The sequence below is a fragment of the Aquarana catesbeiana genome, linkage group LG04 (assembly GCF_042186555.1).
Source record: "Aquarana catesbeiana isolate 2022-GZ linkage group LG04, ASM4218655v1, whole genome shotgun sequence".
NCBI lineage: Eukaryota > Metazoa > Chordata > Amphibia > Anura > Ranidae > Aquarana > Aquarana catesbeiana.
This window is the reverse complement of record NC_133327.1, coordinates 44,551,423-44,623,511: the sequence shown is the minus strand read 5'-3', so window position 1 is coordinate 44,623,511 and position 72,089 is coordinate 44,551,423. Positions and strand designations below refer to the sequence as shown.

At 46.1% G+C, this 72,089-nt stretch overlaps 1 protein-coding gene across 2 annotated transcripts; it reads right to left on the bottom strand.

The window, feature by feature from the left end:
- Positions 1-28,177: 28,177 nt before the first annotated feature.
- LOC141139216 (squalene synthase-like) lies at positions 28,178-63,522 on the bottom strand. 2 transcript variants are annotated; one of them, XM_073625142.1, is made up of 8 exons: positions 63,325-63,522; positions 56,530-56,627; positions 41,058-41,241; positions 39,013-39,141; positions 37,486-37,677; positions 37,056-37,232; positions 34,216-34,368; positions 28,178-32,754 (listed from the first exon to the last, which is right to left on the bottom strand). In XM_073625142.1, the coding sequence occupies exons 1-8, from the start codon at positions 63,421-63,423 to the stop codon at positions 32,542-32,544; spliced, it is 1,245 nt and encodes a 414-aa protein (XP_073481243.1). In that variant the 5' UTR covers positions 63,424-63,522; the 3' UTR covers positions 28,178-32,541. The 2 variants fall into 2 exon arrangements, with proteins under 2 accessions (XP_073481243.1, XP_073481242.1); XM_073625141.1 differs by lacking the exon at positions 63,325-63,522 and having other exon boundaries at positions 56,530-56,975.
- Between the last annotated feature and the right edge of the window lie 8,567 nt (positions 63,523-72,089).

Here is a 72,089-nt window from a genome sequence, read left to right as displayed (position 1 = left end):
ACAGGGAAGTCCTGTATTAAATTCCATAGACACCTTCTTCGAGGGTATGTCCAAACTCTATGACGACCCTCAACGGAAAGCTACAGCTGAAGCCATCCTCCACCACTTGTCCCAAGGGAGGAGACCTATTGAGGACTATACGGTAGAATTCCGCAAATGGGCAGCCGACACGGATTGGAACGAGCCGGCTCTTCACTACCAGTACCGTCAAGGCTTGTCTGAACTCCTCAAAGACGAGCTAGCCAGAATGGAGACTCCTGATTCCTTGGAAGAGCTCATTCAGGCAGCCACGAAACTGGACAGGCGCCTGCGAGAACGCCGCTCGGAGCGGTTTCAGGGTCCACGCCCTACGTGGACGCCATTCAGAGCCCCATCTATGCCGTCACCATCTCCTACTACATCTCCTGAAGCTGAGCCCATGCAGCTAGGCCTGGTCAGGGCTCCGCTAACTTCGGAAGAGAGGCAACGCAGACGGCAGTCCAATCTGTGTCTGCACTGCGGGGGAGCTGGACACTTCCTGCGCAGTTGTCCAGTAAGGCCCAGTAAGTTCCTACAGCCAAAGTTGATGAATTACCAAGATAATAATGCTCCAAAGTCTTATGTGATGTTGTCTGTTTCCTTGCAGCTACCGGAAGGGGAGTCTCGCCTACCCGCCATCATTGATTCGGGGGCTTGTAGCTGCTTCATGGATGCAGCCTTGGCCCGCAGCCTCCGTATTCCCTTGCAAACAAAAGCTCAAGGTCTACAAGTGCATCTAGCTGATGGGTCTCTTCCTAGTTCTGGTCCAATCACCCAGGAGACCCAGCCTATCCTAGTAACCACCGACTCCGGGCATCAGGAGCTCCTACGGCTTGACCTCATCCATTCTCCCATTTTTCCAGTCATCCTAGGTCTGCCCTGGTTACAAGCTCATGACCCGCAGATCCAATGGAGCACCAAGGTGGTGTCCTTCTCCTCTCCATATTGCTCTGAGCATTGCCTCCCTGTAACCCCGAAGGTTTGTGCTACGGTTACTACTCCGTCAGACAAACTTCAGCAGATTCCTTCTGAATATCTGGTGTTCCAAGAGGTCTTTAATAAACAAATGGCTGACCGCCTCCCACCTCATCGGCCTTATGACTGTCCGATCGACCTGTTGCCGGGATCAGTGATTCCGTTCGGTCGTATATTCCCTCTCTCCGAGACTGAACTGGAGGCGCTCAGACAGTACATCAATGAGAACCTGGAAAAGGGTTTTATTCGTCCCTCATCCTCACCTGCTGGAGCAGGGATATTCTTTGTCGGGAAAAAGGATGGATCCCTTAGACCTTGCGTGGACTACCGGCAGCTTAATAATATCACCATCAAAAACAGGTACCCACTGCCACTCATCCCGGAGCTTTTCCAACGATTCCGATCTGCCAAGGTCTTTTCCAAATTAGACCTTCGGGGTGCCTATAACCTTGTTAGAATCAGAGCCGGGGATGAATGGAAGACAGCGTTCAGGTCCAGGTTTGGACACTTCGAGTACCTGGTGATGCCATTCGGGCTATGCAATGCTCCAGCCACTTTTCAGCACCTAGTTAACGATATATTCCGAGAATACCTGGACGACTTCCTTGTTGTCTATCTAGATGACATACTCATTTTTTCTTCCACGATTGAGCTACACAAGGGGCATGTCAAAAAAGTCCTCACTATATTAAAACAGCACAAGCTTTATTTGAAAGTGGAGAAGTGCGAGTTCGAGAGGTCAGTGGTACAGTTCTTAGGGTTCATCATATCGGCCGATGGGATCGCAATGGATCCCCAAAAGATACAAGCCATCCAAGATTGGCCAGCTCCATCCGATAAAAAAGGGGTCCAACGATTCATAGGATTCGCTAATTTTTATCGGAAATTCATTATCGGATTCTCGACCATTGTGGCACCCATCACCCAGCTAACCCGTCAGCACAGTTCCTTCCGGTGGAGTGAGGCCGCACAAGAGGCCTTTCTGAAATTAAAGGACTTGTTTAGTTCGGCTCCAATTCTTCGCCACCCCGATCCTTCTCAGCCATTTGTTCTGGAGGTGGACGCTTCGGAAATTGCAACAGGAGCAATTCTCTCCCAAAGACAAGGGCCCAAAGCCATCCTTCACCCCGTTGCATTCGCTTCCCGGAGACTCAGCCCGCCAGAGTTAAACTACGACGTGGGTGACAGGGAGCTGCTGGCCATAAAATTCGCTCTGGAAGAATGGAGGTATCTGCTCGAAGGCGCATTGCATCCAGTGATGATCTTTACAGATCATAAAAACCTCGAGTACTTACGGACAGCAAAACGACTAAAACCTAGACAAGCCCGCTGGGCTCTCTTTTTCTCTCGCTTCAACTTCCACATATCCTACAGACCTGGCTCAAAGAATGGAAAGGCAGACGCACTCTCACGGATGTTCTCAGCAGAGTCCCAAACTCCAGAACCTGGTACAATCCTCTCTTCTCAAAACTTCCTTGGGATGGCACAAGTGGATTTGATGTCATCCATCAAATCATCATCCAACTCTTGCATGGAACCAGAGGTGCGATCCTTGAAAAGAAATGGTAGTTTTTTTTGGATCCGTGGGAAGATTTTTATACCTCGGGAGACACAGTCGCTAACCCTTAAGATGTGCCATGACCATAAACTCGCAGGGCACTTTGGAGTAAGGAAGACATCCGAGCTGGTCTCTCGTTCCTTTTGGTGGCCTGGGTGGAGACGGGATTGCAAGGAATATGTGGCTTCCTGCCCTTTGTGTCAGCGGAACAAAGGTCGAAATGCCAAGTCTTGGGGTTTACTAAGACCTCTACCCATCCCCGAACGGCCATGGTCTGACGTCTCCATGGATTTCATAGTGGACTTGCCAGCCTCGGGGGGTTTTACCACCATTTTTGTCGTGGTTGACCGTCTCTCCAAGATGGCCCATTTTTTGCCCATGAAGGGCACCCCTTCGGCCTTAGAAACTGCCAATATTTTTCTGAAGGAAATCATCAGGCTCCATGGCGTACCAAAGAACATTGTGTCAGACAGGGGTGTACAATTTACGTCCAAATTTTGGAGGGAGCTCTGCAAGGCCTTAAATATCAAGGTCTGCCTCTCATCTGCTTACCACCCTCAGAGTAACGGCCAAACGGAGAGGACGAACCAGACTCTAGAGCAATATCTGCGGTGTTTCTGCTCAGGATCCCAAGATGATTGGGCAAGCCTTCTCCCATACGCAGAGTTCGCGTATAACAATTCCGTCCACGCTGCTACCAACCAAACGCCTTTCTGGGCAAATTGCGGATTCCATCCCACCTTTCTGTCCAACAATGTTCCTGAGATGGCATTTCCTGCAGTGCATGACAGAATTACCTTTTTACAAGCAAATTTCCAGAGGATCCAAGACATGTTGCAAAGGGCTCAAGCGGATTACAAGGAACAGTATGACCGGGGCAGGAGGAAAAATCCAACCTTTAATATAGGAGAAGAGGTCTGGTTATCTACTACCAACCTTAGACTATCCGTGCCTTCTCGGAAATTGGGGCCCAAGTTCATTGGTCCTTTCCCCATCAAAAGGATTATCAACCCCGTGGCTATGGAGCTAGCATTACCAAAGACTTACAGAATCCATCCTGTCTTCCACGTGTCCTTACTGAAGCTCGTGGTGGACAGCACTTTTCCGGAAAGAGGGGAACTTCCTCCACCACCAGTTAGGGTGGATGGAGAGAATGAGTTTGAGGTGGAGTCCATCCTTAACTGTAGGAAGAGGGGCAGACAACTGCAGTATTTGATCCAGTGGAAGGGATATCCACCCGAGGACAACTCTTGGGAACCCGCAAGAAACCTACATGCACCACGCTTAATTCAAGCTTTCCACCGAGACCATCCGGAGGTGATGTCCAGTCTGGGCGTTCAGTGTCCGCCCTTAGGAGGGGGGCACTGTCAGGAGGCACAAGCCGCCTCCGTCCGCCGGGCTCCAGGGCGCATGCGCGGAGGACTCACGCTACGCCGTACACCCGTTCGCGGCCCAATGGTGCGGCGCGCGCGGGTGCACGGCGGTCCCCGTGTGCGAGCCGTGGCCGTGCGGGTGCCCGGCAGCGCGTCACGCTGACGCGCTCGCCGGAGGGCTACATCTGACGGCTCCAGCACCCAGTCGGGTTGCTGGTTTGTCGTCAGCTGTGCCCTGTCCCCTGTACCTGCTACTCCCTGTGATTTCTACAGTGTTTCCTGTGCTGAACTCTGCCTGTTAAACGGATTACCCCTGCTTGCCTGATACCCTGACCTCTGCCTGCTAAACGGATTACCCTTGCTTGCCTGATACCCTGACCTCTGCTTGTTAAACGTATTATCCTTGATTGCCTGATACCCTGACCTCTGCTTGTTAAACGGATTATCCTTGATTGCCTGATACCCTGACCTCAGCCTGTTATACGGATTACTCTTGCTTGCCTGATACCCCTGAACCCTGCCTGATTAAACGGACTTGCTCTTGCTTGTTATCTCGGTTCTGACCTCTGCCTGTATAACGGACTTGTCCTGCCGGAGACCCCAGTTCTAGTTAACCACTTGTCTTGCAGTTCCTCCAGTGCCCAACGGCTACACGGACCTCCCTCGGGCCCTTCAGGAATCCAGCCACCACCGGAAGCCCGTGCTTCCGCGTGCCCCCAATTCCCTGTATCACTTCCAGGGGTCGGGTGCGCGTGGTCGTAAGGGCGAGCCGCTCTCGGCATCTTGGCCTCGGTGAGTATAGTCCCGACAGTGGTTCTACCAACTCACCGCTTCCATTGGTGAGTTGGAGACAGGATCCGCCGGCCCCAGATGTTTACCATAGAGATTTTCGGTAGACCAGATGGTCGGCGGAGTCTAAATGATCGTTCAGAGGCCGGGCGCGATGTTATGATCATTTTTTTTATTTATTTCAGGCTTCCTAGCCTAGAGGTGAGTTGTGGTCTTATTGACCCCATATCTCACTGTAAAGAGGACCGATCATGCCATAGTCCTATTACAAGGGATGTTTACATTCTTTGTAATAGGAATAAAAGTGATCAAAATTTTTTTTTTTTTAAAAAGCGTCAAACAAAAAAAAAAGTAAAATTAACAATAAAAACAAAATTTAAAGCGCCCCTGTCCCCGTGTGCTTGCACGCAGAAGCGAACATATACGTAAATCCCGCCCACATATGAAAAGAGTGTTCAAACCACACATTTTATGGTATCGCCACAAACGTTAGAGCGAGAGCAATAATTCTAGCCCTAGACCTCCTCTGTAACTCAAAACATGTAACCAGTAAAAAATTTTAAAGCGTCGCCTATGGGGATTTTTAAGTACCGAAGTTTGGCGCCATTCCACAAGCGTGTGCAATTTTTAAGCGCGACATGTTAGGTATCTATTTACTCGGCATAACTTCATCTTTCACATTATGCAAAAAATTGGGCTAACTTTACTGTTTTTTTTCTTTTTTAAAGCACAAAACAGTTTTTTTCCCAAAAAAATGCGTTCGAAGAATGCTGCACAAATACCAGGTCTGGTATGAATTTTAAGGGGAACCCTGCGCCAAAATTAAAACAAAATGGCGTAGGGGTCCCCCCAAAATCCATACCAGACCTTTATCTGAGCACGCAACCTGGCAGGCCGCAGGAAAATAGGGGGGATGAGAGAGCGCCCCCCTCTCCTGAACCGTACCAGGCCACATGGCCTCAACATGGGGAGGGTGCTTTGGGGTCTGACCCCAAAACAACTTGTCCCCATGTTGATGGGGACAAGGGCCTCATCCCCACAACCCTTGCCCGGTGGTTGTGAGGGTATACGGGCGGGGGGCTTATCGGAATCTGGAAGCTCCCTTTACAAGGGGACCCCCAGATACCACCCCCCCCATGTGAATTGGTAACGGGGTACATTGTACCCCTACCATTTCACTAAAAAAGTGTTGAAAATGATAAAAATAGACAAGAGACAGCTTGGGACAAGTCCTTTATTAAAAGATAAAAAAAAAAAATGCCCCGCGATGTAAATCCAGCCCACCCGACAGACCGAAAAAGAAAAAATGCCCCCGTGGCATCAGAGGGGGGGGCAGGGTCACCCGTTTACGTCACCGGGTGGCCCCGCCCTCATCTATATAACAGCTGTCACCCAGAAGAAGCATGACTGGGCGAGAGCCTCCCATGAAGGCAGAACTGTTGCAGCTTTTTTATTTATTTTTTGGTCCGTCGGGCGGCGTGGATTTACATCGCGGGTAATTTTTATTTTTTTTAATAAAGGACTTGTCCCAAGCTGTCTCTTGTCTTTTTTACCATTTTTGACACTTTTTTAATGAAATGGTAGGAGTACCCCGTTACCAATTCACATAGGAGGGCCGGGATCTGGGTGTACCCTTGTTAAAGGGGGCTTCCAGATTCCGATAAACCCCCCCACCCGCATACCCCCACAACCACCGGGCAAGGGTTGTGGGGATGAGGTCCTTGTCCCCATCAACATGGGGACAAAGTGCTTTGGGGCACCCTCCTCATGTTGAGGGCATGTGGCCTGGTATGGTTCAGGGCCTATAATAAGACTTACCTGTAGGTAAAATGAATATCTCCTAAACCTGTATGGTTTAGGAGATATTCCCTTTGCATGCAGCCGCTAAAGTCAGCGGCGCATGCGCTGTGAAGGCCCGGGAAGAAAAATGCACTGTGAAGGCCCGGGAAGAAAACTCCCGCGCACACACGCGGGAGTGACGTCATCGCGGTTTCGGACACTCACAGCGCCACTCTGAGGTCAAAATGTCAGCTCCCTCAAGGTGGACCGGGTGAGATACCGACGCCTCGCTGCATACTAGCTCATTATGCCCTTGCCTTACAGGGTTTTTTTTTTGTAATTTTCTTTTTTGCTCCGGCAGGTATACAACCGCTTTAAATTACTTTTTTCCTTTAGAAACGTCATTTTGCTGTGGTACTGTTCTAAACACGGGAAAAATGCGCCACTTTACATCCATACTATAGACACCCCCCAGGCACAATATTTAAAGGAATATTTCATTTTTATTGTTTCACTTTAAGCATTACTAAAATCACTGCTCCCGAAAAAACTTCAGTTTTTAAAACTTTTTTTTGCATTGATACATATCCCCTGGTGCAGGACCCGGGTCCCCAAACATTTTTTATGACAATAACTTATTTATTCAGAAGCACAGTGGAGGTATCACGAGGTGTAGGGCGTTTTACTTGTGAACCATCAGGTGTGTATGACAATAACTTGCATATAAGCCTTTAAAATGAGCACTTTTAGTTTTTCATGTTCGTGTCCCATAGACTTTAACGGTGTTCGTGTGTTCTTCAGAATTTTTTGCCTGTTCAGATGTTCTGGTGTGAACTGAACCGGGGGTGTTTGGCTCATCCTTACCCTGTATGACCACCCCACGTAAATCAAGCGGGAAAGGAAAGGGATACTTTCAGAATTGTGCTTTCCTGCTTTGCTTACTTTTAGGCTCCTCTCCATGTACTGAAATTGGTTACTCTGATTTCATTGCACACTGTGAGCTTCTCATAGAGTGTATTAGGAGTTACAGCAAGTCAGATAGAGCCTGCCTCATTTTCTGTCTGGAAGATGTCCATCATTTAGCTCTTTCCTCCTTGGCCTCACTGTCCCTGACCCACCCCTTTCATTCACATGATTTCAGTTCTTTCAATTAATTGAGGTTCAGCAGCACATGTGGGCATTATAGGACGGTTTGCACGTAAATACAGTCTGTCTGGGTCTAGGTATTTTGATATTGGCAGAACTCCTCCCATGCCCCCAGCCCACTGCTTGCATCAAGTGGTTGAAAACCCTTTTTGTTGACTTTTACCTATAGGTAAGCCTAGAATAAGGCTTACCTATAGGTAGTGGAAATATCTCCTATTTGTAGTGCGCCGATGTCGTCATCGGCGCATGCACTGTAAAGAAACGGACCACCTTGCCGTTTCTTCCCCCAGCATGTTTTGCGACTGATGGCTCCCGCACGCATGCGCGGGAGTGACGTCACGCGACTCCGGCCAGTCATAGAGCTGGAGTCCATGGCCCCGTAAGGAAGAGGGGCAAAGATGGACGCAGCCTGCTCAGGGGACAGCGCGGGCTTCGTTTGCAGGTAAGTGTCGTATAATGGGCTAGTATGCGATGCATACTAGCCCGTTATGCTTTTCATTTGCAGGCCTTACGGGGAGCAAAAGAGGAAGTAAAACCCATCAGGGTTTACTTCCTCTTTAAGACTCTTGAGAGTAGGGCCAGGTCTGTCTAGTGTGGGGGTGCAGTAAGAAAATGTTCAGGGCAGAGGATGCGAGGTCAGCAGGGCAGTGTACAGGACATCAGCAGGGCAGAGGATAGGATCAGCAGTTTACACATACCTCCCAACTTTTTGAGATGGGAATGAGGGACACCTATCAGCAAAAGTATGCAGGCATAGGACACACCCCTGGCCACGCCCCCTTAAAGGAAAATTATACAAAAAAACAAGATTGGTCAGACCCACAAGTGCTTTTTTACCACTACTGTTCCTTTATAGTGGCCTTTGGAATTTACAAATGCAGCCGTTTAGAAATCAGATGAAAGGTTTAGTGCTGAAAAACACTTTTTGATATATAAAAAGTGCATTTTATATACATCTATATAAATCAGACCAAATGAGGGACAAATGAGGAGGAATGAGGGACAGAGGGGCATTTCTCCAAATCAGGGACAGTCCCTCGAAATCAGGGACAGTTGGGAGCTATGGTATACAGAGGCTATTGGTTTTTAGGGCAGTGTACAGGGAGTCAGCAGGGCAGTGTACTGGGAGTGAACAGGGCAGTGTACTGGGAGTGAACAGGGCAGTGTACTGGGAGTCAGCAAGGCAGAGGATATATCAGCCGTTTGTAGGGCAGTATACAGAGGCTATTGGTTTTCAGGGCAGCGCACAGGAAGTCAGCAGGGCAGTGTACAGGGAGTCAGTAGGGCAGAGGATAAGCTCAGCAGTTTGTTAGGCAGTATACAGAGTCTATTGTTTTTTAGGGCAGTGTACAGAGAGTCAGCAGGGCAGTGTACAGGGGGTCAGCAGGGCAGTGTACAGGGCAATAGCAGGGCAGTGTACAGAGCATCAGCAGGGCAGAGAATAGGATCAGTGGTTTGTAGGGCAGTATACAGAGACTATTGGTTTTTAGGGCAGTGTACAGGGAGTCAGCAGGGCAGTGTGCTGGGAGTCAGCAGGGCAGTGTGCTGGGAGTCAGCAGGGCAGTGTACTGGGAGTCAACAGGGCAGTGTGCTGGGAGTCAGCAGGGCAGTGTACTGGGAGTGAACAGGGCAGTGTACTGGGAGTCAGCAAGGCAGAGGATATATCAGCAGTTTGTAGGGCAGTATACAGAGGCTATTGGTTTTCAGGGCAGTGCACAGGAAGTCAGCAGGGCAGTGTACAGGGAGTCAGTAGGGCAGAGGATAAGCTCAGCAGTTTGTAGGGCAGTATACAGAGTCTATTGTTTTTTAGGGCAGTGTACAGAGAGTCAACAGGGCAGTGTACAGGGGGTCAGCAGGGCAGTGTACAGGGCAATAGCAGGGCAGTGTACAGGGCATCAGCAGGGCAGAGGATAGGATCAGTGGTTTGTAGGGCAGTATACAGAGACTATTGGTTTTTAGGGCAGTGTACAGGGAGTCAGCAGGGCAGTGTGCTGGGAGTCAGCAGGGCAGTGTGCTGGGAGTCAGCAGGGCAGTGTGCTGGGAGTCAGCAGGGCAGTGTACTGGGAGTCAACAGGGCAGTGTACTGGGAGTCAGCAGGGTAGTGTACAGGGAGTCAGCAGTTTGTAGGGCAGTATACAGAGGCTATTGTTTTTTAGGGCAGTGTACAGGAAGTCAGCAGGGCAGAGGATAAGCTCAGCAGTTTGTAGGGCAGTATACAGAAACTATTGGTTTTTAGGGCAGTGTACAGGGAGTCAGCAGGGCAGTGTACAGGGAGTCAGCAGGGCAGTGTACAGGGAGTCAGCAGGGCAGTGTACAGGGAGTAAGCAGGGCAGTGTACAGGGCATCAGCGGGGAAGTGTACAGGGAATCAGCAGGGCAGAGGATAGGAGTGGTTTGTAGGGCAGTATACAGAGACTATTGTTTTTTAGGGCAGTGTACAGGGAGTCAGCAGGGCAGTGTACAGGGTAATGATAAAAAGTGGGACTTTGAATGAGACACTGGGTCTCCATCCCTGTGCGTACATAGAACATAAAACAGGAGGGTTGGGGCTTTAAATGAGGTGGGCAAATGAGGCCAAAGGGACAGTCACAATTGCATAAACCATTTTATTGATACATAGTGACACATAGACACAGTTTGAGTTCCAATAACAATAATAATATCAAATCGTATAACAAACACATCCTGACCGATACATGGGGAGCATGGTAAACAGCCCCCAAGTGGTACAGGGCAAAAGAGCTGGGAAAAATTAATCATTGAAATAGCTTAGGGTACACTGTCCCTTTGGCCTCATTTGCCCACCTCATTTCCCAACCAAAGTCCCAACCTTCCTGTTTTATGTTCTAGGCAGTGTACAGCGGTGGTTCTCAACTCCTGTCCTCAGGACCCACTAACAGGCCAGGTTTTATGTATTACTTTGGGGAGATGTAGACTAGAATACTGCAATCACTGAGCAGCGAATGATATCACCTGTGATGTATTTCAGTTATCTTGCAAACCTGGCCTGTTGGTGGGTCCTGAGGACCGGAGTTGAGAACCACTGGTGTACAGGGAGTCAGCAGGGCAGAGGATATGATCAGTGGTTTGTGAAGCAGTATACAGAGGCGATTGGTTTTTAGGGCAGTGTACTGGGAGTCAGCCGGGCAGTGTACAGGGCAAAGAATGGAAGGTCAGCAGGGGACAAGCTGAGGGCAGGGGTAAGCAGGGTGGAGGACAGGGGTCAATATTGGCAGGGCAGAGGACAGGGGTCACCACTGGAGAGGCACGGGACAGAGAACACTGCTGGCAGGGCAGAGGACAGGGATCACAACTGGAGAGGCAGAGGACATGGATCATCGCTGGCAGGGCAGAGGACACAGATCATCGCTGGCAGGGCAGAGGACACAGATCATCGCTGGCAGGGCAGGGGACAGGGATCCCGGCTGGAGGGGCAAAGGACGGGGATCACTACTAAAGAGAGAGAGGACAGGGATCGCGGCTAGAGAGGGAGAGGACAGGGACCATGTCTGGAAAGTCAGAGGACAAGGATCACGGCTGGAGAGGGAGAGGACAAGAATCACAGCTGGAGAGTCAGAGGACAGGGATCACGGCTGGCGAGTCAGAGGACAGGGATCACGGCTGGAGAGTCAGAGGATAGGGATCACGGCTGGAGAGTCAGAGGATAGGGATCACGGCTGGCGAGTCAGAGGACAGGGATCACGGCTGGAGAGTCAGAGGATAGGGATCACAGCTGGAGAGAGGACAGGGATCATGGCTGGCGAGTCAGAGTACAGGGATCACAGCTGGCGAGTCAGAGGACAGGGATCACAGCTGGCGAGTCAGAGGACAGGGATCACAGCTGGAGAGGCAGAGGACAGGGATCACAGCTGGAGAGGCAGAGGACAGGGATCACAGCTGGAGAGTCAGAGGACAGGGATCACGGCTGGAGAGGCAGAGGACAGGGATCACGGCTGGAGAGGCAGAGGACAGGGATCACAGCTGGAGAGTCAGAGGACAGGGATCACGGCTGGAGAGGCAGAGGACAGGGATCACGGCTGGAGAGGCAGAGGACAGGGATCATCGCTGACACGGCACTTGGCAGAGCTCCTTTCCCATCCCAGTACTGTACACAGCTCCTCCTCCCCTTACTACACAGAACTGAAATGACATTCTTTTACTTACAGCCATAATCTTCACAGGGTGTAGCTGGCTGCTATGTTGCCGCTCTGACCTGTGAAATTCCCTGGTCGGAACTGCAGTGTAGCTGCAGTAGCCAGATACACCCTGTGAAGATCCTGGCTGTAAGTAAAATAATGTGATTTCAGCTCTGTGTAGTGTGGGGAGGAGGAGCTGTGTACGGTGCTGGGATGGGAAAGGAGCTCAGCGGCTGGGCAGAGCATCCAGGGTGGAGGGGGGTGGTCAGGGGGCTTTGGGGGGAGCAACTGAAAACTAGGGGGGTGAGGGGTGCCCGCCCCAGCACCCCCCTAGATCCGGCCATGCTTGAGAGCCGTAGGAGGAAGGGTTCTGTGATGTTTTCAGGAAGCTATGTACAGCACCCTGCCAGCCCCTCCCAGCAGCCACGATCTGCCTATATTGCACAGAGAAGCACAGAGACCCAGTGATGACATCACTGAGTCTAAAAATTGGTATGTAATAGAAATGGAAATGTTTTCTTGAAAAATGCAATTAGCATGTTGTTGAGGGGAGAGGGAGGAACCAGGGAAAGTAAAATATATCACAATAGAAACATAAGCTTCATCTACTATTCATTCATTCTGTCTCTGAAATGTCAACAAAATGAGCAAAATTCTAAAATTTCCCAATGTACTTCTTGGAAAAAAAAAAATACCAGAAAGAGCCCAGCTCCACCTTGTGGTTACAGCACAGATGCACAAAGCAGATCAAAAAAGGTGGTAAGTAAGTTTGGAAAAGTTTATTATTTTATTCTCACATTCCTGTAAGACTTTTAAATGTTATTCCCAGAAGTGTGCTCAGAATTTGGCTAATACATTCTATGTAACACAAGCAGCTGCAATTTGGGAGCATCTGTGCTTCATGACTGGACCAATATACGCCGGTGTCTTATCGAATTCAGTCCCCTATCATATAGTGTCCTCCCTGTACTGCGCAGGCGCAGTACGGAGGACAAAAGAGACGCCGAAAGTCTCCGAAGTTCAACAGCTGATCGTCAGCTGTACACGGCGCCTGCGCATTTATTCTTACCCTATGTCCAGGATCATTCCCTACTATCCAAGTGGACATAGAGTTAGAATAAATATTTGCCGAGCGCAGCGAGGCCGTGCCCGAAGCGTGGCGAGCGAAGCGAGCCCGCGAGGGGCCCTCTTACACTGCCATCGCTAACAGGTGCCCGAGCGCCGTGTACAGCTGATGGTCAGCTGATCAACTTCGGGCATTTTCGGCATCTCCTGCTCCTCCGTACTGCGCAGGCGCTGCGCCTGCGCAGTACGAGGCGGACACTATCTGATACGAGGACAGTATTTGGCAGAACACCGGCCGCCCATTGTATAATAATCAGCTTTCACCTTTACTATAGTATATTGAATGAGTATATTGAATGACTTGTGTTATAGGATAAATATAAAAGGATAGTTTTGTTTGCCAATAAAGTCTGTGTTTGCCTTTAACATAACATTTAAGGCCTCATGTACACGGCTGCTGGTAAACGGACATTTAGGAATAGTTGGGCATTTTTTTTCAACTGCCCCAAACTCTCCTCTATGTTATCTTATCAGGACATGTACACAGGATCCCCGATCTCTCCTCTATGTTATCTCATCAGTACATGTACACAGGATCCCCGATCTCTCCTCTATGTTATCTTATCAGTACATGTACACAGGATCCCCGATCTCTCCTCTATGTTATCTTATCAGGACATGTACACAGGATCCCCGATCTCTCCTCTATGTTATCTTATCAGTACATGTACACAGGATCCCCGATCTCTCCTCTATGTTATCTCATCAGTACATGTACACAGGATCCCCGATCTCTCCTCTATGTTATCTTATCAGTACATGTACACAGGATCCCCGATCTCTCCTCTATGTTATCTCATCAGTACATGTACACAGGATCCCCGATCTCTCCTCTATGTTATCTTATCAGTACATGTACACAGGATCCCCGATCTCTCCTCTATGTTATCTTATCAGGACATGTACACAGGATCCCCGATCTCTCCTCTATGTTATCTTATCAGTACATGTACACAGGATCCCCGATCTCTCCTCTATGTTATCTTATCAGTACATGTACACAGGATCCCCGATCTCTCCTCTATGTTATCTTATCAGTACATGTACACAGGATCCCCGATCTCTCCTCTATGTTATCTTATCAGGACATGTACACAGGATCCCCAATCTCTCCTCTATGTTATCTTATCAGGACATGTACACAGGATCCCCGATCTCTCCTCTATGTTATCTCATCAGTACATGTACACAGGATCCCCGATCTCTCCTCTATGTTATCTTATCAGTACATGTACACAGGATCCCCGATCTCTCCTCTATGTTATCTCATCAGTACATGTACACAGGATCCCCGATCTCTCCTCTATGTTATCTTATCAGTACATGTACACAGGATCCCCGATCTCTCCTCTATGTTATCTTATCAGGACATGTACACAGGATCCCCGATCTCTCCTCTATGTTATCTTATCAGTACATGTACACAGGATCCCCGATCTCTCCTCTATGTTATCTTATCAGTACATGTACACAGGATCCCCGATCTCTCCTCTATGTTATCTTATCAGGACATGTACACAGGATCCCCGATCTCTCCTCTATGTTATCTTATCAGGACATGTACACAGGATCCCCGATCTCTCCTCTATGTTATCTTATCAGGACATGTACACAGGATCCCCATCTGTCCTCTATGTTATCTTATCAGTACATGTACACAGGATCCCCATCTGTCCTCTATGTTATCTTATCAATACATGTACACAGGATCCCCAATCTCTCCTCTATGTTATCTCATCAGTACATGTACACAGGATCCCCGATCTCTCCTCTATGTTATCTTATCAGTACATGTACACAGGATCCCCGATCTCTCCTCTATGTTATCTTATCAGTACATGTACACAGGATCCCCGATCTCTCCTCCTCTCCAGTGGGGGGAACTGGAGGCTGTAATGTGGGGGGGGGGGGGGGGGCTGAGGACCGGAATGTAGGGGGAGCTGAGGACTGGAATGATGTGGGGGGCAATGAGAACATTAATGTGAAGGGTGCTAAGGATTGTAATGTGGGGTGGCTGAGGACAGTAATGTGGGGGATGATGTAAATAAGGGCAGAGGACAGTACTGTTTGGGGGGGGGGGGGGTTTGATGTCAAGGAAGTGTGAGAACACTACTGTAAAAAGATATTGGAAGGAAATACCTAGGGCTGCCCAAAACTTGCCCCCAGTATATTAAAGAGAACTGTCTCGGTACCCAAGGATTAGGCCAAACTTATAGTTAACATATCAATTTATTAAGAAAAAGGCATGTTTAAAATTGGTTTGTACACAAAATAATTGGTAAACAGTTGATTAAAATCATGCATAATTAATACAACTGGTTCCACGGAAATGGATGAACCCCATAAATACTGTGGGGAGCTGAGATGTAAATCTTGACGCAGTCCCCTACATGTTTTGCGGCTACAGCCGCTTCCTCTGGAGGAGTCAGTCATAATCATCTACAAGGTAAGTACAATCTCATAATCATATAGTCATAAATAATATTTGACAACAGGGAAGAAAGAAACAAAAATACAAAATAATATACATAATGTGAAGCAGAATTGTTAGGGATCCACAGATTCATGCGTTGCTTACCAGTGGAGGCCAATAGAGCATAGAACAGCACCTAATGAGTCACCCAAAGGTAATCCCCCCCACAGCGGACATGGGAAACACTTGAAGGCACTGATTGCTATGAGTGCAAAAAATAATAATAATAATAATAGGTGGGAGCAGTTGTCTGTTAACAAGCACAGGCAACACAGTATGTATTCTAGTGGGGACAGCAAACAGAGCCCAAGAAGGAAGGGAAAAAGGGGGAGGAAGGGGGGTGGAAAGGAGGGGAATTGAAGAGGGAACAAAGGAAGAAAGAGAAAGGAAAAGAAAACAGAAGGGATAAGACAAGGACTATCCAAATGTGTTATCCAAACCCACCTACTATATCAAGATATGGTGATAGAAACCCCAGGGGTCAGAGGCAGAGGGTGGAGGGGGGTGATTTGAAGTGGGCACTGAGGATGCTGATGTAAGAACTAGTTCAGATCTGTGCACGTGCATTCGGTGCACACGTAGTGGGTAGGTCAGCCCATTTTAATGGGCTGCACTAACTGCAAGAAACACAATGAAAGAAGTCCTCAATCTTTTTTTTTTTTTTTTTTAATTGTGCTGCACCAAGCCGTATGATGCTGCAGCAATGTGTGGTTTGGCGCACGCGAAAAAGTGCCACGGGTGTCGACATGATATTGGGACCTCTGCTGGAAGAAATGTTTACTGACCGGACCTCAGTGAATTTTAATTCAGTACTCCTGCCATAATTCGCCCAGGCCTCTCCTCCGCAGTAATCCCTTTCGACCACTAGAGGTAACCAGTCTTCCAGGTTACAAACTTACAGAGAAGGTGAGGTTGAAAAAAGTCCAACCTGTGCGTGTGCTTTTATGTTAGTATTACATTGTATATCCCTGTATGTTATGGTCATTCAAGAGCCTATCTAATAGTTTTTTGAAATTATCGATGTTCCCTGCTGAAACCACTGATCGTGGAAGAGAATGCCACATCTTAGTTTATCTTACGTAGTTTTAAGGTTAAACCGCTTTTCTTTTAATTTTAGTGAATGGCCGCATTTCTTTTTAAATTCCCTTTTTGCGGAAAAGTTTTATCCCTATTGTGGGGTCTCCAGTAAGGTATTTGTACATTGAAATCATATCCCCTCTCAAGCTAATATCCTACAGACCCTTTATTAGCTTTATTGCCTTTCTCTGGACTCTCTCCAGTTCCAGCACATCCTTCCTGAGGACTGGTGCCCAGAACTGGATGGCATATTTCAGGTGCAGCCGGACCAGAGTCTTGTAGAGTGGGAGAATTATCATTTCATCTCTGGAGTCAATCCCCTTTTTTATGCATACCATACTCTTTGCTTTGTTAGCAGCAGCTTGGCATTGCATACCATTGCTGAGCCTGTCATCTACTAGGACCCCCAGGTCCTTTTCCATCCTGGATTCCCCCAGAAGTTCTCCCCTAGTGAGTAGATTACATTCATATTTTTGGCACCCAAATGCACCATTTTACATTTTTCTACATCAAACCTCATTTTCCATGTAGTTGCCCACCCCATTAATTTGTTCAAATCTTTTTGCGAGGTTTCCACATCCTGCAGAGAAGTTATCGTCCTGCTTAGCTTAGTATCGTCCACAAATACAGAGATTGATCTGTTTATCCCATCCTCCAGGTCGTTTATGAATAAATTAAATAGGACTGGTCCCAGGACAGAACCCTGGGGGACCCCACTTCCCACACTGGCCCAATCTGAGTACTCCCCGTTTATCACTACCCTCTGAACTCACCCCTGTAGCCAGTTTTCAATCCATGTACTCACCCTATGGTCCATGCCAACGGACCTTAGTTTGTACAGTAAACGTTTATGGGGAACTGCATCGAATGCCTTTGCAAAATCCAGATTCACCACGTCTACGGGCCTTCCTTTATCTAGATCACAGCTTGCATACTATTGATGTTCGGCTAACTGGTCTATAATTCCCAGGGATGTATCTTGGCCCTTTTTGGAATATAGGAGCTACATTGGCTTTTCTCCAGTCTGCTGGTACCATTCCAGTCAGTAGACTGTTCATAAAAATTAGGAACAATGGTCTGGCAATTACTTGCCTGAGTTCCTTAAGGACCCTCGGGTGCAAGCCATCTGGTCCCGGTGACTTGTTAATGCTAAGTTTTTCAAGTCTATTTCTAATATTCTATCCTCTGTTAACCATGAGGGTGCTTCCTGTAACATGTCATGAGGATAAGCATTGCAGTTTTGGTTACTGAATCCCCCTGTTTCCCTCATGAAGACTGAGGAGAAGAATAAATGAAATACCTTCACATCTCTCCATCCTAAGTAACCAGATTCCCTTCATCATTCTTTATGGGGCCAATATGATCTGACCTCCCTTTCTTACTATTTATATACTTAAAGAATTTCTTGGGATTTTTTTTACTCTCCTCCACTATGTGCCTTTCGTGTTCTATCTTAGCCGCCCTAATTGCGCCCTTACATTTCTTGTTGCATTCTTTGTAAAGTTGGAATGCTGATGATGATCCCTCAGCCTTATATTTTTTGAAGGCCTTCTCCTTTGCTTTTATATGCATTTTTATGATGGAGTTAAGCAACCCAGGACTTTTATTAGCTCTTTTAAATTTATTTCCCATTAGGGATGCACTGGCTAATACCCTTATTTAATATGCTCTTAACCACTTGAGCCCCGGACCATTATGCTGCCTAAGGACCAGAGGTCTTTTTCCAATTTGGCACTGCGTCGCTTTAACTGCTAATTGCGCGGTCATGCAATGCTGTACCCAAACGAAATTTGTGTCCTTTTCTTCCCACAAATAGAGCTTTCTTTTGATGGTATTTGATCACCTCTGCGGTTTTTATTTTTTGCGCTATAAACGGAAAAAGACCGAAAATTTTGAAATTGCCCCTGGAAGACGCATTTTTTTGCGAAACGCAGCGTAGGGCTGAGCGGTATCATCGCGCCACCTCCCACTCTTGCTGTATATCTAACAGGACGAGCTATCTGTGGTCATCCGGCCGGTGCCACAGTCTGTTCTTCTATTTGATGATGCTGATTAGGGTTGTCCCGATACCGATACTAGTATCGGTATCGGCACCGATACCGAGCATTTGCCCAAGTACTTGTACTCGGGCAAATGCTCCCGATGCTTCCCCCGATACCTAAAAGTCAGCAGTGATCGGCATATGGGGGAGATACAAGCTTCTCCCCCAGCGGCTTTCAGCTGCTTTAGTGACACAGCGGTGATCGCTCACCGCTGACTGTCACTGCATTATCCTCCATGCCCCCTCCTTTCCTCTGTGCCTCTCCGCTGTCCCCCTCCGTTCTTCTCTCCTTTTCTGTCCCCCTCCGCTGTCCCCTCCGTTCCTCTTTCCTCCTCTGTGCCTCTCTGCTGCCCCCCTCCGTTCCTCTTTCCTCCTCTGTGCCTCTCCGCTGCCCCCCTCCGTTCCTCTTTCCTCCACTGTGCCTCTCCGCTGTCCCCTCCGTTCCCCCCTCCTTCTCTGTCCCCCTCCGTTCCGCCGTCCTCCTCCTCCTTCCTTTGTGAATAGACAGAGTCAGCTGACTCTGTCCATTCACATAACTGAAACATTGTAATCTCTTGTGATTACGATGTGTCAGTTTATGAATGGAGAGGAGCCGCTGTCTTCTCTCCATTCATTCTCAGTGCAGCTGAGGCTGCAGAGAAAGGGACCGGGGAATCTCTATCCTCTGTCTCTTTCTCTGTCTCAAGGGGGAGATATCAGAGGTCTGTTAAGACCCCTGATATCTCACCAAAGCCCCCCAACAGGGCTGATTAAAAAAAAAACAAAAACAAAAAAAACACATATTGCAATAAAGAATAAAAAAAAAATTATTGTAAAAAATAAAAATTGTAAATTAAAAAAAAAAAACAAAACAAAACACACACACACACATACACCGTTCACCCCCCCCCCCCCCCCCAAAAAAAAAAAAAAAGCACTGTTAAAAAAAAAAATTAAAAAAACACTGTCACGTGACATAAAAAAAAAGTATCGGTATTCGGTATCGGCGAGTACTTGAAAAAAAGTATCGGTACTTGTACTCGGTCCTGAAAAAGTGGTATCGGGACAACCCTAATGCTGATTGTCTTACTTATATGTGAGTGTTTACGCTTTTTTCTACAATAAATTGCCATCTGATTTTACACTATGGGAGCCCTCCCTTTCTTTTCTCCTATGATGACACCACTATGCTGAGGGCTGAGCCCCCCTCCTGTGGATCCATCCATCTCCATCCCAGCACCTGACGCCCTTTCCAGTTCCCATTCCCATCTCTGCTCCATCTCTGCTCCTGGGAAGTCCGGACTACTAGGATCTTAAAAAGCCCTTTTAGACCCTCTGTAATGGGGGGTCATGGGGTTCTGGTAAGCGGCCAGGCTCTTACTGTTGGTGGTGGTCCTGCACATTCGAGGTTCCATGCGGTTGAAGGACCCGTGATTGCTAATTCACTTTTTCTCGGGTTTCTTCTTTTTTGGACATTTTTTACCCTTTATAATAGTTTCTTCAATATATTTATTTTGTTTGGACTTTATTTTTGTGATTTGTGTGCACTGATTGCGATACATTATTGCACAGACGATTTATATTTTTTGTTATTTGTTTGCACTGATCGTGATACATTGCCACACAGACGGCTTATGCATTCACTGATACTGGTTGTATTTAGTGTTTTTGTGCAGTGAATCTGGTCACACATTCACCAATCTACACAGCGCGAGTCATCTAAATTTTTTCCTTGTTCATGTTATGTGTTTGTGTCACATTTAGACATTGCTGCTTTCTTTATCATAATTTAGACACTTTGAAGCGCAATTATTTTTTTCTTATCTTATTTTTAAACTGTTCCTTTCATATATTTTTTTTTTTTAATCATTTTTATTGTTATCTCGGGGAATGTAAATATCCCCTATGATAGCAATAGGTAGTGACAGGTACTCTTTTTTGAAAAAATTGGGGTCTATTAGACCCTAGATCTCTCCTCTGCCCTCAAAGCATCTGACCACACCAAGATCGGTGTGATAAAATGCTTCCCCAATTTCCCAATGGCGCTATTTACATCCGGCGAAATCTAAGTCATAAAATGCTCGTAGCTTCCGGTTTCTTAGGCCATAGAGATGTTTGGAGCCACTCTGGTCTCTGATCAGCTCTATGGTCAGCTGGCTGAATCACCGGCTGCTTTCTCAGGTTCCCTGTTGAGACAGGAGAGCCAGAGAAAAACACGGAAGACGGTGGGGGGGGGGGGCATTCCCTCCCACGGCTTGTAAAAGCAGTCTAGAGGCTAATTAGCTGCTAGGATTGCTTTTACATGAAAGCCGACCGCTGGCTGAAAAGAATGATACCAAGATGATACCTAAACCTGCAAGCATCATTCTGGTATAACCACTCAAAGTCGTGAATGGCGTACCTGAAGACAAAAAAATGGTTAACAATAAAGCACAGTAAACGGTAAAGTATAAAAAATTGCATACCTGAAAAGCAAACATGATAAAACATAATAACAATAAAACATTGCAGAATAGAGTACAGTAAAAAAGAGCAGAACAATAGAGAGAGAGAATAGAGAGAGAGAGAACAATAAAACGACAACTATTTTTTTTTATTTTATATATTTTTTTTTTTTACACTTTTTTTGTAACTAACTTTTATAACTGCAACCAGTTCCAGGTTCGGGTCTCTCAAAATGCGATGGCATCTTGGGAGACCCTGTGAAAGTGTGCCTAGTCTGTGCAATGCTGTACCCTACGCTAATACTCAACTAGTGAATGGTAGCGTTCAAAACATTCACCAATGCAAAGACCAGGATTGTCAGGACAGGAGGGACAATAATAGCGGGTGTCACGCCTATATCTGCGCTTGCTGCAGACACAACATATTTTTTGGGGGGGTTCGTTGGGTAGGGGTACTCGGGAGGACATAAAGAAAATGCCTCTCATGCAGCCGACTGCACTTGGTTGGGGATGTGAATGGGGGAAGTACGGGTGCTGCAGAAGTGGTGGGTTCCCAATTAGGATTGGCGAATGCAGCAGGAAGGGCACTATGGGCACGACGGGCCTGTGTTTGTCTTCTTGGTGGCAGCGGGACACTACTTGTGCTTGCCACCTCACCAGCTTGAACTGCACTTATGGGACTCGCCACATCACCAAGTGTTACTGCAGTGCTGGTTTGACTACGACCGGGGTGTACTAGGCCGCTGGTGCTTGCCAGTTCACCAAAACGCTACAAAAAAAAACTGTTAGCGATTGCAGGGATCAGGCCTGACTCTGCGAACGCTGCAGTTATGCGTTTAGTGTTTTGTAAGTGACAGTGATCGATCGATACTGCACTTGGGTGGGCTGGGCTGGGCCGGGCGGAGGGGCAAAACGCAGGTGCTAGCAGGTATCTGGGCTGATCCCACTAACACTGTGTTTTTGGGAACCCTAAACTGCTGGGGACGCTAGTATAGATCTGATCGGATCAGATATTGATCCGTTCAGATACTATACCACTAAGGGAGGTGTACACTGCGTGCGTGGGTGTTAGCGGTACTGGCGCTAACCTGACGCTGCTTGGGGCTGGTGCTTGCCAGTTCACCAAAATGCTACCAAAAAAACTGTTAGCGATCGCAGGAATCAGGCCTGACTCTGCGAACGCTGCAGTTATGCATTTAGTGTTTTGTAAGTGTCAGTGATCGATCGATACTGCACTTGGGTGGGCTGGGCTGGGCCGGGCAGAGGGGCAAAACGCAGGTGCTAGCAGGTATCTGGGCTGATCCCGCTAACACTGCGTTTTTGGGAACCCTAAACTGCTGGGGACGCTAGTATAGATCTGATCGGATCAGATATTGATCCATTCAGATACTATACCACTAAGGGAGTTGTACGGTGCATGCGTGGGTGTTAGCGGTACTGGCGCTAACCTGACGCTGCCTGGGGCTGGTGCTTGCCAGTTCACCAAAATGCTACCAAAAAAACTGTTAGCGATCGCAGGGATCAGGCCTGACTCTGCGAATGCTGTAGTTATGCGTTTAGTGTTTTGTAAGTGACAGTGATCGATCGATACTGCACTTGGGTGGGCTGGGCCGGGCGGAGGGGCAAAACACAGGTGCTAGCAGGTATCTGGGCTGATCCCGCTAACACTGCGTTTTTGGGAACCTAAATATTTACGTCCCTAACTAGCGTCACCAGCGACACTAATACAGCGATCAGAAAAATGATCGCTTAGTGACACTGGTGACAGGGGGTGATCAAGGGGTTAAAACTTTATTAGGGGGGGTTAGGGGGGTACCCTAGACCTAAAGGGGGCTAACCCTAACTGTCCCAACACTGTAACTGTCACAAACTGACACCAATGCAGTAATCAGAAAAAAAAAAAAAAACTGCTTGGTGTCAGTTTGTGACGGGGGGGGGTGATTGGGGGGGATCGGGGGGCGATCGGGGGGGGGGGGGATCGGGGTGTTTTGTGTGCCTGGCATGTTCTACTGTGTGTGTTTGTGTTTTACACTCACATAGATGTCTTCTTTCCTCGGCGCCGAAACGGAAAATACAGAGCCGAGGAGAGATGACATCACTTCCTTTGCTGCTGTTTAGCATACAGCAGCAAAGGAAGATTCTCATTGGCCGGCGGCGATCGCGAGGGGGGGGCCACGAACGGATGGCCTCCCCCTCACCTCCGATCGCCGGGGGACAAAACAGGACCGCCTCGGGCACCGGGGGGGGGGGGGGGGTCCGATCGGACCCCCCACCCGCGGGAGGCAAATCACGTATATGTACGTGATTTTGCCTGCCCGTGCCGCCTTGCCGACGTACATCGGCGTGAGGCGGTCCTTAAGTGGTTAAAGCATACCCATTTTTCCTCTGTGTTCTTTGTTCCTAAGATTATATCCCATTTAGTATCTTCTAGCAAGGATCATAGTTTAGGGAAGTTGGCTCTTTTGAAATTCAGTGTCTTTGTATTCCTCTTATGTTTCTGATTTGTGTGATTTATACTGAAACTAATTGACCTGTGATTGCGGTTTCCTAAATTGCCCCGTATTTCCACATCAGTGATCAGGTCTGTATTGTTGGTAATCAGTAGGTCTAGTAACGCTTTGTTTCTTGTTGGTGCTTTTACCATCTGACCCATGAAATTGTCCTGCAAGACATTTATGAAATGGCGAGCTTTAGATGAATGTGCGGTCCTTCCGCCCAGTCTATGTCTGGATAATTAAAATCCCCATTATAATGACACTTCCCATCCTTGCTGCTAATCCAAATTGTGATAGGAGGTTCGCCTCCCCCCACCTCCCTCTGGTTAGGGGGCCTATAGCATGCCCAGTATTACTTTCCCCTTAAGTTTCCTCCTTTTGTAGCTCTACCGATAAAGATTCCACCACCTCCTTTGCTCAATTAGTAATGTTGTCTCGCATTCACTTGTACGTCATTTTTGATATGCAGGCATTCCCCTCCCCCTTTTTTACCCTCTCCATCCCTGCAATATAGGGAATACCCTTAAATGGTTGCCAGCCAATCATGAGAGCTGTTGAACCAAGTCTCTGAAATTCCTTCAAAATCCTCCTCGTACAACAGTAGCTCAAGTTCTCCCATCTTGTCCGCCAGACTCCTGGCATTGGTGAACATGCCACGTAGTTTAGACCGGACGCATACTATTTACTTATTGGGTGGTCTGAGGGTGCAAATAGGACTTGTTACTATACTTACCTTGGGTTTAGGTGCTTTAGTCACCCTACCACTAATGCTCCGAATACTACCCTCTGGAATTTGTTCCACGCTATCTCCATCTCTGGACCCTCCCCCCCCCCGTCACCTAGTTTAAAAGCCCCTATACCTTATCAGCCATCTTCACTCACCAGCCGATCTGCACCTTCCCCATTTAGGTGCAGTCCGTCCCTTCTATAGAGCTGGTAATCGACTAAGTCGGCCAGTTCTCCAGGAACCCAAACCCCTTGTTTCTACACCAGCTCCTCAGCCACTGGTTTATTTTCTTATTCTCCCTCTGCCTTTCTGGTGTGGCTCGAGGTACAGGTAGTATTTATGAGACTACCTTGGAGGTCTTTTTCCTAAATTTTATCTCCAAAGTCCCTAAAATTGTTTTTTTAGGACACTTCATCTGCCTCTGACTTTCTCATTGGTGCCAACGTGCACCATGACAGCCGGGTCTTCCCCAGCCCCTCCCAGTAATCTGCCCACCAGATCCGTGATGTGCCAAACCCGAGCGCCCAGTAGGCAGCTGCGTGTTGAGTTATTTTGAGGGGACAGCAAATTTAAACTGTTATACAAGCTGTACACTCACTACTTTACATTGTAGCAAAGTGTCATATCAGTGTTGTCACATGAAAAGATAGAATAAAATAATTACAAAAATGTGAGGGGTGTACTCACTGTTGTGAGATACTGTATGTAATGACATGTGTTTGCTATTTAAAATAGTACTACAATGAGCCCATGCTGTCAGGATGCTGCACCCCCAGGTGACAGGTTCATGATTACCTAGAGAGGAAGTGGGTTTGAATAAAGCTGGCTGTCATTCAACCAGTGAGTACGCGAGTACTGTGAGTACCTGTGTATTGTTGGGTATTAGTGTCAGGAAGCTAGTTGTTAGTTAATTTGGACAGGGTATAATCCCCAATCCCCATTAAATTAGTGGGTACGATGCCCGGCGGGTGTGGAGATGGGACTCGGTGTACATCTTGCGGCATGTATGCGTTTCTTGATCATCCGATCGAGGGCAAATACTGCTGTGTAAAATGTAAGCACATTGTTTTCCTGGAAGCCCAGGTTCTGAATCTGGGGAAGCAACTGTCAGCACTGAAGAAATGACACTTTGCTACAATGTAAAGTAGTGAGTGTACAGCTTGTATAACAGTGTAAATTTGCTGTCCCCTCAAAATAACTCAACACACAGCCATTAATGTCTAAACCGCTGGTAACAGAGTACACCCCTAATAGCCTGTCCTAACACAACGATAGCATGTTTAACACACCCGCAGGTGACCAGCCTGGTGTGAACGGGCCTCTAAGAGCTTTAAAATTCATAAGCCACCGGATAGTCTATCCGCTGAAGTGAACTGAGGTTGTGGTATGCTGGGGGAGGGGGTGCTAATAAGGATAAGTACATTAATCTTTTAAGGATCAATGTAAGTGGGTGTTGGATTCAGCAGTAATTCATGTGTAGCGCGCTTTCAGGTCAAAAAGACTTGGATGAGAGGTGTTAGGGAAGCATTTCCAATGCACTTGCCTGCAGCTCCAATCACTTGTACAGAGGGATAAAAGCAGGTGAAATATTGCATATACTGCCTTTGGAAAGACACAACAGATTGTATGACAACACCAACACTATGAAGAATATCTTATATAATGGTGTGTAGATGTGGTGGGCAGCAGAATAAAGCATTGCACAGAATACCATGCTCGGAGCCTAACCCACCTCTCCCTAAAGGCACAGTAACCTGCAGGGACCAGACCCAATTGCATAGGAAGCCTGTACTGACAGAACAGGAGGGCTTTTATTGTTGACCTAACCACTTCAGCCTCAAAGGTTTTACCCCCTTCCTAACCAGGCCATTTTTTGCAATTCGGCACTCGGTTACTTTAACTAACGATTGCGCAGCTGTGCGACACTGTACCCCAAAAAAATTGATGACCTTTTTTTCCCCACAAAGAGAGCTTTCTTTTGGTGGTATTTGATCACCTCTGCGGTAAAAAAAAAAAAAAAACGACAATTTTGAAAAGAAAAACAATATTTTTTTACTTTCTGCTATAAAACATATCCAATAAAAAAAAAAAAAAAGTAAAAATCTCATTTCATCACCAATTTAGGCCAATATGTATTCTGCTACATATTTTTAGTAAAAAAAAAAAAAAAATTTAAAAACCCAATAAGCGTCTATTGATTATAGACGCTATAACTTTTGCGCAAACCAAACTATTCGATGTTTTTTATGGCCTTTTTTTTGCTAGTAATGGCGGCGATTTTTAGCGGGACTGCAACATTGCGGCGGACAAATCAGACACCTGCCACTTTTGACACTTTTTTGGGAAAAAGTGATCAGTGCTAAAAATATGCACTGTTACTGTACTAATGAAACTGCCAGGGAAGGGGTTAACATCAGGGGTGATCAAAGGGTGTCCCTAGGGCAGTGATGGCAAACCTCGGCACCCCAGATGTTTTGGAACTACAATTCCCATGATGCTCAATTACACTGCAGAGTGCATGAGCATCATGGGGAATGTAGTTCCAAAATATCTGGGGTGCCAAGGTTCGCCATCACTGCCCTAGGGGGTGCTTGCCAACTTTGTGGGGGATGGTCTGACTGATGAAGACAGATCGATGCTTAGCAGGAACACAAGATATCCATCTTCTCCCCTGTCAGAATGTCGATCTGCCTTGTTTACATAGGCAGATCTTGGTTCTGCTCCTCTGGGGACGAACCTGACGATTGGCTCCCCCTCTGTCCAATCAGTGCACATGCGTGCCTCCAGTGTCTATTGCACAAAATGACATACAGGTACAGGGACTTGCAATAGAGCCGACCTGCTGCAGTGCATCTCCGCAGTAGGTGGTTGGGAAGTACTAGCATATTTCCACTTTTGCAGTCAAATTTGAAACCGAAACAGAAAATGACCTTTTTTTGACAAATATATATATATATATATATCCCCATCTAACAACTGCATTATTTTCTCCATTAGCTCATCCCCCACAGCTATTACCCTTTTGTATAACTTGACCCTCCCTCCTAGATTGTAAGCTCTAACGAGCAGGGCCCTCTGATTCCTCCTGTATTGAATTGTATTGTACTTGTACTGTCTGCCCTAATGTTGTAAAGCGCTGCGTAAACTGTCGGCGCTATATAAATCCTGTATAATAATAATAATAATAATATATATAAATAATATTGTATTATATTCAAGTTTTTAATGAATATCATGAATGTAAATGAATATGAAATTTATTGTCGGCCATTATTGGCACCTTTAGAGCAAGAAAAGCTCAAGAAAATACATCTCTTTCAATTCTATGTATGCCTTCACACTGGTCCATTGCGCTTCCGTTGTGTTAAAAATCTTGCTTGCTGCATTTTTGTTCAGTTAAAAAAAAAAAAACAAACACCCTCCTCGTTGAAATGCATTGAAAACACAGCAAGAACACACCCATGTAAAGTTTTTGATGCGGTTTTTGAGTCACATGACCTATGAAAAACACATGGTGAAATCGTGGCAAAATCGCGTGCATTTTGGGCGCCATTATTTGCACCTTTTTCTCTTACGGCCACCAAAATTTTCATGCATCTCTGCTCTGTACAAAGCAGGGATGAGAAACTTTGAGATCTATAAGTAAAAGCAACACACTTTACACAATCCACAGAGCTAGTCACACATTTAACCCCTGTTCTACAAGATGTACACTCACTACTTTACATTGTAGCAAAGTGTCATTTCTTCTGTGTTGTCACATGAAAAGATATAATAACAAATTTACAAAAAATGTGAGGGATGTACTCACTTTTGTGAGATACTGTGTGTAATATATATATATATATATATATATATATATAAAAATGAAGATCTTATCTAATTTTACAGTAGACAGTATAAAAAAAAAAAAAAAAAAAAAAAAAATACAAAAGAAGACAATTTAGTAAAAAAAAAAAAAAAAAAAATAGGTAACGTGATCAGACATGAGCACACTCATTTAATTAAAAAAAAAAAAAAAAAAAAGGCAGTGACAACATAAATGATTTGAACTGACATTTTATTTAATAAAAATTAAAATGCATTGTATAACAATGTCACAATACGGATCATTCCCAACACTCCCAACTGTGCAGACAAAATGTGTGTAGAGAGGTGGCGACAGAGCCGCCTATCAAACCAGTCCTATCATTCTCTGTCCACAGGAGACATTACTAAAAAGGCAAGAAGCATTCAAAACAACCAATCGGCAATCATCTCATTCACAACTCTTTAAACTATTTAAAAGATCCAAGTCTGATTGGTTGCTATGAGATACCAGGCTTTTTCACTTATCTTTTAATTGCCTTATTAAAGAATTCCTTTATCCAGTATGGGATGATGGTTTAATCAATGGAGCATCGGGAATGGAGATTTTCTAAATCATCTATTAACATCCTCCATTTGGTGTCACTGAAGGTTTTTTTTATTTTTATTACAAAGAGAAATGCAGAAAACAAGAACTAATTACATATCCTAACCTCCTTGCCAATGGCATCAAACACAACGATGGGGTTTAGAGGGCTCTTGCCCACAAATCTGTAGTGGACACCAAACCTTGGTTGCATTTTGAAGGCCAATTCAATCCAACCCAATTTCAGTTTTTTGTGGACACTGATGGCCTGAATCAATCCGCTGCTTCTTATATCTTATAGCGACTCCAGTGGTGACATTTCCCTGCAGTAGTCTGCCTCCTCTCACAGGGCCATATCAGAGGGTGTCACTCTTTTGCTGGTCCCCAACAGCCATGGTAGCTGATGTGGAACTGAAAACTCCCATGGGGATCGTTCTTCACTAAAGTCCCGAGAAGAAAAAGAAGCCAGGGAGTAAATCACTCAACTGGACAGCAATGTTAGTCTTGATTGGGATTGACCATTCATTTTAATATGCTTCTTCATCTTAAAATGTACTGACCCAATATTAGTCTTGCTTGGGGTTGACCTTTAAATCTTGGCCTAAAAGTACTAACCCCACATTACAACCTGTAACAGTTATAAGGTCCTCTCACCAACAACAGCCAAACTGAGAAGAAAAAAAACTGATGGGAACTGAAGGAGCATCAGAAATACCACCTATGGATATAAAGTACCAAACATACTCATATTGAAGATACATCACCACCCTGTCACTGTGATATAGAGGTAGGCACCTCTAAGCTGGTTTAGTATTCATCTCATACATGGATGTATACCCAAAGACCTGTAGAGACCTGGAGGTGCCTGCTATTACATCCAAGTGATAGGGTAGCCATTTCTTTTTTCAGTACAGGTACACTGTAACTGGCAGGAGAACAGGGGTGGAGCGTTCTGTACAAACTGTGCTGACCATCATTTCATCTGGGCCTTTCTTGGGCCTGTACATGCTCATCTCTCCTCAAAGTGTCTTGTGTATCTATAGGGAGATCTCCAATACCTCATGAGTCAAAAGTATAGTAGTACCTGTAAATGCTTCACACTCTACAAGATGTTTTGCCCACCTATGGGGAGATTTCAGACACCCCATGAGCCAAAGTTAACGTAGCAGACCTATATATGCCTTTCTCGCCACAAGATGCCTTGCTGATCCATGAAGAAATCTCAGACACCTTATGAGCTAAAGGTAAAGCAATGAAATACCTCTACATGCCTCTTTCTCCACAAGATGGCTCTCCATGGGGATATCTTATATGCTTAATAGCCCTCTACATGCTTCTTTCTCCACAAGATGCTTTGTCAATCTATGAGTAGATCTCATGAGCCAAAGGTAAAGCAGTGAACCTGTAAAATATTTTGCTCTTCACAAAATCCCTTGGGGGGGGGGACCTCAACACACACTTTGAGCTAAAAGTTAAGCAGTGGAATACCTCTTGGATTATCAATACTCTATGAACTTGAGGCAAAGTAACTGGTACCTCCTGGAAAGGTATTGAACATACAGAAAGTATGTGGATAAATGAGGTGGCACTGAGCCAGTCCAACAACCCCCAAATAGTTGGCCAATGAAAACGTCTGAAGCGTTGTCCCTATAAAGTGCACTACATTTAGTAAAATAAGCCTTGAAAGACCTACACACAATGCAGGGGTCCTGTACTTTGTCCAAGCATAGCTGTATTTCAAGATGTCACCCTACTAACCTAAGAGCTACTTGTCGCCAATACTCTAGTGGTGGTAACACCATAAGCCAAGACGTGACAGGCCAGCTTTTCCTAGTCCCGCTCCTAATGTAATCTTCCTACAAGGCGGAAAGTTAAGTCGCACCATGCAGAACCAGGTGACCTCAGCAGGAGGATCCACCCAGAAGCACATGTAGCATCCAAGAACCGAACTGGATTGGAATTACACGAAACTGAGAACATAACCTAAACTGGATGGACCTTCAGTTTAGATTCTTATATTTCATTGGTAGGTCACTAATTGAGTTCATTCGTTGCCTGTAGTTGTAACAAGTGAGATAAGAGCAAGGGAGCTGCCATTGCTAATTTATGTAGGTTCTGGAGCCATCAACCTCGCCCTGTCTCTACTGGCTGCATTCTTGTCCCAGGTAACCAATCACTAGGTAGCAAAGCAAGTAATAGAATGAAGGTCCTGAGAGTCGCACCTTTAAATATCAAGTGAGCATTATGGCTCCCATTGTCCTTTAATTAGCAACAACCAACAGGAAGTACTTCTGCTCCTAAAATATAACCTTTTATAGAAGTTTACTGCCAGCCTCTATGAGAAGAAGACTTTCCTCATTTCAAATACTTATATTCTCCATTATTCAGGTATAGCGCACATTGATCAAAAAGTTGGGAAAAGTTCCCCCAGACTACAATCTTATCCCCTCAGTGAAATTCCACCAAAACAAAAATGAAAAAGAAAAGAAAACGCATTTCATAAAAGTTCAGAGAAAGTACAGAAAAACAATTTAAAATGTGAACTTTTACAATAACTGTAGATGCCCTTACTTTTTATACTGGGCAGTGTGCATGACAATATAGATTTATTATCATGGAATTTGAAGGCATCCTTTAATATAAAAGGCTCAATTTGTATCATTGTGATTTCCAACCAATAGGATCACTTGAGACCGTTGACCTCACAGTCTAAAATATTTTGTTTTTCTACTTATTGACAGCCTACAGCACTGCCATATTTTCATCAGCTATTAAACTGCGACTGAACACCCTGCTGGGACTTCCACCAGGGCTGCACAGATACAGGCTGGCCAAGCTAAGCTTAGGAGATTAGTCCTACTTAAAAGTTGTCTGTGAAGGGATCCATATTGGTGCTGCCCAATGTTAACGTCTCTTTTCACTTTATAGTTCTGTGTACCACCATGTCACGATTTGTGACTAACATTACCTGGAAGGTCCTTTTCTGATAGTGGAAATGCACCTCCTGCCCTTCCCTCCTGTACTGGTCTTGCTGTATGATGGACATAGCCCTCATCTCAAGTGTCCCTGCACAGACTTGTATTGTGATGAAGAGAGGGGAGGTGTCTGACCAGGTCTTTTAGCTTACAGAGAGCACTGGGCAGTGTGGTCAGAATCTGGTGCCTATTGGACTACACAGTCATATTTAGACACCTTGCACAAATGTTTGGAGGTGAATACAAGACTATGAAACCTGTTTGACTAGTCAATTCTGTGACTTCATGTGAGCTTTTTAGAGTGCAAAGCAAAATGCTGTTATCCATGACCCCAACTTTACTGCTTGCTGAGTGAAAGGCCACGCAGAAGTCTAGACATTGAATTTGCGGCTTCCCACCCCCATACTTTTTATGGGCACATACCTCTCTAAGTAGTAAAGAAAGGAGAAGGATGACAGCCCAACATCATTATCTATTATACTTCTATCTTAATACGTTGCCTTTATAATTATTATATTTTAGACTTTTCCCTTTGTTCTGACGTACTTAAGCCTGTCTATACTCAGACTTGTGGGGTCTTGAATGCTGTCAGCCATAACAATTTAGAACATGAAAGCCCAATCAGAAAACCAGATGTGATAATAAGAGTTCACCTCATTGGTTATATTACAGTCTACTTATTCTCCAGCCACCAGCCATGTTGAGATAGCTTAGATACCGGTCCACAGTGCTCCTTTCAGTACCATCCAGACCTGAACTATAGTCCAATCACTAATACTTTTATAAGAATAATCTGATAAAGCTATGAGTCGTGGAATAAATCCAGTTTCAGTGTCTCCCTTGGGATTAAAACGTCATGGAGATGAGAAGCCAGTTCGAGTCAAGCGAGGCTTGATAAATGTGCTTTGAGTGCAAGGATCTCAGCTGAATAGGTGTCCTCAGAAGGGCTCCAGCCCCATAATCCTCCGAGATGCAGAAGAGATTACTACCATGGAGAACTGAGCGGAGATAGGTACATTATAAGCAAAATTGTCCCGGGTCACTGGCCCGTATGGACCTCCTCTGAGGCCTGCACAGTGCTCAGGTACTGCCAACTGAGGGCCGCCAGTAACATGGCGCAGGACAGATATATGGGGGAAAAGCTGTGCCGGGACACCAGAGAGCCACTGGGTAAACTCAACTTCCTGACAGTAGCCACAATGTTTTGTGTCCGTCCAGAAGATGGGTCTGTCATTGGAATCTTCTGATAGATCTAAAAAGGAGGAAAAAAATATATAAATAACCCATTAAACCAGGAATAATAATGACTAATCACCAATCAAAAACATGTGAAATTAAGCGATGATATGTAAAAATAAACTCCAGGCTGCACACAGTATACTGTATGTTGACTGTTTTACCTGCCAAAAATATTTGTTTAGCCAGTCCTATGATCCAGATACCACTACTACACTGCATAGCAAAGTCTGGAACCTCCACAACAGTCAAAAAGTAAAGCTTGCTGAAGGTCATATCCCCAGCTTGCGGGTTGTAAAATGAAGGAGCAGCATACTGATGAGACATCAATCTTCTATCGCCTCCTGTCAGCGAGCTTCCATTGTTAGACTAACAAAACTGCAACACTGTTTGACTGGCTACTAGTGTTGGCACCCTCTCTGCTATGCATGTTGTACAGGCAATTACAGAAGAATGACAAAGACAAATGCAGATGCACCACTGCTTTAGCTGTTGTTTTTTTATTTATATCTACCTGATGTTAAAGTGGTTTAAAGGGCTCAATGTTTTTTACCTTCATGCATAATATGCATGAAGGTAAAAAAAAAAACCCTTCTGCGTGCAGCTCCCCCCCCCCCCCCCCCCCCAGCTGTCCTTATACTTACCTGAGCCCCATCTCGATCCAGCGGTGTGCACGAGAGCAATGGCTCCCCCAGGTCTTTCTCTCTCCTCATTGCCTCACATAGCAGCGTGAGCCATTGGCTCCTGCTGCTGTCAATCACAGTCAGTAAGCCAATGAGGAGAGAGCGAGGGCAGGGTCGAGCCGCGCTCCATGTGTGAGTGCCACTCGGGAGCGAGCCTGCTTAAGTGCCCCCATAGCAAGAGGCTTGCTATGGGGGCACTCGGCAGGGAGTGGGGGGGGGGGGGTGATGAGCCAGGACCGCCAGTGGGGGACCCAAAAAGAAGAAGAGGAATGGGGCTGCTCTGTGCAAAACCATTACACACAGCAGGTAAGGATAAATTTCTTTCTTTTTAAAGAAATAATAAACATCTTTCATTTAGAATCACTTTAAGCTCTAAAGCAGGGATATGCAATTAGCGGACCTCCAGCCACAAGCATGACACCCAGAGGCAGAGGCATGATGGGACTTGTAGTTTAGCAACAGCTGAAGGACCGCTAATTGCATATCCCTGCTCTAAAGCATTACATTGCAAGCACCAAAACATGGTGCAATGCACAGGAATGGAAGAGTGTGAATCCAGCCTAAACCTTCAGCTGACATCTTGAGGGTTCCAACTGTAAAGCTGGTTCCCAGCTCCACCTACATGCTACAACCATTTTAAGGGGGTCCTGCACCTGCTGGCCTGCCACCATCCCACCAGTAGCCAGGGAAGACCGTGCTTTGCTTTATACTGCAATGTTTTGTACCAAACCCACTTTTATTAATTTTATACAGGACATGATGTGCAGACAGGGTGGAAGATAAAATATCCGTACCTCCTCCACGTACTGATACATGATGGCCCTTACAGCCTGGATGTTTGTAGCATCCATCATCAGAGTCACAGCCTGGCCCTTCCGGATCTTCACCACTCCTTTAAACACCTGCTGGTTGTTATAACAGGCGGCCAGTGTGGAGATAGCCATCACCTACACACACAAAAACTATTGTTAGAACACTCACAGCTATACACAGGCAATCCCAATTAGAGAATAAATAAAATACAGCAGCTTCTTAACACACAATGGAAAGAACTAAACAAGTAACAGGCCTCATTCATGCAGGTTTAAAAGGATCACATTTTATGTGTTTTTTTTTTTTTTTTTTTACACTTTTTTGTTCATCTTTCCAGTGCAGTGTGGGAGGATGAATCTTATTTGCTGTGTTCTAAAGAAGACTGTTCCTTTAGACACTTTTTTGCAAGGGGCTGTTTACTTAGAAATAGTAGCTTTACCAGGCTAACCATAACTGTGTTTCTGAAAAATTAGATTTCTTTATCGTACATCAAGGGACACAAAGCCACTGTATAATTCTGATTGTTTTGTAACTGTACTGTCTGCCCTCATGTTGTAAATCGCTGCGCACACTGTTGGCGCTATAAAAGAATCCTGTATAATAATAATAATCATAATTATAATATTAATAATAAACAATAATTCCTTACTTATAGGGGTTATGCACCACCTACAGGTGATTGGATACTGGCAAAAAAACAGAGGAAGTCCTAATCTATATAACTTCATATATACTTCCCGTACTTCCATACAGGGAATACCCCAATTTTTTCACCAGTGTCTGAAGGTGATGCAAGTCTCTGCACAATGTTACCAGGTTTCTCAATAGCTCCAGCAGGTATCAGGAGATTGGTGCTATCCGGATCCATTCCTACAGCTAAAAAAAATTAAGGAGAATGGTACTCGGACCCCGCACTGGAAGAAGAATGGACAAGATGTGGAGATTTGCTGTAATGCAACTGGTCAGCACTGGAACCTACATGTACAGAACCCTGTGCAGTAATAACTGACAAGGAAATTCCATCAGGGTGCTATACAGGTCCAGGGCAGTGGACCTCACAAAGAAGGGTTGAGTCCCTCAAGGTCCTGTAAGACATTGCCCGCTGTGAAGGGTGAAGGTTGGACCCCACTCTTTTGTAAAAGGGGTGCTGCAGCTGGATTGGTGACTGCCTTGGTAGCCCTACTACTTACCCTGTGTGGTCAGGTACCCCTTTAGGTTATGCGCCCCCCTTCTCCCCCAATCCTCAGAGAATAGCAGTCCTAAGTGTGAGCCTAGTATCTAAACCTTTAGTTTACACACACATGACGTATCCCGACTCTGCAGGCTCCATGCATTTAAAAAAAAAAAAAAAAAATCAGTAAAAGTGTCTTTAAAAAAAAAAAAAAAAAATACAAGAAAAAAAAACCAAAAAACCAAAAACAAAAAAAAAACCACACACACGTGGACCAAGATTTAAAATGCAAAAAGTTTGCTATGGTATAGGGAACATCTAGAAAGAGTAATTTTGCCTAAGCAGCTCCCTGATAATTTTGCATTTTTTCTGAAAAATAACAGGACACTTCCTATGCCTAAGTCAGCCTTACTCAACCAGGGTTCCCCCAGCGGTTGCTACAGGTCCCTTGAGCAGTGAAGGATTGATCTCTTGCCCAATGGCACCAGCACTACTCAGAACGAAACAAACCAAAACGGGACTAGTGGAGATTCCCCTTCTCAAGCAACTAACCATTGACACCCAAATGATCAGGTTCACTGTCTGTTTCACTTACCACCAATGGAAAAAAGTATTTTTCCCACTGTCTCCCAATGTATGGGGGCCTTATACGGACCACCAATTGGATGGGATGTTTTTTCATTGTAACAGGCATTTTTCTCACCCACCACTAGTGAAATAGGGCCTTCCTTCCATTTACCACCAGTGAGGTAGGGTATTCTCTCCACTGACCACCAGTGCAAGGAAGCCTTTCTCTCACTGACCACCAATGTGGTATGGCTAATATACAATGAGCTCTGGATATAATCATGTCCCTGAGAACAGAATATTATTTTAAGCCTTCTTCCATGGTATAAAGTTTGAGAAAGGCTGACCCAGGCAATCCTGTTCAGTAGTTTAACACTTGTAGTTCCCAGTGTGAGATCTAAGGCACTACTGCCTCTGATTGCTAGTCTCAGGAGATTTGGTGATTTCATTGTTCTCCTTGCTGGAGGCTGTGACATAAGTAAGCAAAGCACTGCCTCTACCAAGATGGCTGCCACACAGAGACAGAGTGCAGAACAAGCCATGGTAAAGCCAGCCAGCTGGATCGAAATTTGGCCTGTTTATCAGGGACCGGAAGGGATTTGGATCCATCTATGGGCAGGCTGACTGTACCCAAGTTGATTCAATCGATCCACTTGGGTACAACCAGCCTGTTGGATTTTTTACCTGAGATAACTGCTGGTGGCTACAGCACCAGCAGAACACAATAGCGCTGCGGGAGGCACAATAGAGCTGCAGGACAGAATCAATTGATTTGCTTTCCTTCCACTTTTGGTGGAAGGAAAGAAAATCGATTCATCTATGGGCTGCTTAAGACAGTAACGTGGAGAGATCAGCTGCAGGGAGACCACATGCAATACTGGTAACCAGTTCTTTGGCCTCTGCCTGCTTTTTTTTTTTTGACAAAACAGTTAGAATTTATTTCCCATTTAAAAATAAAGCTAACCAAAACCAGTACGGTTTTCCTTTAATATAAAACAATACAATATGATCTTAAAGCATCACCAAAAATACATTGCACTTTACCTTTACATCTACCATTCACTGTCAGATTGGCTTACTCACCTGAGGGATTGCGCAGAAGTTGAACACACTTTGGTTTTGCAGTCTGGACAGGTACAGCAAAACGTCGGGCACATGTTGAAGAGCATTGGTGATGAGCTCATTCAGACACTGTACGGCTGGCACAATATTTTCCGGCTTGGCAAGGTCCGACAGCTTCTTCCCATATTTACTCCACACCTGGTATAGGCAGAATGACAGATATGAAATACTGGCTACTGGAAGACCTTCTGCCTACTGTGCTGAGAGCATGCTTATTGTCCGCTCCCAAAGATTAAGAACCCAGAAGACATCAATGGCCAGTGAGGGATCTCTGGGGCACCCCAGCGCTGGAGTGAGGGCTAGTTTAGTTTTGCTTGAATCGGTCTCATTAAATAATCCCTCCCCTCCCACAATGGGTATTTCAGATAGGAGAGGAGCTGGCTGTACTTGCCTCTTTCGGCCAGAACTCTCGGCCTTCCAACTGATCCTCCAGGTAATCACGAATGATGTTAGTCTTCTGCAGGAACAGGCCCATGGAGTTGGAGAGTCTTGTGTCATCTCCTACAATGGGGTCCTCCAGCTCAGAAGCAGAGAACAGACGGGACAGACCAATCCCCACCAAACCGGCTACATAGTGACAGTACTGTGAGGGAGGAAAAAAAAACACCTTAAAATCTGCAACCGTTGTCAGTGAAGTATAAAATATAACCTTGGATCTGCAGATCAAATACCTGGAGGTGATTTACATGGCTGCCTGGTGTAAGAGGTTTTTTATGGCATAGACAGGAACTCCAGTCTTGCACAGTTATACAGGCTTCTTTGCTGTACTTAAATAGCTTTCTCGGATTTCACTGCACACTGTGAGCATCTCACATTGTGACTTTCTTCAGGTTTTCATGTACAAAGAGCCTACCTTATTTCCTGGCTGGAAGACATCCAGCATTATTTAGCTCTTTTTTCCCCTAACCTTGCTGTCCCTGGCTCACACCTTTCAGTCACTGAATTTCAGTTCTTTCAATCACAGATGCTCAGTCTGTGAAGTGCAGTTTCATTGGGGTTAACACTTTACATTTTCTGACCAAAAATGAATTTAAAGGGAGTATAATGGGGGAAATGAGAGAAGAGGACGTTTGGAAATAATCTTGAGAAAGTGTGAGCCAACAGTTGACTTCCCCTGTCTCCTTATCCCTCTACATAAAACACAATAGGAAATATTATCCATTCAAACCTCGGAGCGAAATCCTTTTCTTTTTTTGAGTTGCTATATAAAAAATCAAAATGTATTTAAAGAATGATTTTCTAATAAAATGTGATTATTTAAAGGTTGCAGCAATTTGAGACAATGAACTCTAAACACAGTACAGTAGTTTACAAGGCTGTAAAGGGACTTGTGACTTTCCTGATCTGGATACTTGTTCTGTGAGAATAACTTTCAAAGTACTGAAGCCAGAGGATAAGTATTAAAGTCAAACAACTAGCATTTTGATTAGCAATGGCAACCGGTCCATCGCAGCAGTGCTGATCCCGAAAAAAAGAAGCATCAGGCTGATCTCATATATAGTGATGGAAAAGATGGGGTGTAGTGTAGGCAGATCTTCTATATAGTGATGGAGAAGATGGGGTGTAGTGCAGGCAGATCTCGTATATAGTGATGGAAAAGATGGTGTGCAGTGCAAGTGTAGGCTGATCTCATATAGTGATGGATCATATATAGTGATGGAGAAGACGGGGTGTAGTGCAGGCAGATCTTGTATATAGTGATGGAGAAGATGGGGTGCAGTGCAGGTGTAGGCTGATCTCATATAGTGATGGATCATATATAGTGATGGAGAAGACGGGGTGTAGTGCAGGCAGATCTTGTATATAGTGATGGAGAAGGTGTGGTGTAGTGTAGGCTGATCTCATGATGATGGAGAAAATGGGGTGTAGTGAAGTAGAGGTGAACAGATGCTGTTTATTATCAGATGTCAAATCTTACCTTGTCCCATTCCAGTAAAGACTCCACATGCTTCTCCAGGAACTCTGCCATCCCCACCCCCATCTTGTGACAGATGTCAGCAATCACCTCCTGGTAGACCACAGCCAGGTTCCTGAACTCCAGGGAAATCTGACAGCGGGAAGAGAACACAGCAGCTTAGTGCCATCAGAAATCAGGAACATTTGTCTTTACTAAACACTAGAGCCACAGGGAAAGCAGGAGAGGAGACCTGCGACTTTACAGCAGTATTATAGCAAAAGGTGATGGATGGAGCTACGATCCAGGGTTAAAGTGTATGTCAGGGCATCTCTGAAACAATTGCACATTTCCCCACTTTTTATCCTTTGAAAAGAAATGCTGCTTGCCCACATACTGCGTTTAGGGAAAGGTCTCTCGAGAGATGTAGTTCTGGGGACATGTGTGTTGAGTTATTTTGAGAGGACAGCAAATTTACACTGTTATACAAGCTGTACACTCACTACTGTACATTGTAAGAAAGTGTCATCCCATGAAAAGATATAATAAAACAATACCCCATAATGACAACGTGAAAGAAGTTTGAAATCTTTGCAAATTCATTAAAAATAAAAATATGGAAAAAATCCCATGTGCATAAGTATTCACAGCCTTTACTCAATACTGTGTTGAATCACCTTTGGCACCTCTTTTTTGAATATGATGCTACAAGCTTGGCACACCTATTTTTGGGCAGTTTCTCCCATTCTTCTTTGCAGGACTTCTCAAGCTCCATCAGGTTGGATGGGGAGCGTCAGTGCACAGCCATTTTCAGATCTCTCTTGAGATATTCAATCGGGTTCAAGTCTGGGCTCTGGCTGGGCCACTCAAGGACATTCACAGAGTTGTCCTGTATCCACTCCTTTGTTAGCTTGGTTGTGTGCTTAAGGACGTTGTCCTGTTGGAAAATGAACCTTCACCCCAGTCTGAGGTTCAGGGCTCTCTGGAGAAGGTTTTCATCAAGGATGTCTTTGTACATAGCTGCATTCATCTTTCCCTCGATCCCGACTAGTCTCCCAGTACCTGCCACTGAAAAACATCCCCACAGCATAATGCTGCCTCCACCATGCTTCACTGTAGGGATGGTATTGGCCAGGTGATGAGCAGTGCCTGGTTTCCTCCAGACATGACATTTGCCATTGAGGCCACAGGATTCTATTTCTCATGGTCAGAGTCCTTCAGGTGCCATTTGGCAAACTCCAGGTGGGCTGTCATGTGCTGTTTACCGAGGAGTGGCTTCCATCTGGCCACTCTACCATACAAGCCTGATTGGTGGAGTGCTGCAAAGATGGTTGTCCTGGAAGGTCCTCCTCTCTCCACAGAGAAACGCTGGAGCTCTGTCAGGTTCTTGGTCACCTCCCTGACTAAGGCCCTTCTCCCCCAATCACTCAGTTTGGGTGGGTGGCCCGCTCTAGGAAGGGTCCTGGTGGTTCCAAACGGCTTCCATTTACAGATGATGGAGGCCACTGTGCTCATTGGAACCTTCAATGCTGCAGAAATGTTTCTGTACCCTTCTCCAGATCTGTGCCTCGATACAATCCTGTCTCGGAAGTCTACAGACAATTCCTTGGACTTCATGGCTTGGTTTGTTCTCTGACATGCACTGTTAACTGTGGGACCTTATGTAGACAGGCGTGTGCCTTTCCAAATCATGTCTAATCAATTGAATTTACCACAGGTGGACTCCAATCAAATTGTAGAAACATCTCAAGGGTGATCAGTGGAAACAGGATGCACCTGAGCTCCATTTTGAGTGCCATGGCAAAGGCTGAGAATACTTATGTACCTGGGATTTTTTTTCCTGTTTTATTTGTAATAAATTTGCAAAGATTTCAAACAAACTTCTTTCACGTTGTCATTATGGGGTATTGTTTGTAGAATTTTGAGGAAAATAATTAAATTGAATCCATTTTGGAATAAGGCTGTGACATAACAAAATGTGGAAAAAGTGAAGAGCTGTAAATACTTTCCGGATGCACTGTATATACATACACACACGTATAATAATTGAATTCAGAAAAATGACTCACTGTTGGGAAGTCCTCAAGCACCTGGCGATCCTTCTCTTTGCTGTCCACGAACCTCCAGTCAGCCTCGTAGAGGAAGGTGTGGAAGTTGTGCAGCATGGGGATCTTGGTCTCCAGGCCTATAGTCATGTCATCCTCCACAGTGTCCAGAGCTCGCAAAACCAGATAGAAGATACAGACTGCATGCCTGTGGAGAACAGAAAGCAGGCACTCAATGTGTGCAACCAATGCAAATCATCACTAGAACCATGGATGCAGGCTAAGGGCCCATATCGACATGCTTGTGTCAATGGCTTTAGTTGGAGGCTTCTAGAGCTATTAATCGTCAAGAATCGTTATCACGAAAGATTTTATGTCACAAGAATCGTGATCTTTTTATTCCAAGCAAAAAAAATAGTGATTCTCATTTTGGCCAGAATCGTGCAACTCTAGAGTCTACTGAGACCATTCAGAAGCCTTCAACTAAAAAGTTGTTTCTGTACTACTTTTGGCAACTTCGGGGTGCGATTTCAATAGACATCTGGGTAGAGGAGCATTGGAGAGGATCCAATCTGAAAAAGGCTATTTCACAGAATGAAACCCAATGGATCCATAGGCTCGACACTATGAGTCCTTTTGGCTTAAACATAGAATCGTATCCGAATTGCTTTCTGTCCAACTGGTAGAATTTTCTGGTACACTGGTATTTGTTTGATACATTTTCTGGATACATATGTTTTAGATTTAATTTTTAATTTTCACATTTATTTTTATTTAGAATAATGTAATAACCTTGTTTTAAATAATATGTATCATTTGTATTAAAGAATCTTTTGAATCATAATATGTAAACAGGAAATGATGTCACAAAAAAAGAAGTTGGTGTGTTGACACCTAAAAGGATTTTTTTTTTCTATTGGCTTATGCGAGAGGAGGCAATTGGTCCTCGGATATAAATTTGACCATTTGAAACTGAAAGTGATGTCCTTGACGACGCCCTGGAGGGACAAAATGCGTTGACGTACTTCCGGTTTCGTAAACCACCGACGTAATTTCCACCCTCTGAGGAACGCACGCCGAGCAGCGACGCACCCAGATGATTCAGATATTCTGTAAGTGGCACCTAGATTGCGCAAATTCACATTATCTCAACAGTACTTCACTATCAGTCCTTTCTATTTTCCTCCCATTTAATATGGATGACCCGCTCTGAATGCCCTTAAACCCGTACGCACATATGCGGCCTCAGCTTTCGGTGATTATACCGGGATGATGCCCGCAGCTGCAGGCATCATCCCAGTACCGTTTTTTAGAGCGGGCGATCGGCTTTCCAGAGATAAAGCTAAAAAGTATAGAGCTAAAAGCCTCTCGATTGTTATCCCGGAGGAGCGGGAGGGGACATCCCCCCACCCCCCTCCCGCCACTCTGACCGGGCCTCCCGTCCCACCGGGAGACCGATCAGCGATCTGGCAGTTCCGGCATCTAGCCACAGACTGGATCGAAGCCTTAAATGGCTTCGTTACAGTCTCATGAATGCAAGCACGGAAGCGACGTCACAACGCCACTTCCTGTTTACTCGGCTGCCAATGGCCCCGGATTTTTAAAAAAATATACAGTATTCAGAATCGCCATATTCGGAAGTGCAAAGGAGAGATTGGAGGTCTTTTAGACCCCCGATCCCTCCATAGAATACCTGTCACCACCTATTACTGTCACAAGGGATGTTTACATTCCTTGTGACAGCAATAAAAAAAGTGATCAAATTTTTTATACCCGCCTATAGTAAAATGACGTCCTCTACTTTAAGGGGGGATATCTGAATGATGCCTGAAGCTAGATGCATCATTCAGATATCATTCTTTTCAGCCTTGATCGTTCTTATAGGGGACGGGAGGGGACGGGAGGGGACGGGAGGGGACGGGAGGGGATGTCCCCCCCCCCCCCCCGCCGCCATCCGGTGCTTCTCCGGGCTCTCCCGTGCCATCGGGAGCCCGGAGAATGAATCGACTGGCGCCGGATGTTGACGATAGAGATGACTGGTGACCATCTCTATGACCGTCGGAGGCCCGGGCGCGATGTTATGACGTCACGCCCGGGATCCCGGAAATAAACGAAGCTGTCAGCATGAGATCGGTGATTTTTTTTTTCCTGATCTCATGCTTTCCAGCCTAGAGGAGAGATGTGGGGTCTTATTGACCCCACATCTCTCCATAAAGAGGACCTGTCACACAGATTCCTATTACAAGGGATGTTTACATTCCTTGTAATAGGAATAAAAGTAATCAAAAAAAATGTTTAAAAAAAAAGTGTAAAAATAAAAAAAAAATTAAGTAAAAAAAATAAAAATAATAATAATAATAATAATAATAATAATAATAATAATAAAAAAAAAAAAAAAAAAAAAAATTTTAAACGCCCCTGTCCCCGGTAGCTCGCGATCTGAAGCGAACGCACACGTAAGTCCAGCCCACATATGTAAACACTGCTCAAACCACACGTGATATATCGCCGCGTGCGTTAGAGCGTGTCCAACAATTCTAGCACTAGACCTCCTCTGTAACTCTAAACCGGTAACCTGTAAAAAATTTTAAAGTGTCGCCTATGGAGATTTTTAAGTAATGAAGTTTGGCGCCATTCCATGATTGTGCGCAATTTTAAAGCATGACATGTTAGGTATCTATTTACTCGGCGTAACATCATCTTTCACATTATATAAAAAAATTGGGCTAACTTTACTGTTTTGTTATTTTTTAATTCATGAAACCGTTTTTTCTCCAAAAAAAAGGCGTTTGAAAAATGATTGCGCAAATACCGTGTGAGATAAAAAGTTGCAATGACTGCCATTTTATTCCTTAGGGTGTCTGCTAAAAAAACATATATAATGTTTGGGGGTTCTGAGTAATTTTCTAGCAAAAAAATGATGATTTTTACATGTAGGAGAGAAGTGCCAGAATCGGCCCGGTATTAAAGCGGTTAAACACAATTTAATATTATTAAAAAAAATAAGAAATTTTTTTTTTTTTTTAAAGCGCCCCCGTCCCCGCAAGCTTGCGCAGCAAAGAAAACGCATACGGAAGTCCCACCCGTATATGTAAACGGTGTTCAAATCACACATTAGAGGTATCGCCACGATCGTCAGAGCGAGAGCAATAATTCTAGCCCTAGACCTCCTCTGTAACTCTAACCTGGTAACAAAAAAAAAAAAATGTAAGCATCGCCTATGGAGATTTTTTTTTTTTTTTTTTTAGGTACTGTAGTTTGTCGCCATTACACAAGTGGGTGCAATTATAAAAGCGTGACATGTTTGGTATCCATTTACTCGGCGTAATATCATCTTGCACATTATACAAAAATTTGGGCTAACTTTACTTTTTCCCAAAAAGTTGCGTTTAAAAACACTGCTGCACAAATACTGTGTGACATAAAATATTGCAACAATCACCATTTTATTCTCTGAATATATATATATATATATATATATATATATATATATATATATATATATATATATATATATATCTCCAAAGACATGCTGGTAGGTTAATTGGATCCTGTCTAAATTGTCCCTAGTTTGTATGAATGTGACTTAGGGACCTTAGATTGTAAGCTCCTTGAGGGTAGGGACTGATGTGAATGTACAATGTATATGTAAAGTGCTGCGTAAATTGATGGCGCTATATAAGTACCTGAAATATATATATATATTAATATAATTATTTACACATATATACATACATACATACATACATACATACATACATACATACACACACACACACACACACTGCAAAGCTGAGGGTCCACATTTTCTGGTCTGCTCTGCTCTATAGGTTTTTCAATCCTATAGAGCAGTGATGGCGAACCTTGGCACCCCAGATGTTTTGGAACTACATTTCCCATGATGCTCATCATGCACAGTGTAGTTGAGCATCATGGGAAATGTAGTTCCAAAACATCTGGGGTGCCAAGGTTCGCCATCAATGGTATAGACTTATGGGACATAGACTGAAATCCTGCTCCATCCCTGGGAAGGCTGTGGTGTGAGAATTTCCAATGGGGTCTGTACTGACACAAAAGCGTTGAAACAGACCCCAATGGAAATTCTCATATAACAGTCTGAGCAGGGATGGACCAAGATTACATCCCGTGGCATCTTTGTAAGCCCCCAAGCAAGTGCCAGGGCTAAGACATAGAATATCACAACCATGCCAGGTACATGGCCAGAGCTGTACACAATCTAAAAGGGAGTCTTCCTAAAAAAAAAAAAAAAGGAAATAAATTCAAGAAATTGACCCAGAACCATTATAGTTCTTAAGCAACTCTGTTGCTACAATAAATGGTTATTTAGAAAGAAGACATGTAATACTCCCTTGTCCTGCTGCGCTTCCCTCCCGGATCTCTGTATTAATGTATAAAACCCATTAGCAGACGATCCTATAAAAATATGACACTTCCAGGAGTGTCGGATTCCTGGTCCCCTCCTGCACTCAGTGGTTTGATCCACCAGCCCCATCACTACTGTGTCCTGTAAGGAAGGAATCAAATTGCACAGCTGGGGGACCAATTAACGCTCCCAGAACTTGGATTCTGCTTGATCTTCAGCTGCCGGTTTATCTTCACTGCTGCAGATCTTTTTTTTTTAATCTAACAAATATTTCGTCTGAGGATTTGGCAAGTTTCAACAATGGAAGCAGCTTTCTCTGGCTTGGTTATGCAATGGGGTGAAGAATGAAACGTATGAAAAAAGATCAGCTTACGGAGACTTAAATTCCACAGGTACACAGCCTATCCTCCTCTCTCCTATCAAAGTGGGAACCATACAGCTTAAGCCCTGGTTCACATTGCAGCGATTTCACATGTCAAATCGCATGCCAAATTGGTGGATTTTTCCGGCAATGGCGCCGTCCGAATCAGTGCGACGTCGCACCGATTCCCAAAAGTAGTTTCTGTACTACTTTTGGCGACTTTGAGGCTGCGATTTTAATAGACATCTGTGCAGAAACCTGCACAGATGTCTCTGAAATCGCCCCCCCAAGTTGGGACTGACACACGGGAATGAAATTGTGTGAGTTCAGCTGAACTCGCACAATTTCATTCGCGCTGTCAGTGTGAACCTAGGCTTAAGCACAACTAAAAGCAAAACTTCCCCCCATTTTGCATATAAGTAAGGGAGGGTTATAGCCCCTGTCATTTTTTTGCCAACTATATCCAATTGAGGAGATTTCCTTTTAGTTTGTCCCATAGCCAAAACAGGAAGTGGGTGGAAACCCCTCCAAAGTGAAGGAATTCCTGGTTGTCACCAAAAACTAGTGTCCCCCTTAGAAGATTTTCCTGCTGTTCCTGTTCTAGTGAGAACTGAAAATTTGGGATTTTCTTTTACTTTTGGTGATAATCGTGAACAGAACAAATAGAGGGGGGCACAGACAGCAATAAAAACCTGGCAGGTGGTCTAATCCCTCTCCTCTCTATACACAGGGTGCATGCAAAGCTATTTGCATGCTTGAAAAACCTTATAAACATGTTAATTGTATTTGTAAAATAAACATGTTATATATTCTACAAATTTATATAAACTGCCAACATCAAAAATCAAAAAGATTTTCCCTCCTAGGTTATGCTGACATCTTTGCGTGTCAACATGCGTTGTGTTCTACATGTGAATGGGCTCCCTAGTGTAAATCATTAGGATGGGAGGTGACCACAGGTAGTCCATCCAGATTCCGGGGCTGAAGAGCAAAAGGACCGGACGGCTGGCTGTTATGGGCCTATGAAATGACCACTGGTGAGAACTGGAGGGAGGCAGTAGCAGAAAGGTGACCACAGCCTGGACACCCCTATTTTGCATTGCCTTATAATCATATGTCCACTTAGAGTGGTTGTAAAGGCAGGTTGTTTTTTTTTTACCTTAATACGTTCTATGCATTAAGGTAAAAAAAACAAAAAAAAACAAAAAAATAAAAAACAACCTCTGTACAGTTCACCCCTCAGCCCTCCCTTCAATACTTACCTGTGCCCCATCTCAGTCCAGTGCTGTGCATGAGAGCAGCATCACTGCTCTCTCCCCTCACTGGACTCAGAGGTAGCAGTGGGAGCCATTGGCTTGTGCTGCTGTCAATCACAATCAGTGAGAGAGTAGGGGGGCGGGCTGATCTACACTGTCAATGGACACACACAGCACAGCTCGGGAGTGAGCCTGCATGAGTAGCCTCATAGAAAGCCGCTTGTCAAAGGGGCACACAGCAGGGGGAGGAGCCAGACGCACCGACAGGGAGACCCGAGAAGGGGAGGAGGAGTGCTGCTCTGTGCAAAAACATTGCACAGAGCAGGTAAGTAGAATATGTTTATTATTTTTTTTTAATATGTTACCTTTACAAATCACTTGAACACTTAATGACAACTGCACTATGAATGGGCGCCCTTTTGTGTTTTATATTCATATATTTCTGGGTTGTGGTGCTGTTGGTTTTCCCACCATCCAAGATCTTTGTTTGCACAAAAGAAACCAGCTTTTCTCTTAAATTTAGGGTTAAATAGGTTTTCCAAATACTAATACGGGATCAAGAATGTCCGTAATCAGATTTAAAAAAAAAAAAAAAAAAAAGAGAACACTGGCATGTTACCAGCTAAGAACTTATCCACTGCATAAAATCCACAGGACTGCGCCCAATCTCACATTTCTCCTTTTCTGCTAACAATCTTAAAGCGTAATGCTTTGGTAAAAGGAGAGAGTCTATTACAGTATATGTGTGCAATTTTTATTTATTTTTTCCCCCCAGGAGATGCTCAGACACGGCTGCCATGCCCCAGGAGATGCTCAGAGACTGCGGCCATACTGCAAGGGTCGTTGGAGACTGGGGAGAAACTATTTAACTACCAGAAGTGAGTCTAAAGAAATTGCTCCTTCCCTGGGCAAGTAATCACCTTATTAAAGAAAACAGCCTGGGGCCACACTATAAGTGCAAAAAAAAACTGTGGGTTGGGCAGAAGGAGCGATACTGTTGCACATGGCACCACCCTAGCCACCCGGTGTGCCAGCGCGTGGGGGAAATAGTTCAACGCGCCATAATGCAGAATCAGTGGGAGCCCCGAGCGTGTCACTTGCCACTGTCACCATATGCAGCTTGTCACGTCACCTGCCACCAGATGTAGATTGTCACTTGCCATGCTGCTTGCCACCAGATGTGGATTGTCACGTCACCTGCCACCAGATGTAAATTGTCACTTGCCATGCTGCTTGCCACCAGATGTGGATTGTCACGTCACCTGCCACCAGATGTGGATTGTCACGTCACCTGCCACCAGATGTGGATTGTCACTTGCCACGTCACCTGCCACCAGATGCAGCTCGTCACTTGCCATGCTGCCTGCCACCAGATGCGGATTGTTATGTTTGCTGCCACCAGATGCGGATTGTCACTTGCTACTTCGCCTGCCACTTGCCATGCTGCTTGCCACCAGATGTGGATTGTCACGTCACCTGCCACCAGATGTGGATACTCAGGCAGGCCTCTGCAGTGGTCTGTTCTAAGTCAGGGCAGGAGAGCGGTGATGTGAGGCAGGAGAGCGGTGATGTGAGGCAGGCAGTGAGAGAGGATGTCATCTCTCTGCTCCTGCCGCACCTCCAACATTGAAGAGGCCCGCCCTGTGAGGGCGGAAGAGCGGTAATGTAGGGCAGGTGGAGAGAGATGATGTCATCTCTGCACGCCCACCCGCTTCGCTCGTACACCCACCCGCCCGCCTGGCTCTCCCATGCCTCCCGCCCCCAAGACCCGGCTGCAGAGAGGCCACGGCCCGGTGGTTGGGGACCCCTGCTTTACTGCACTGCTGAGCGTTGTACGGTACAGACTAAATGTGTGCTTTACTGCACTGCTGAGCGTTGTACGGTACAGACTAAATGTGTGCTTTACTGCACTGCTGAGCATTGTACGGTACAGACTAAATGTGTGCTTTACTGCACTGCTGAGCAGCCACAGCACCTGCAGCTGTCAGAATACCTGAACAATGAGTGGATCGAATTGAACACAGGTGCTGTTTGGCCAAGAATTCTCCACCTGATTTTTTGATCAAAGGATGTCAGGCCAGTACCCCCCACCGATCGAATATTGACCGATTCATTAAGAGCTGGTTAAAACAGTCAGTCTCCTGACATGCGAACTGGATGCTGGGAAATCCGCATCCAATTCGCAATAGCGTGAACCCAGCCTCAGCCATGTGACTGACTGCCTTCATTCCGCTGTGCACCCCATCTAAGGAGATTTATACAGGGATCAGGTGATCATATCTAATGACTGGAGATCACAATTACTCTGATCCCAGGACCCCATGTCACTGACAGTGTGCACCCCATCTAAGGAGATTTATACAGGGATCAGGTGATCATATCTAATGACTGGAGATCACAATTACTCTGATCCCAGGACCCCATGTCACTGACAGTGTGCACCCCATCTAAGGAGATATATACAGGGATCAGGTGATCATAACTAATGACTGGAGATCACAATTTTGGTACTCCGATTTACTAAAACTGGTGCACCTGTACATGGTAACCAATCAGCTTCTAACTTCAGCTTCAATTAAACTTTGACAATAAGCCCCCCGTTCACACCGGTGTGACTTGTCATGCAATTTGACAGTTCCAAAAACGCACGACAAGTCACACCCTATTGTTGGCAATAGAACCATTCAAAAATCGGTGCGACTCTGACTTTGCAGTGTCACATTAATTTGATAAAAAGGTTCCTGCACTATTTTTTGCGATTTCAGGTGCGACTTGCATAGACATCTGTGCATGAAGAGGCACAGATGTCAGCCAAGTAGCACCTGAAATCAACTGAAGTCAAAGTAGCATCAACGTGAACCAGGGCTTAAACCTGGAAGCTGATTGGTTTCTATGCACAGCTGCACCAACCCCCCCCCCCTGTCACTGTCAGCCTGCACCCCATCCAAGGACATTTATACAAGTGTCAGGATATCACATGCAATGACCGGAGGATCACAACAACTCTGATCCCAATGTCACCATCGGCGTGTAGAGAATGCAGAGAGTAAACATGCAGCATGCTATGGGAGGAGCCGTACACAAATCATCAGCCCAGCACAGGCGAGATATGGTGTAAGATGACACACCAAAATATCACCCCTCCCCCCCGGAAATGTCACTTTACTACACACCAAAATATCACCCCTCCCCCCCGGAAATGTCACTTTACTACACACCAAAATATCACCCCTCCCCCCCGGAAATGTCACTTTACTACACACCAAAATATCACCCCTCCCCCCCGGAAATGTCACTTTACTACACACCAAAATATCACCCCTCCCCCCCGGAAATGTCACTTTACTACACACCAAAATATCACCCCTCCCCCAGATGTCACTTTACTACACACCAAAATATCACCCCTCCCCCAGATGTCACTTTACTACACACCAACTGCTACTGATCATTGTGTACACAGGGTTGGAAAAGAACAAAAATACAATTGTCGTTAGTGACTCATTAGAGACATCCTCATCATTGCAACATTGACAGCCAAATACCGTAATCATCTCTTACGTGTGTGTTTTAACCCTTTAACACCTGCCAAACATGGAAATATCACTTCTGGGTGGACAGGTTTTTGTATCTACGGCAGGGAACTGTAAAATCAATGACCCGATTGTGCTTTCTGGCAGGGGGGGCTCTGAGTCTGGGTGAACACAGATGACGGTTATGTACTCCATCCTTGCAGTTAACGTTTCCCTGCAATACAACTTTAACCCTTTCATGCTTAAGCCTATGTCTGACATTTGTTGCTTACAAGTTAAATCCATATTTTTTGCTAGTACATTGCTTAGAACCCCCAAACATTATATATATATATATTACATTTTTTTTTTGCAGAGACCCTAGAGAATAAAATGGCAATCGTTGCAATATTTTATGTCACGCTGTATTTGTGCAGCGGTCTTTCAAACACATTTTTTGGGGGGAAAAAATACAGTTTCGTGAATGTAAAAAAAAAATAAAAACAGTAAAGTTAGCCCAATTTTTTTTGTATAATGTGAAAGATGATGTTACACCGAGTAAATAGATACCCAACATGTCACGCTTTAAAAATTGCGCACATTCGTGGAATGGCGACAAACTACAGTACCTAAAAATCTCCATAGGAGACACTTTAAAAAAAGGTTAGAGTTACAGAGGAGGTCTAGTGCTAGAATTATTGCTCTCACTCTGACAGACAATCGTGGCGATACCTCACATGTGTGATTTGAACACCGTTTACATTTGCGGGCGCCACTTGCGTATGCGCTCTCTTTGCCGTGGGGACAGGGGCACTTAAGAAAAAAAAAAATTTAAATAAATCTGATCACTTTTATTGCTGTCACAAGGAATGTAAACATCCTTTGTGAGAGTAATAATAGGTGGTGACAGGTACTCTTTATGGAGGGATCAGGGCTCTAAAAGACCCCAAATCCCTCCTTTGCACTTAAAAGTATTCAGATCACCAAAATTATACTGTAACTGACCACAAATGCAGCAAGCAGGATTTTTACCCCACAACAGAAGAGCAATGGACCAGTGTGGAGACTTACATAGAGAAGAGATGCATTTTTTCTTGCGCTAAAGGTGCCGATGATGGTCAACAATAAATTCATTAAATAGTCGAATATAATATGTGTATCCTATATGTGTATGCTACATTTTATCCTATATGTGTATCCTATATTTTCGGTACCAAAGTTTCCATTTGGTGCACCCTCTAGTTATTGTAAATCTAAAGGAGAATTGTACAATAAGATTGTATAATGTATGACCAGTTAACACAAAGAGAAATAAAACATCTTTTATCATAGGGGAAAACTAGAACCCCTCCTCCACCCCCCATCAGTTTTCATTGCTGTCTGTATCCCTTTTTTTTCCAGATTTGTCCCCATTAACTGTTGTCACCAGGACAGGAAGTGAGGGAAAAATGTCTCTTATGGAGTCCCGGACAGTAAAACAGGGAAGAGGGTTTCCAATCCTTCCCCACAACATTCAACTTAGAGTAGAACTAAAGGCAAAGATTTGTTTTGTTTTGGAGGGAGGGGAGAGGGATTAGCCCCACTGTCAGGTTTTATTGTTGTCTGTGTCACCTCCTCTATTTGTATGGTTTACTATCATCAACAAATGTGAATTCTGTGTTGTCAATAGAACAGGAAAAAAGAGGGGAAATCATCCAATAGGGACACTAATTCTGGTGATAACCAAGGATTCCCTCACTTTGGAGGGATTTTCTCTCCTGTCCTGTTGTGGCTACGGGACAGGAAGTGAAGGGAAATCTCCCGAATGACAACACTAAGGCCTCTTTCACACGGGGCAGATCAGTGATGATCCGCCCCGTGAACACACGCTGGCTCAGCGGGGATCGCTCCGCCGATCCCCGCTGAGCAGGAAGATGACAGGTCCATCGCTGCACACTGTGCAGCGACGGACCTGTCAGAGCGCCGCTCTCCCCTATGGGGGGGATCGGATGATGACGGACCGTAGAGTCCGTCGTCATCCGATCCGATCCGAAAACGGATGGAAAAGTAGGTTTTTCCTCCGTTACACTTTTCGGATCGGAGCGGGGTCGGATGTCAGCGGACATGTCACCGCTGACATCCGACGCTCCATAGGGATGACTGTATGTCCGTTTTTCATCCGAAAACGGAAGGATGAAAAACGGACATACGGATCGTCTGTGTGAAAGAGCCCTAATTCTGGTGACAACCAGGGGTTCCTATCACTTGGGACTAATTCTGGTGACAACCAGGGGTTCCTATCACTTGGGACTAATTCTGCTGACAACCAGGGGTTCCTATCACTTGGGACTAATTCTGGTGACAACCAGGGGTTCCTATCACTTGGGACTAATTCTGGTGACAACCAGGGGTTCCTATCACTTGGGACTAATTCTGGTGACAACCAGGGGTTCCTATCACTTGGGACTAATTCTGGTGACAACCAGGGGTTCCTATCACTTGGGACTAATTCTGGTGACAACCAGGGGTTCCTATCACTTGGGACTAATTCTGGTGACAACCAGGGGTTCCTATCACTTGGGACTAATTCTGCTGACAACCAGGGGTTCCTATCACTTGGGACTAATTCTGGTGACAACCAGGGGTTCCTATCACTTGGGACTAATTCTGCTGACAGGGTGTAAAGATTTCCTCTCGTGTCCTGTTGTCACTATGGCACAGGAAGTGAAGTGGAATATCCCTAACAGGGACACTAATTCTGCTGACAACCAGAGATTCCCTCTTCCCTCCTGTTTTTACTATGGCACAGGAAATTAAAGGGGAATATCCCTAAGGGGGACACTAATTCTGGTGACAAGCAGGGATTTCCTCTTAAATCCTATTGTGGCTTTGGGACAGGAAGTGAAGGGGACACAAATTCTGGTGACAAGCAGGGGTTCCATTGTTTCGTCACATATGGAGACCCATCACATTTGGCTACCCGCTGGAGTGCACGTGCGCGACGCCGCCATATGCGTTCCAACACTTTTAAAACTTTACGTTTTAAAAGTGTTAAAAGTGACAAAAACACTTTTAACGCTTTTTATTTTTTTTATACGCTTTAAAAAAAGGGTTAAAAAGTGACAAAAGTTTTAAAAGTGTTGGAACGCATATGGCGGCATCGCGCATGCGCACTCCAGCGGGTAGCCAAATGTGATCGGTCGCCATATGTGATGAAACACCCTCACTTTGGAGGGATTTCCTCTCACTTCCTGTTTTGGTTATGGGACAGGAAGTTAAGGGAAGTGATGTCTCCAAAATGAGGACACCAATCCTGGTGACAATCAGGGGTTCCTATCACTTGGGACTAATTCTGTTGACAGGGTGAAAGATTTCCTTGTGTCCTGTTGCGACTATGGCATAGGAAGTGAAGTGGAATATCCCCAACTAATTCTGCTGACAACCAGGGACTCCATCACCTTGGAGGGATTATCTCATTTCCTGTTATAGCTTTGGGCCAGGAAATGAAGGGAAATCTCCCTAAAAGGGACACCAATTTTGATGACAACCAGGGGTTCCCTCACTTTGGAGGGATTTCCTCTCACTTCCTGTTTAGGCTATGGTAAGGGAAGTCTCCCTAATGGAGACACTTATTCTGGTGACAAGCAGGGATTTTCTCACTTTGGAGGGATTTCCTCTCAAGTCCTTTTCTAGCTATAGGACAGGAAGTGAAGGGAAGGGAAATCTCCCCAAGGGGGACACTAGTTCGGAAGACAAGCAAGGGGTTCCCTCACTTTGGAAGGATTTCCTTCGACTTGAGACAAATTTTGGTGTCAAGCAGGGATTTCCTCTCACATCCTGTTGTGGCTATGGGACAGGAAGTTAAGGGAAATCTGCCCAATGGGGACACTAGTTCAGGTGACAAGCAAGGATTTCCTATGACTTTAGAAACTAATTCTGGAGACAAGCAGGAATTTCCTCGCTTTGGAAGGATTTCCTCTCATATACTTTTCTAGCCAAAGGACAGGAAGTGAAGGGAAATCTCCCCAATGGGGACACTAATTCAGACAAGCAAGGGGTTCCCTCACTCTGGAGGGATTTCCTCTCACATCCTGTTTAGGCTATGGGAAGGGAAGTCTCCCAAATGGAGGACACTAATTTTGGTGACAACCAAAGATCCCTTCACTTTGGAGAGATTTCCTCTCATGTTCTGTCCTAGCTATAGGACAAGAAGTGAAGGGAAATCTCCACGATGGGGACACTAATTCTGGGGAAAAGCAAGGGGTTCCCTCACTTGAGGGATTTCTTCTCAAGTACCTTTCTAGCTATAGGACAGGAAGTGAAGGGAAGGGAAATCTCCCCAATGGGGACACTAGTTCGGAAGACAAGCAAGGGGATCCCTCACTTTGGAAGGATTTCCTTCGACTTGAGACAAATTTTGGTGACAAGCAGGGATTTCCTCTCACATCCTGTTGTGGCTTTGAGACAGAAAGTGAAGGGAAATCTCCCCGATGGGGACACTAGTTCAGGAGACAACCTGGAGGTTTCCTATGACTCGAGACACTAATTCTGGTGACAAGCAGGGATTTACTCTCACATCCTGTTGTCATTATGCGACAGGAAGTGAAGGGAAATCTCCCCGATGGGGACACTAGTTCCTATGACTCGAGACACTAATTCTGGTGACAAGCAGGGATTTCCTCTCAAGTCCTTTTCTAGCTATAGGACAGGAAGTGAAGGGAAATCTCCTCAATGGGGACACTAGTTCAGATGACACGCAAGGGGTTCCCTCACTTTGGATTTCCTTCGACTTGAGACACCAATTCTGGTGACAAGCAGGGATTTCCTCTCACATCCTGTTGTCGCTATGGGACAGGAAGTTAAGGGAAATCTCCCCAATGGGGACACTAGTTCAGGTGACAAGCAAGGATTTCCTATGACTTTAGAAACTAATTTTGGAGACAAGCAGGAATTTCCTCATTTTGGAAGGATTTCCTCTCATATACTTTTCTAGCTATAGGACAGGAAGTGAAGGGAAATCTCCCCATGGGGACACTAGTTCAGATGACAAGCAAGGGGTTCCCTCACTTTGGAGGGATTTCCTTCAACTTGAGACACTAATTTTGGTGACAAGCAGGGATTTTCTCTCACATCCTGTTGTCGCTATGGGTCAGGATTGAAGGGAAATGTCCCCAATGGGGACACTAGTTCAGATAACAAGCAAGGATTTCCTATGACTTTAGAAACTAATTCTGGAGGCAAGCAGGAATTTCCTCACTTTGGAAGGATTTCCTCTCATATACTTTTCTAGCCAAAGGACAGGAAGTGAAGGGAAATGTCCCCAATGGGGACACTAGTTCAGATGACAAGCTGGGGGTTTTCTATGACTTGAGACACTAGTTCAGGTGACAAGCAAGAATTTCTTTCGACTTGAGACACTAATTCTGGTGACAAGCAGGGATTTCCTCTCGCATCCTGTTGTGACTTTGAGAAAGGAAGTGAAGGGAAATCTCCCCAATGGGGACACTAGTTCATATGACTTGAGACACTAATTCTGGTGACAAGCAAGGATTTCCTCTCAAGTCCTTTTCTAGCTATAGGACAGGAAGTGAAGGGAAATCTCCTCAATGGGGACACTAGTTCAGATGACACGCAAGAGGTTCCCTCACTTTGGATTTCCTTTGACTTGAGGCACTAATTCTGATGACAAGCAGGGATTTCCTCTCACGTCCTGTTGTGGCTTTGAGACAGGAAGTAAAGGGAAATCTCCCCGATGAGATAACTATATAAAAACAAATTACATAAATAACTGACAGGGGGTCCTATTACTTTATCCAAAATGAAAAGTTCTGCCTTTGGTCCTACGTAACACTAGATGGTTCCAGCTTTGCTGGGAGGGGTGTGTTCCTTTGGACAAAAACAAGCATTTAACCCCTTCCAGTGCACAAGGGTGATTTTTCTGGAACTTTCCAATGCGGAGGGTGTCCCCCTACAAATAACCGGAGGGGGTTCTAGTCGCACTCACCGGAGCTCCCCGTCCAGGGCCTGGATGACGGCTGCGAAGCTGCGGCTGGTCTCATTCAGGTACTTGTAGCAGGTCTTCAGACTGGGGCTCATGTTGTCCTGTCGGGGTAAAGAGACGGCATGAAACCTGCAGAGGGGGGCATTGTGGGGGGCAAAGCACTTGTGGACGGTGCGGCCTTCCCTCAGCCCCCTCTCCTGCAGCCTGCTGACAGTCAGTAGAGACCTCTGAGCCGGGGACAGGCACAGCGTTCTCTTGAACAGAGAGGCGGCCACCTTGCAGTTGACGCTGGCCATGGGCCAACCGTGGTGGGGGAAGGTCTCCTCCGGGGACAGAGTCAGGAGTGGCGCCCCCCGACAGGGGAAGGTGAGTGTGCATGAGAGAGGGGGGGAGGCTTCACAACACACCCACGGGGCCCCGCCCCCTCCCCAATGTTTTCATGCTCTGTGGGCGGAGTCACACATCTCCCCATATTAACCCTTTGCTCACACACACACACACACCACAACAGCTGCTTTGTTCTACAGTAAGAGTCTTTAAACTACGGCCCTCCAGGTGTTCAGGAACTACAATTCCCATCATGCCTAGTCATGTCTGTGAATGTCAGAGTTTTGCAATGCCTCATGGGACGTGTAGTTCCGCAACAGCTGGAGGGCCGTAGTTTGAAGATTCCTGTTTCTACAGACACCAGTAGAAGTTTGTTTTGAGCGTTCCTACAGAAAGTCGGAAAACCTGCTTGACAGCTCGTTCAGACACGTGGCGAGGACTGCCTGGATCGCTTTTCAGAGGCGATCGGATGCCGCCTGATTTAACCCTTTAAAAGCCACAACACATGCTTTGCATGCAATTGGTGGCTAGCCCCATAGACATGCATTACCTGCGTTTCGGTGGCGGCAACGCTCGCCGAAAGCGACATGCCTTGTTTACAGCCATAAGAAGCTGCATGTCACTGTTCAAGGGGGGCGGTAAAACTGGGACGCCTGTCGCCCAAAAGACAAATTGCCGCAAGATCGCGCAAAGTGGTGGGACGTCTGTCGCCCAAAAGACATATCGCCGCAAAATCGCACAAACAAAATGGCGGGGCGCCTGTCGCCCAAAAGACAAAATCGCTGCAAAATCGCAGGATGCCTGTCCCCCAAAAGACAAAATCACAGGATGCCTGTCGCCAAAAGACAAATCGACGCAAAATCGCACAAACAAACAAAATTGCAGGACACTTGTCGCCCAAAAGACAAAATTGCGCAAATAAAATGGCAGGATGCCTGTCGCCCAAAAGACAAAATGCTGCAAAATCACACAAGCAAAACGGCGGGATGCCTGTCGCCCAAAAGTCATATCGCCGCAAAATGCACAAACAAAATGGCTGTGATCCTACTTTACAGTCTCTGGATGAAAGTTGCATCAAAGTAGTGCAGGAACCTTTTCAAAATCGCTGCAAATTTAAGTCGCATAGTTTGGAACGGGTGCCATTGAAATCAATGGGCTGTGACTTGTCATGCGACTTTCTGTCCAAAGCCGCATGACAACTTTCACTAGCGGAAACGGAGTCCAACTGCACAAACAAAATCGCGGGACGCCTGTCGCCCAAAAGACAAATTGCCTCAAAATCGTGCAAACAAAATTGTGGGACGCCTGTCGCCCAAAAGACAAATGGCGGCAAAGTCACGTAAGGCTACATCTCCACTGGTGCGACTTGTAATGCCACTTAGGACTGCAAAGTCGCATGACAAGTCGTTCCCTATGTTTTCCAATGAGTACCGTTCATATCTGTGCAACTTCAAGTCAGTCCCTTCACTACTTTGGTATGACTTTGATGGTCCATAGATCTTAGGAATACACAGGCATTGCTTCAAGTCGCATCAAAATCGCAGGACTTTCAGGTCACAATAGTGGAAACCCAGGCTGTCACCCCTAAGAACAACTTCCATTGGGTGGGGTGACTCGCGTCCTGCTATTTTGTTTGTGTGATTTTGACGCAATTTGTTGGACAATAATTGTGGCAAAATCGCGCCGTGTATAAGTGCATCTGGCGTTTTGCACTGATTCAGGAATCGCAGGCAGAATTGCAGCGATTCCGCCCACGATCCGGAATGCCATGGTGTGAATGAAGCCTTATTGTTAAATGGCACCCCAGACCTGCGTTTTTCTGCACGTTAAAAGGCAAGAAAATGGCATCAGAACGCGTGGCGCTTAATGCCCAGAAGGGGTGCGGGAGCTTCTTTGGTGCGTATCGGACAACCCATTGAAATGAATGGGCCGCTCTGTGCATGCCGTGTGAAAATGCACAAAAAAAAAAAATGCTCAAAAGCGCCCGTTCACAGGAAGCCGAGTGTGATCCTCACTGAAGGGATCCACGCATTTCAAAGAAGACCCTGAAAAATGGCGATCGATTGTCACCTTGTGGTTTTGGATTCTGCGTCTTAATTGCGCCTCCAATTTTTCCCAACAGAACGGCGCAGTTTCCATCCTTCTTCTATTTTCCTCATCACTATGGTGTAAATCGATTGTCGCTATGACTCCACTATCAGATAATCGGACCAACGTCCCAAAAACTCACTTCTCAAAGTTCTACTGGTGTGCGGTCAGCTTGGAGCGGCGTTCACAATCAGCGTTTTGTGATCCTGTGTGAAATCACGCTGCGATTTTATGTCGCACACAAAGGGGGCGCCACTCTTCAGTGATCACATGTGACACAGAGCCGCTCATACACCTCTCTGAGAATTCAGATTTATATCGCCATCAGACTGGCAAAACCCACCAAAGAGCTACACTGAGGCATTTGTCACCTGTAGGGCAGCCCATGGGAGTCTGTGATTGGATGGTGAGGAGTCACTGCCCTGGAACCAGCATGCCCATAACAAGGTGAGATGTGTCACCCCTCCCCCACTACTTCCATATCACCTTCCCAGCTCTGAATGCTACATAGCGCCCAGCGACCAATCACAACAGCTCAATGCTGACATCAGGGGAGGGGCTTAGCCTGGGGCATTGAAACCAACATGACAGGACATCACAGGACAGGATAGCACAGGACAAATCAGAGGAAAATATATACAGGATAACACAGGACAGATCAGAGGAGGATATATACATGGCAGGTATACAGGATAGCACAGAGCAAATTAAAGAACTATATATACACACACACACATATGACAGGTATACAGAATGGCACAGAGCAGATCAGAGGAGGATATATACATGACAGGTATACAGGATAGCACAGAGCAGATCAGAGGAGGATATATACATGACAGGTATACAGGATAGCACAGGACAGATCAGAGGAGGATATATACATGACAGGTATACAGGATAGCACAGAGCAGATCAGAGGAGGATATATACATGACAGGTATACAGGATAGCACAGGACAGATCAGAGGGGGATATATACATGACAGGTATACAGGATAGCACAGAGCAGATCAGAGGAGGATATATACATGACAGGTATACAGGATAGCACAGAGCAGATCAGAGGAGGATATATACATGACAGGTATACAGGATAGCACAGGACAGATCAGAGGAGGATATATACATGACAGGTATACAGGATAGCACAGAGCAGATCAGAGGAGGATATATACATGACAGGTATACAGGATAGCACAGAGCAGATCAGAGGGGGATATATACATGACAGGTATACAGGATAGCACAGGACAGATCAGAGGGGGATATATACATGACAGGTATACAGGATAGCACAGGACAGATCAGAGGGGGATATATACATGACAGGTATACAGGATAGCACAGAGCAGATCAGAGGAGGATATATACATGACAGGTATACAGGATAGCACAGGACAGATCAGAGGGGGATATATACATGACAGGTATACAGGATAGCACAGAGCAGATCAGAGGAGGATATATACATGACAGGTATACAGGATAGCACAGGACAGATCAGAGGAGGATATATACATGACAGGTATACAGGATAGCACAGGACAGATCAGAGGAGGATATATACATGACAGGTATACAGGATAGCACAGGACAGATCAGAGGGGGATATATACATGACAGGTATACAGAATGGCACAGAGCAGATCAGAGGGGGATATATACATGGCAGGTATACAGGATAGCACAGAGCAGATCAGAGGAAAATATATACAGGATAACACAGGACAGATCAGAGGAGGATATATACATGGCAGGTATACAGGATAGCACAGAGAAAATTAAAGAACTATATATACACACACACATATGACAGGTATACAGAATGGCACAGAGCAGATCAGAGGGGGATATATACATGGCAGGTATACAGGATAGCACAGGACAGATCAGAGGGGGATATATACATGACAGGTATACAGGATAGCACAGGACAGATCAGAGGGGGATATATACATGACAGGTATACAGGATAGCACAGGACAGATCAGAGGGGGATATATACATGACAGGTATACAGGATAGCACAGGACAGATCAGAGGGGGATATATACATGACAGGTATACAGGATAGCACAGGACAGATCAGAGGGGGATATATACATGACAGGTATACAGAATGGCACAGAGCAGATCAGAGGGGGATATATACATGGCAGGTATACAGGATAGCACAGGACAGATCAGAGGGGGATATATACATGACAGGTATACAGGATAGCACAGAGCAGATCAGAGGAGGATATATACATGACAGGTATACAGGATAGCACAGAGCAGATCAGAGGAGGATATATACATGACAGGTATACAGGATAGCACAGGACAGATCAGAGGGGGATATATACATGACAGGTATACAGAATGGCACTGAGCAGATCAGAGGGGGATATATACATGGCAGGTATACAGGATAGCACAGGACAGATCAGAGGGGGATATATACATGACAGGTATACAGGATAGCACAGAGCAGATCAGAGGAGGATATATACATGACAGGTATACAGGATAGCACAGAGCAGATCAGAGGAGGATATATACATGACAGGTATACAGGATAGCACAGGACAGATCAGAGGGGGATATATACATGACAGGTATACAGGATAGCACAGGACAGATCAGAGGGGGATATATACATGACAGGTATACAGGATAGCACAGGACAGATCAGAGGGGGATATATACATGACAGGTATACAGGATAGCACAGAGCAGATCAGAGGGGGATATATACATGACAGGTATACAGGATAGCACAGAGCAGATCAGAGGGGGATATATACATGACAGGAATACAGGATAGCACAGAGCAGATCAGAGGGGGATATATACATGACAGGTATACAGGATAGCACAGAGCAGATCAGATGGGGATATATACATGACAGGTATACAGGATAGCACAGGACAGATCAGAGGGGGATATATACATGACAGGTATACAGGATAGCACAGGACAGATCAGAGGGGGATATATACATGACAGGTATACAGAATGGCACAGAGCAGATCAGAGGGGGATATATACATGGCAGGTATACAGGATAGCACAGAGCAGATCAGATGGGGATATATACATGGCAGGTATACAGGATAGCACAGAGCAGATCAGATGGGGATATATACATGACAGGTATACAGGATAGCACAGGACAGATCAGAGGAAAATATATACAGGATAACACAGGACAGATCAGAGGAGGATATATACATGGCAGGTATACAGGATAGCACAGAGCAAATTAAAGAACTATATATACACACACACATATGACAGGTATACAGAATGGCACAGAGCAGATCAGAGGAGGATATATACATGACAGGTATACAGAATGGCACTGAGCAGATCAGAGGGGGATATATACATGGCAGGTATACAGGATAGCACAGAGCAGATCAGAGGGGGATATATACATGACAGGTATACAGGATAGCACAGGACAGATCAGAGGGGGATATATACATGACAGGTATACAGGATAGCACAGGACAGATCAGAGGGGGATATATACATGACAGGTATACAGGATAGCACAGAGCAGATCAGAGGGGGATATATACATGACAGGTATACAGGATAGCACAGAGCAGATCAGAGGGGGATATATACATGACAGGAATACAGGATAGCACAGAGCAGATCAGAGGGGGATATATACATGACAGGTATACAGGATAGCACAGAGCAGATCAGAGGGGGATATATACATGACAGGTATACAGGATAGCACAGAGCAGATCAGAGGAGGATATATACATGACAGGTATACAGGATAGCACAGGACAGATCAGAGGGGGATATATACATGACAGGTATACAGGATAGCACAGGACAGATCAGAGGGGGATATATACATGACAGGTATACAGGATAGCACAGAGCAGATCAGAGGGGGATATATATATGACAGGTATACAGGATAGCACAGAGCAGATCAGAGGGGGATATATACATGACAGGTATACAGGATAGCACAGAGCAGATCAGAGGAGGATATATACATGACAGGTATACAGGATAGCACAGAGCAGATCAGAGGAGGATATATACATGACAGGTATACAGGATAGCACAGAGCAGATCAGAGGAGGATATATACATGACAGGTATACAGGATAGCACAGGACAGATCAGAGGGGGATATATACATGACAGGTATACAGGATAGCACAGAGCAGATCAGAGGAGGATATATACATGACAGGAATACAGGATAGCACAGGACAGATCAGAGGAGGATATATACATGACAGGTATACAGGATAGCACAGAGCAGATCAGAGGGGGATATATATATGACAGGTATACAGGATAGCACAGAGCAGATCAGAGGGGGATATATACATGACAGGTATACAGGATTCACTTACCTGCTCCATCTTGGTCATCACCGCCTGGCAGCCGCCCATCTTGAACCTGATGAGGTTGTAGATCTCCTCCGGACGGCCGAGCGACCTCAGGAAATCCATTGCCGGGGATGATGCGCTCTGCTCGGTCACAGTATCCACACACGTCCCGCTATACTCGCTAGCTGCCGGTCTCTAGTCCCGCCCCAGCTGTCAGCTTTGGCCAATGGCTTCTCAGCTCCATAGTGGACTGACGGCTGCCATAGGACAGACGCTCGTCGGACCAGCAGCTGCCAACCAATGAGCGGTGACCTGTTGCTGGGGTGACGCCTCGCGCTAAGCAGGGATTGGCGCAGAGTAAACGATGACGCCGGTGGGGAAATGAGATGGGCCGTGCCGAAGACTTTTACCATGGAAACTCAGGCTCAGGGGGCGTTCCCTGTTATGTGATGTGACGTAGAGGGAATGATGGGCCCTGTAGTTCCACGTGCTCGTGTACGGCAAGTGCTGTTTCATAGCAACCAGGTTCCCTCATACAAAGCTGGTAATGTGGTTGCTATGGGAAACAGCTTAGTGATGAAAAATTCGCAGCAGCGAGTGTGTAGGTGATTATTCTAATAAGGAGTGGTCATTGTTCCTTCTGGAAATGCTGGTTGCCTGTCTGTCATCCACAGCTGGAACTATTCTACAAATCAAGGGAATGAGAGGCTCTGATCTGCAAACTCAGTGATGGAGTCATTGTATGAGCACCTGAGGATCAGCATGACAGCCAGGCAACTGGTACTTCCAGGAAGAACAATGGTTGTCTCTGGAGCAGTTTCCCTTAAAGGGACCTTCACCTGGAATTCACAAATAAAGGAAAAGCCTTTGTTGTAGAAAGACGTCATGAACGTTCCCTTTAGGCGCCTCATTCTTTCCATTCTTTTATCTTTTTATTTTCAGTATTTGGTATCGGCTATTCAGTCAGAGCCCTGTCCTCATACCAGTCCTGATCACTAATCCAGCGCCCGCCCTGCCATCTTCTTACACCTCATTTACACTTGTGTTACCCTCCAGAAGAACCTTGCTGCTAACAAATGCCCACCAGTGCTGCCAATCAGTGCCCTCCAGTTCTCCCAATCAGTGCCCTCCAGTGCTGCCAATCAGTGCCCACCAGTTCTGCCAATTAGTGCCCACCAGTGCTGCCAATCAGTGCCCACCAGTGCTGCCAATCAGTGCCCTCCAGTACTGCCAATCAGTGCCCTCCAGTGCTGCCAATCAGTGCCCACCAGTGCTGCCAATCAGTGCCCACCAGTTCTGCCAATCAGTGCCCACCAGTCCTGCCAATCAGTGCCCACCAGTGCTGCCAATCAGTGCCCACCAGTGCTGCCAATCAGTGCCCACCAGTCCTGCCAATCAGTGCCCACCAGTGCTGCCAATCAGTGCCCACCAGTTCTGCCAATCAGTGCCCTCCAGTGCTGCCAGACAGTGCTCTCCAGTGCTGCCAATCATTGCCCACCAGTGCTGCCAGACAGTGCCATCCAGTGCTGCCAATCAGTGCCCACCAGTGCCACCTATCAATGCAAATCAGTACTGCCTATCAGTGCCACGTACCAGTGCCATCATCAGTGCAAATCAGTACTGCCTATCAGTGCCATCTAGCAGTGCTCATCAGTGCCACCTAGCGGTGCCACCTATCAGTGCAAATTAGTAACGCCTATCAGTGCCCATCAGTGCCACCTATCAGTGCAAATCAGTTCCCGCCTATCAGTGCAGCCTCATCAGTGCTGCCTCATCTGTGCCCATCAGTGCAGTCTATCAGTGCCCATCATTGCTGCCTCATCAGTGCCCACCAGTGCTGCCAATGTGTGCCCACCAGTTCTGTCAATATATTCCCATCAGTGCTGCCAATCAATGCCTCCACAACAGTGTCACCTATCAGTTCCACCTACCAGTGCCCATCAGTACCACCTATCAGTGCCACCTATCCGTGCCACTTACCAGTGCAGCCTCATCAGTGCCCACCAGTGCTGCCAATATGTGCCCAACAATTCTGCCAATCAGTGCCCTCCAGTGCTGCCAGACAGTGCCCTCCAGTGCCACCTATCAGTGCCCATCAGTGTCACCTATCAGTGCAAATCAGTACCGGCTATCAGTGCCACCTAGCAGTGCTCATCAGTGCCACCTATCGGTGCAAATCAGTACCGCCTATCAGTGTCCATCATTGCAAACCAGTACTGCCTATCAGTGCCACTTACCAGTGCCCATCAGTGCCACCTAGCAGTGCCACCTAGCAGTGCAAATCAGTACCACCTATCAGTGCCCATCAGTGCCACCTATCAGTGCAAATCAGTTCCCGCCTATCAGTGCCTCCTCATCTGTGCCCACCAGTGCAGTCTATCAGTGCCCATCATTGCTGCCTCATCAGTGGCCACCAGTGCTGTCAATATGCTCCCATCAGTGCTGCCAATCAATGCCTCCACATCAGTGTCACCTATCAGTTCCACCTACCAGTGCCCATCAGTGCCAGCTATCAGTGCCCATCAGTACCGCCTATCAGTGCCGCCTATCAGTGCCACCTACCAGTGCAGCCTCATCAGTGCCCACCAGTGCTGCCAATATGTGCCCATCAGTGCTGCCAATCAGTGCCCATCAGTGCTGCCAATCAGTGCCTACCAGTTCTGCCAATGTGTGCCCTCCAGTGCTGCCAATCAGTGCCCTCAGGTGCTGCCAGACAGTGCCCTCCAGTGCCACCTATCAGTGCCCATCAGTGTCACCTATCAGTGCAAATCAGTACCGGCTATCAGTGCCACCTAGCAGTGCTCATCAGTGCCACCTATCGGTGCAAATCAGTACCGCCTATCAGTGTCCATCATTGCAAACCAGTACTGCCTATCAGTGCCACCTACCAGTGCCCATCAGTGCCACCTAGCAGTGCCACCTAGCAGTGCAAATCAGTACCACCTATCAGTGCCCATCAGTGCCACCTATCAGTGCAAATCAGTTCCCACCTATCAGTGCCTCCTCATCTGTGCCCATCAGTGCAGTCTATCAGTGCCCATCATTGCTGCCTCATCAGTGGCCACCAGTGCTGTCAATATGCTCCCATCAGTGCTGCCAATCAATGCCTCCACATCAGTGTCACCTATCAGTTCCACCTACCAGTGCCCATCAGTGCCAGCTATCAGTGCCCATCAGTACCGCCTATCAGTGCCGCCTATCAGTGCCACCTACCAGTGCAGCCTCATCAGTGCCCACCAGTGCTGCCAATATGTGCCCATCAGTACCACCTACCAGTGCCCATCAGTGCCACCTCATCAGCGCACATTAATAAAAGAGAAAAAATATCTGTTTGCAAAACTTTATAACAAACTATGAAAAAGTTTTTTGTTTTTTTCTTTCCATTATTGGTCTTTATTCATTTATTTAGCAAAAAATACAAAACCAAGTGGAGATTAAATACCACAAAAAGAAAGCTCTATTTGTGTGGAAAAAAAATGATACAAATGTCATATGGGTATAGTGTTGCCCGACCGCGTGTAGCAAGGTCTCTGGCCATGTCCAGTCTAATGAGAACTTTCCCGGCCATAGATAGCTGACATCCTTCTGTATGTGGTGGGTTGTGAGGCATGGTGGGTGCAAGGTGGACAAAGTTATTAAAAGGAGACATTGCATTACAACATGCCCGCTACCAATCTAAAAGATAAAACTGCATTGAGGTAATAAATAAAGCTGTGTGTGTGAATGAAGCCTTGGGGCTCATTCCTGAGGCCGCTGTGGTCTGTACAATGTTAATAGCAGTCTGTTTATGTGGTTGGAGCTGCCTGGGGCTGTGTGCAGTCATTCAATGTTATGATATGAAGCAGATCAGCTGTACAAACACAGCCGCAGGTTGTAACATGACAGGCACCTGGGTGCAATGGCACAGCTCCAAACACAAACGGTACATTCGGGGGCACACTCACCCACACTGGTTAAATTAGGACCTTCAGCTGTGTTCGTACAGATGCTGCATCCTCCTAACCCCCGTTTACATCAGGGCAATTTGACATGTCAAATCGCAGCCTATTGCCGGCAACGGTACTGTCCGAATCGATGCAACGCCAACTTTGTGGTGCCGCACCGATTTCCAAAAGTAATTTCTGCACTACTTTTGGCAACTTCGGGGGAGATTTCAATGGACATTTGTGCATGAACTCGCACAGATGTCTTTCAAATCGCCCCCCGAAGCCGCAATGAAATGCAGGTTTGAAATCGAGCGAGTTCAGAAGGTGGCTTTTGCCAACGAACTGCTCATTCACAGGGCCAGAGTACCTGTGTGAAAAAGTTCTCAGGACTTGCTTCCATGTGATGTGAGGTCGGAGGGGGGGGGTGGGGGTGATAAAATCCCATGGGCAACCTGCGCTTTTTACTGCTACCCAACTGCTCTCCACGTGTAGCACCCTGATATTTAGGCAGGGTTGCTCCTAAATTTACCTGCCAGGTATAGTTGCCTTGGCTAATTGTTGAGGATCAACTGATTTCACTCTAAGTTTGTAATTGCTGCACTTCTCTCTTTTGCCGCTAGGTGACCGGGTACCTGGTGGCATTAGATATGAGAAGGGCATCGCAAGGTCAGATTATGGGTATATGGGGTATCCCAGCTAATGGGCAGGGGTTTTCTTAAATCCCTTGGCCTGCTGGGAGAACCGATATATTTGGGTGGAGTCAGGTGATCAGGGTTCTGTGCCACCTGGACGGCTGTCTGGGTGGACGTGTGTTGGACTGCCCCGGGCTGCTAGGCCGGAGATGGGGCCTATCCCGGGCACATTCAGCTGCTAGGCTGTCTGAGGGCCTATCCAGAAGTATGAGAGCAGCACAGGGTTGGGATTGCGGCTTGCAGTCCAGCCAGAAGTGATGGTTCTGACGGCCGGAGAACCTGTTGTGGTCGGAGGTAGAGGGGAAGCTGTCGCCACTAAGAGAGCAACCACCGTGTACCAGGGACCACAGCGAGTAGCTGAAGCAAGTACTGGAGCAGCATTCTCACCAACCGGGGATGGTGAAGAATCGTGAAACTTCACTGGGTATCAAGCCAGGGAACCAACCAGTGGAGGTGACGCTTGCAGAGCAGCCTTGTGTGTCAAGCCAGGGACCGAGCAGTCCAGTGTGGTGAGGCTTGAGAGGTATTTTGAGTGCCAAGCTAGGGATCTATCAGAGAAGCGGGGGTGATGCTTGAGGAAGATACTACCGTGAAGATTGGAGGAGCTCAAGGGATTCAGTGACAGTGAATCATCTAATCTAGTGAGAGAGACCAGGAGCTCAAGGGGTTGAAGAACTACAAGAAGTGATTTAGTGAAAGTGAAGGAACTGTTACGTTTGTGTTAGGAACTGTTAAAGACCGTTGCCATAGGAGACAGCATTCCTACACATGCAGATGTGGTGCCTTGCTAGATGCCTTTCTCTGCATGGCTGTCCTCCTGTTAAAGTCTCGGAGTCTGCCACTAAGGCCCCTTTCACACTGGGGCGGTGGGGGCGTCGGCGGTACAACAGCGCTATTTTTAGCGCTGCTGTACCGTCGTTCTTGCAGCGGTATTTGGCCGCTAGCGGTGCGGTTTTAACCCCCGCTGGCGGCCGAAAAAGGGTTAAAATCCCTCATACAGCGCGGCTATAGCCGCGGTATAGCCGCGCTGTCCCATTGATTTCAATGGGCAGGAGCGGTGAAGGAGCGGTGAATACACCGCTCCTTCACCGCTCCAAAAAAGTGGTTTTCAGGACTTTTTTCACCGTCCTGCCTGCGCACCGCTTCAGTGTGAAAGCCCTCGGGCTTTCACACTGAACAAACAGCGGAGGCTGTTTAGGAGTGGTTTGCAGGCGGTATTTTTAGCGCAATACCGCCTGCAAACCGCCCCAGTGTGAAAGGGGTCTTAATCTTGCAACTACCTAAGGGTGTCCTGGCCCTAACCCTCTCTCCCCCAAAAAAGACTGTTAGAGGAAATAAACTTTCTTTTGCATTCAAGAAGTGTCTGGCGCCCAATCAATCTAACTGCTTTGCACCCACTATGCCTCACAACCCAACCGTATACAGAAGGATGTCAGCTATCCCTGGCCCTGGAGGTTCTCATTAGACCAAAGGAGGCCTGGGACCTTGCTACACATGTTTAGCTGCAGAGTTAGCAGCTGGGGGTATACACATGCAGCGGCCACAATGCTTTGCTTCTCAACTGCTGCAGGAATTATACCCACTGTCGAAAACGACCCATTTAATTCAATGAGGCTACTCTGCAAGTGCCCACAACGGCTGTATCCACGTGGATGTACCCTCATGCCCCCCCTCCCCAGCGCCAGATGCTCATGCACAGCTTTTGTGATCGCTGTGTCTCTCGATTCTCCTGTACCATGTGATCGCTGTGTCTCTCGGATCCCCTGTACCTTGTGATCGCTGTGTCTCTCAGATCCCCTGTACCTTGTGATCGCTGTGTCTCTCAGATCCCCTGTACCATGTGATCGCTGTGTCTCTCAGATCCCCTGTACCATGCGATCGCTGTGTCTCTCAGATCCCCTGTACCATGCGATCGCTGTGTCTCTCGAATCCCCTGTACCATGTGATCGCTGTGTCTCTCAGATCCCCTGTACCTTGTGATCGCCGTGTTTCTCGGATCCCCTGTACCATGTGATCGCTGTGTCTCTCGGATCCCCTGTACCTTATGATCGCTGTGTCTCTCGGACCCCTGTACCTTGTGATCGCTGTGTCTCTCAGATCCCCTTTACCTTGTGATTGCTGTGTCTCTCAGACCCCTGTACCATGTGATCGCTGTGTCTCTCAGATCCCCTGTACTTTGTGATCACTGTGTCTCTCAGATCCCCTTTACCTTGTGATTGCTGTGTCTCTCAGACCCCTGTACCATGTGATCGCTGTGTCTCTCAGATCCCCTGTACTTTGTGATCGCTGTGTCTCTCAGATCCCCTGTACCATGTGATCGCTGTGTCACTCAGACCCCTGTACCATGTGATCGCTGTGTCTCTCAGACTCCCTGTACCTTGTGATCGCTGTGTCTCTCATATCCCCTGTATCATGTGATCACTGTCTTTATGGTTTCCCTATTGCTCTTTGCACAGAGGAATGTGAAGTACACTTCCGGGTATATGTGTCCGGAGATGACATCACGGGTGTACAGAGCAAAGGAGTGACGTCAGCACGCAGCGCACATACGTTTGGTGAATGCGCAATGAAAGGAGAATGCCAGGGACCACAGGTGGCCAATGATCTTGGCCTCCTTTGTCTTATAGGATTGATGGGTGATGAGGCACATGTGTGATCACACAGGTGTATGCTTATCCCCTCCCTTTCCCCCTATATATGCAGGTTATTTGGAAACACACCCGAAGAGCTCTCCCTTTAGGGGCTATAGGTGTTCCAGACAGTTGCAGATCAAACAGAAGCAGCTCTTTGGTTGTAGAGGATAGGAGGGTTTAATTCCACTTTAAAGCGGAGTTCCACACAAAAATGGAACTTCCACTTTTCGAAACCCTCCTCCCCTCCGGTGTCACATTTGGCACCTTTCAGGGGGGAGGGGGGTGCAGATACCTGTCTAAGACAGGTATTTGCATCCACTTCCGGCATAGACTCCCACGGGAGTCTATGCCTCTTCCCGTCCCTCCGCGCTGTCTCCTGGGAAACACACAGGTCCCAGGAGATAGCGGGGACCAGTTATGATGCGCAGCGCGACTCGCGCATGCGCAGTAGGGAACCGGGAAGTGAAGCCGCAATGCTTCACGTCCTGATTCCCTCACCTAGGATGGCGGCGGCATCTGGCGAGAATCGAGCGGGTTATCGGCGTCGGCTGCCGACATCGCTGGACCCTGGGACAGGTAAGTGGCCATGTATTAAAAGGCAGCAGCTGCAGTATTTGTAGCTGCTGGCTTTTAATATTTTTTTTTTTTAGATTGATGTAGGTGGACTCCCTCTTTAAGGCTGTCAGAAGATCCGCCTCTACAAACTCAGCAGTACCCAAAAATGGAGAGCAACTGAGCATGTGCAGAGCAGGGTGAGAGTGTATTACTGGATTTTAAACCGTATAGGCACTTTTTTGTAAACCTGCAAAAGGGGCCAGCCTAATGTGTGATCTATTCTAGCAGGACTTCATTTTCTGACTAAAGTTTCACTTTAAACTATTCAAAACTCGCGCTAAACTACTTAAAGAGGAGTTCCACCCAGGGGGGCCGTAAAAAAAAAAAAATTAAAAGTCAGCAGCTACAAATACTGCAGCTGCTGACTTTTAATTGGACACTTACCTGTCCCTGGGTCCAGCGATGCGGGAGATAGAAGCCCCGCTCGTCTCCCCCTCCGTTCAGCGGTGCCGGCATTGCAACTGTGGGCGCCGGGCTGTGGCTTCACAGCCTGGCACCCACTGCGCATGCGCGAGCGGCGCCACGCGCCGTGATTGGCCGCTCAATCACCTGGGACCTGTAATGGGTCCCAGATGATTGACAGGAGGGAGGGAGCAGAGCGGAGCCCTTCCTGTGCCGAGGGGGAAGTGATGTCACCAGCCCAGGCAAAGGAACAGGCAGACTACGAGGGACCACCTAGCAACAGGCATTTAGAGGTAAGTGAAAAAAAAAAAAATATCCAAATGTTTTTTTGTTTTTTTTTTTAGAATTTTTTCAGGTATTTTTGTTTTTTAGGTGGAACCCCACTTTAATAAATAAATATTTACACAAAACTGCAGCCGCTGTACAAAAGTGCTATAACCTTAATAGTGATAGAAGATATGAAAACAGCGCTGGCAGCATATATTATTCAATACACATCTTGGTGATTAGTGCCATATACA

Bases quoted from the DNA above. Each gene is read 5' to 3' on its own strand.
- LOC141139216 (XM_073625141.1), bottom strand. From the start codon at position 56,822: ATGGCCAGCGTCAACTGCAAGGTGGCCGCCTCTCTGTTCAAGAGAACG. The intron at 41,242-56,529 runs GTGAGTGCGACT...TGTTCTCCACAG, and splicing joins GCCCTGGACGGGGAGCTCCG to GCATGCAGTCTGTATCTTCT. The intron at 34,369-37,055 runs GTGAGTAAGCCA...TTGTGTGTGTAG, and splicing joins ACTTCTGCGCAATCCCTCAG to GTGATGGCTATCTCCACACT.